At 43.9% G+C, this 70,728-nt stretch overlaps 7 protein-coding genes across 10 annotated transcripts in view; 3 read left to right on the forward strand and 4 right to left on the reverse strand.

The window, feature by feature from the left end:
* Window positions 1-3,434: 3,434 nt before the first annotated feature.
* LOC107191025 (mitochondrial uncoupling protein 2-like) lies at window positions 3,435-9,130 on the forward strand. 2 transcript variants are annotated; one of them, XM_015579956.1, is made up of 5 exons: window positions 3,435-3,995; window positions 4,124-4,245; window positions 6,432-6,541; window positions 7,762-7,977; window positions 8,530-9,130. In XM_015579956.1, the coding sequence occupies exons 1-5, from the start codon at window positions 3,876-3,878 to the stop codon at window positions 8,913-8,915; spliced, it is 954 nt and encodes a 317-aa protein (XP_015435442.1). In that variant the 5' UTR covers window positions 3,435-3,875; the 3' UTR covers window positions 8,916-9,130. The 2 variants fall into 2 exon arrangements, with proteins under 2 accessions (XP_015435442.1, XP_015435443.1); XM_015579957.1 differs by having other exon boundaries at window positions 7,765-7,977.
* A 2,693-nt stretch (window positions 9,131-11,823) lies between these two features.
* LOC107191031 (cytosolic carboxypeptidase 1-like) lies at window positions 11,824-45,880 on the reverse strand. 3 transcript variants are annotated; one of them, XM_015579972.1, is made up of 19 exons: window positions 45,767-45,880; window positions 43,048-43,196; window positions 39,874-39,956; window positions 39,117-39,228; window positions 38,809-38,951; window positions 38,588-38,732; window positions 38,385-38,516; window positions 38,160-38,303; window positions 37,363-37,534; window positions 36,877-36,943; window positions 36,498-36,673; window positions 35,591-36,191; window positions 34,795-35,304; window positions 34,410-34,588; window positions 13,860-14,112; window positions 12,914-13,038; window positions 12,650-12,802; window positions 12,382-12,518; window positions 12,001-12,065 (listed from the first exon to the last, which is right to left on the reverse strand). In XM_015579972.1, exons 1-18 carry the CDS (start codon window positions 45,865-45,867, stop codon window positions 12,407-12,409), a joined length of 3,357 nt encoding a protein of 1,118 aa, XP_015435458.1. In that variant the 5' UTR covers window positions 45,868-45,880; the 3' UTR covers window positions 12,001-12,065; window positions 12,382-12,406. The 3 variants fall into 3 exon arrangements, with proteins under 3 accessions (XP_015435459.1, XP_015435458.1, XP_015435460.1); XM_015579974.1 differs by lacking the exon at window positions 45,767-45,880 and adding an exon at window positions 43,466-43,533; XM_015579973.1 differs by lacking the exon at window positions 12,382-12,518 and having other exon boundaries at window positions 11,824-12,065.
* On the forward strand, window positions 26,380-33,151 carry LOC107191033. Its single transcript, XM_015579975.1, has 4 exons — window positions 26,380-26,505; window positions 29,275-29,632; window positions 30,406-30,561; window positions 32,278-33,151. The coding sequence occupies exons 1-4, from the start codon at window positions 26,460-26,462 to the stop codon at window positions 33,020-33,022; spliced, it is 1,305 nt and encodes a 434-aa protein (XP_015435461.1). The 5' UTR covers window positions 26,380-26,459; the 3' UTR covers window positions 33,023-33,151.
* Window positions 45,881-50,614: 4,734 nt separating the features above from the next.
* Window positions 50,615-52,786, forward strand: LOC107190995. The gene is made up of 4 exons (XM_015579914.1): window positions 50,615-50,652; window positions 51,896-52,054; window positions 52,136-52,258; window positions 52,545-52,786. Exons 1-4 carry the CDS (start codon window positions 50,647-50,649, stop codon window positions 52,749-52,751), a joined length of 495 nt encoding a protein of 164 aa, XP_015435400.1. The 5' UTR covers window positions 50,615-50,646; the 3' UTR covers window positions 52,752-52,786.
* Window positions 52,787-55,807: 3,021 nt separating this feature from the next.
* On the reverse strand, window positions 55,808-56,485 carry LOC107190887. Its single transcript, XM_015579774.1, has one exon. The coding sequence runs from the start codon at window positions 56,483-56,485 to the stop codon at window positions 55,808-55,810; it is 678 nt and encodes a 225-aa protein (XP_015435260.1).
* A 10,500-nt stretch (window positions 56,486-66,985) lies between these two features.
* Window positions 66,986-67,469, reverse strand: LOC107190947 (histone H2A-like). The gene has a single exon (XM_015579860.1). The coding sequence runs from the start codon at window positions 67,417-67,419 to the stop codon at window positions 67,045-67,047; it is 375 nt and encodes a 124-aa protein (XP_015435346.1). The 5' UTR covers window positions 67,420-67,469; the 3' UTR covers window positions 66,986-67,044.
* A 2,305-nt stretch (window positions 67,470-69,774) lies between these two features.
* The window catches only part of LOC107190956 (late histone H1-like), a 1,630-nt gene continuing 676 nt past the window's right edge, over window positions 69,775-70,728 (reverse strand). Inside the window, exon 2 of the mRNA XM_015579871.1 lies at window positions 69,775-70,715. Coding sequence (XP_015435357.1) covers window positions 69,898-70,587 — 690 coding nt within the window. The 5' untranslated portion in view covers window positions 70,588-70,715 and the 3' untranslated portion in view covers window positions 69,775-69,897. The remainder of the gene's footprint in view (window positions 70,716-70,728) is intronic.

Consider the following 70,728-nt stretch of genomic DNA (forward strand, 5'->3'; position numbering starts at 1 on the left):
GTACTCAACAACCTTTTATCATTCGTTTACTTTACACATTGAAATAAGACAGAACCGTGCGGTAAATACAGTTCGCGACAAAAATTTCTTGTCCGCCATTTGGATCAATTTCGTCAATTGATACAAAGTGAAATATGTCAACCCCTCGTAAGCCATCTTTTGGCTTCAAAGGAACAGCTCTTTCCTCGAATCCTTCCACCCGTTTTCCGTCCATAAAAGTGAACACAATTGACCGTAGCCACCCACGCGTTCGCGTTAAAGGTGGCAGCGTATGCAGGAAAACAAATTTCCACAAGGAGCCACGGTGGTTCCCAATGATCCAGGGGCGTACATTCCGCAACGGGTAACCCTCCCCTCCGAAAACGGTGGCAAGCGTTATGCGCCTGCACCCCTTGGTGTGCGCGTCTATCAATGTATATGCTCGTTGCAGCTAAAGGGGTATCACACCACCACATTCCTGAAACTTATCGATCTAGTCGCAAGCTGAGCTTTCTTTGGCTGAAACTGACGTCACGGGACGGCCGCTGATAGGCAGAATTCAACTGTGGCTGCTCGCCATTGGTCGGAGAGCCGGTATAAACGGTGCTTTCACGGTAACCTGTTCCAGTTGTGTTGTTATCCACTCACTGTACACTTGGTAAGTACGTTACGTTCAATTCAACAGTATTTTCTTCTATTTCGTTCGTCTCTTCCATTACCTTTCTCATTTTTATTTAAATCTTCCCTTCCATTCTACAGTTATTAATTGTTATCGTTTACATAAATCGAAAGTTTATAATTTTGCAGTCATCGAAATTCAACTTCGGAGCATCGACTTTGTTCATTAAATCTCTCGGGAGTTTCTTTTAGCGTCAGACACTCTCGCAGATTCAACCCTGACTTCGCATAGATAAACTTTCCCATTTAAATAATTCATTCCGTCGAGACGACGATACTGACTCCGTTGATATTTCAATTTCACCTTTCGTCATTCCTGAATATTCCATCGGTAAACTAACGACGGGATCGAACGTCGAGAGTTTGAGGCTGCTTACTTCCGGTGAGGCCAATATCGTGAATTTGCCTGTCTGTTTCGTCGTCGAACTCTACACCAGTCTTGTATAATGGAACAGCCTCGATTCAACGGATACTGTTTCGGAGAGTATAATTTACGTGGAATTCTCGCGTCCAATGACGCACGAGAACCCAAGCGAATTAAAATTTCAACATGTCAGCCGAGCGGTTTTTTTTGCTTGCTACCTCAGTCCGCAGTCCGTTCCTGCAGTGCATATGCGCGAACTGTCGAACCGGCTATATCGATTCGTCGTTATAACACGAGACCCTTTACCACATCTGTCGCATGTTAGTGTACTTCCACGAAAAACCCGGTCGTGTTCGTCATCGTTCAAGGATAAACTTGGGACTAAACGAAAAAACAAACAGCTAATTGATCGTAACGTGTTCGGCAACGATGAAACGCCGGGATAGAAGCATCGACAATAAACATTTGGCCAGATGGTTGAGGAAAACACTTGTCCGGAATAAAGAGACATTTGACAGACAGTTGTATTTTGTCTTTTTTCCATGGATCTTTGTCGCGTTCGAAGGTATGCGAAACCATACGATGGCAGCGTATTTATTATACAGCTAGTTCGCGTCAAGGATAATCGATATGGCATTTTCCTGGTGACTGTATTCCTTCGTGCGCAAGGATATCTCAGGAAATCTCCGCTTTGTCAAGGTTCATCGGTGTTTGTTAGAAAGGTGGATAAAATGCTCCATAAATCTCGTTTACGATATCATTCCACGAGTCATTGGCCGTGATTTAATCAAGGTGAAAGAATAATATTTTTCCTATTACACTTTCCATTACGTTGCTTCTTTAAATTTGCATCTATATGACAACGAACAATGAATGCGGCGATGCAGGCGCATGGCTGAATTTCGCGATCGATCGCATTATTCCCGACCGTCCTCCATGATCCGTCAGCGAAACAACGCGCCGGGGACATTACGCATTCTTCACCGGGGAAATCGGTGACAAGAGTGTGGATAGAATTGAACTTTATAATAGAAAACACCGGTTGAAGGTTGTACCGCAAACGGTTCTCAGTGTTTACGATTTCAACTTTCATTCTCGAACGACAATAGAAACAAAACATTCTACAATGAGGATTTAATAAATTCTTCACCGTTGACTAGACATCTTTCCTCTAAACAGTAAGATATTCCATTTAACAAATTAAACACGAGTGATTTTTCGTTCATCATCCAGAGTTCAATGTTTCGAAAAAGTTAAGCATCGCGAACGCCCACATAGAAATGGCTCCAGCGACGATCATATATACATTTTACGTCGTAAAAACGACGCGAAGCCGGAATTCGTTCGGGCACAAAGAATCGAAACCGGAGTCGGACTTTGTCCCAATCTTCTGAGACAACGGTACTTCTCGAGTTTCGCCATTCGAGTTCTTCCCGTTCTTCGACAGGGCAGAAGTCGAAAGATCAAAATCTTCGGTCGGTTTCTTCTCGTGTCGTTCGCTGGTCGCCGATTTTTCATCGTCTTCTGCTTCAACGAAAATAGCCTCACGGCCGCGACACGGCTACGAATATAACCTCGCTCGAACATTTCGGAGCACGATCCAGTCGAGTGTGTCTCCCATTGGGTATGCACATACTCGGAAAAATGATAAGCAACCGGAAGAACCGTGAACCGGCGCGAGTGTTAATGTCTATTTGACACGTGCCCGCGGTTCAATTCGGGCGAGATAATCGGTTCAAGTGGTTTTTCCATTCGGAACAACTACGGCTATATAGGATAAGATAACGTGTTTCACTTTGGGCATCCCCTTCACTGGCTGTCCTCCAATATTTTTCTATCCGTTCTATTTTCGCTTCTGTGCCCGAACCCGAGTTCGACTGCCCACGCGTGTGCATCTTCGCGAAACGTCAGAGACATCGGTGCAACGGTTGCATCCTCGTGTGCAGCTAGTGTACAGAGAAATCGAACGAGAGAATTTCGTCTTCTTTTTTATCGAGCGTCGTAATAATCGTCGTAGACGAAACAATTCGACGGCCACACGGAATTACGACACCACTCGGGCGGCCGTGTTTCGCGATAATCTACGTGTTCGTACTCCGATAACAGTAAAGTGTTCGTTTCTGCCGAGTGATTGATATATATACATATATATCGCGTCACTGGGTCATTGAACTTTGATTATCGAGCTATCCAGGTGTAATTTGGTATTCTTTTTTTTTTCTAATTCTTCTTTAATTCTATTTTTCTTCTATAGTTTCTTTATTTTGTGCTCCTGTACCGATTCATGACTCCTGGCCTTTCTCCTAGACACGTCCCCACCTTCTTTTGTTCGTTCAATTTTAACACACAACGTATGCATGACAAAATCTATAGCAACGTTGAACGGAAATTAACGCCTATTTCGGTTCTGTTCACAGAAGAATAGTATGTATAAAGTACTTCACAATCAAGACATTAAACACGAGTGCTCGCGGTCGGGGGGACTGCATGCGTATCCTGATCACTTCAGGGAACCTAAAAAGCTCCACCTCTAAATCAACCGTCTGCTAAATGATCATCTAAAGGTTCCTGTCCTCTGGTAGGACACTGTATATAGTGTACATATCGCTTTTCTAACAAAAGGATCTCGCTCGGACAAGCTGGAGCAAACCCGGGGGATCGTACAGTCACGCGGGGATATTTAAAAAAGGAGTCGAGAAATACGAAAAGTTTGCACTATTTCTCCCCTATCCCCCTCCCCCCACACGCATCCAGACACACGCACCACCTAGAAGCACGTATCAAAAGCAGTTCAACCGAACGCGATAAGCGAGAGAGAGAGAAGAAAAGAAAGGGAAAAAAGAGATTGAGCACGATGAAGCAACAGGCCCAGGACGATTTCCCCCTTTGGGTGAAGTTTCTCACTGCGGGCACCGCGGCCTGCATCGCTGATTTGGCGACGTTTCCATTGGACACGGCGAAAGTCAGAATGCAGGTAACTAAGCAAACGTCTAATTGATCGCCATGTATCAATAAAGAAAAATCAGTTCAGCTGTAATATCGAAATCATAGTTTCCCAACCTTTTTAAATTCACCCCCAACAACTCGTTCGTAATTTTGTAGATTGCCGGTGAAAGCCGCCCTCTTCTGTTCGCATCGGCGGACGGCTCGATGCTCGCAATGAAACAAAATCAGCCGGGGTTATGGAAGACAGTAGGGAACATCGTCAGACTCGAAGGAGCAAGGTACGTCAGTCACGATCCTAACCGTAATTTAAGAAAGCAAAAAAAAAAAAGAAAAAAAAGAATAGGAAAACAAAGGGTAGGTAAACGATAAAGATACGATTGTACAATAGATCGTTGCGTACGATTCTATCGATTCGACGATTTTAAATTTAAACTACCATACACTGGCTGATATATAGATCCGTAGGGCTGTTTCTTGTTAATAATCCGCAATACATACTCTGTCCGATCAGACCTGCATATACATATTAACTCTCTCTGAAACAAGTCTTTGGCATTCCCCGTGTTTGGTTTCGCCATTTTTCATTCGAACGTTCGCCCGTGCTATTACGAATGTTTATATTTACGATTCTATTGTTCGGCTAATTGATCCTGGGCCGGTCGAAGCTTCCGTCGCTGTCGTGCTCCACAAACGATCTAATTATACGCGAGCGGGTCGCGACAGCGCTCGGCCGTGTAATCGCGTTTACGTATCTCGCTTTGTTCTGTGTTTGAACGAAAGGTGTAACCTTCGTCGCTGGAAAAACCAGCGATCTGCACGCGTCGATTAGGTTCGTTTGCTGGAATCAAGCATCGAGAACGACGGAACGGGATCGATCGGGCCAGTAATAATTGCGGTAAAATGGTATCGCGATGTACAAGTCCGATAATTTGCTATCGCAAACTGACACAACTACTTCCTCGATTATTCTTTATTCTTTTAACCAAAGCTTTTTACTTAATTACCCCTTTGTTAGCCTCGGTTCGAGTGCTATCGACTGTTGAGCCAAATCGAGCAATTACCGATAGTGATGGGATTACGTTGACGATAGCATCGATCTGTTCAATATAAATATACTTTGATAGAATTACATGTGAAACTCGTATCGTATTATAATATGTAGACTGCGGATCTTTATGCAAAATGACATTTTCTAAAGTAATTTATACAGATAAAAGCAAATATAGTAATTTCTTTCGCCTCTTAAATATCGTATTGGATTGAGAATAAAATGAAAAACTCGTTTCATTCAATGAAAGTTTCATTTTTTATTGCATTTCACAGAGCCCTAGAGGCTGTAATTGCATAAAATCCGCAGTACTGGTATTATGAAGTTTCGAGTAAAATATAATGCTTCATCGAACGATACATGGTCTTAACTTCAAAGACAATTATCACTGGATAGAAACGAGAAAGAATCTTTGTATCTAGCTTATTCTTTTTTATCTTACTCGCGATACGTTTAATCCCATCGCTGGTCGTTATGTAACACGTTATCGCCCACGTGAACAGCTTCTGTTCCAATAAACGAATACGTCTATGGCACTCCTTCTGTCAATCTTATTATTTCTTTTCTCTCTCGTGCCCGTGGTACCTTTCCCTCGCTTTTCACGTCGTCGCTGATAAACAGAAACCTCATTTATCTCGCGATTAAAAATACGAAAAATCTGTACGTGAATAATGTCGAAAAATTTCGTCTAAAAAGGGAAACGCACCACGGCGGCCGTTAGAAACGTCTCCCCGCTGCCCAGGGAACCGTTTGTTTTTCCGTTCGATTCTTAATTTTCTCTGCTTATTTTCTCTGTTTATTTTGTCTTTGCTCAGCCACGATCTCGCCTCTACTTTAATTAACCGATCTGCCGCTGGGCACAGTGCATTCCTTGGTTTTTGCGCTTTCGCCCGCGAATACGATATAATAACACGTACAATACATATATCGTAACACGTGTCCAGCTCTCTCGGCGCAAGCTCTCTCCCGGTTAACTCAAAAATAAGTAAAAAAAAAAAAAAAAAAAAAAAAAAAAATTACCTCAGTGTGCTCCTTTCTCGTGCTCCTCCGATGTTTCAGAGACGCTATTTGTAGAAACTGACAAACTAAAACTCTCGGGAGCCATATTGCGATATCTCTAGTTCCGCTCGCGCGAGGAAAAAGGGAGAGAGACGGGGAAAGGACAGAGAAATGCTACGCTAGTCGAGTTCCTTCTGTTATAATCTTTTCGAGCTAGAAAGGGGAGCAATTTAGTGTGAGAGAGACATAGAAAGACAGAGAGAGAGAGAGAGAGAGAGAGAAAGATATATATAGAGAGAAAATCGAAACGAATGTTAAAGTCAAAAAACAAAAAACAAAAAAAAAAAAATATACTACCCTGGGATACGTTTGAGGGTGAATTGTGAGGGCGGTGAGCTTGAGCGAGGGTGGTTACAGGAGCCTGTACGGAGGTCTGTCCGCGGGACTCCAGAGACAGATGTGTTTCGCCAGCATACGGTTGGGCCTCTACGACGGGGTGAAGTCACGCTACGCTGGAATCATCGACGGTACATCCAACAACCTCCTAACTTTTTTCATTGCGTAATCCTTTTTACGATATAACCGAGTAGAGACACGCGTGTGGCGGGAACACGCACAGAGTCACACGCCCGCGCACGTCCATCTCTCTGTTATACTGAATCAGTATGTGCATACACAGACGCGTAAGTAATTGGGCTGGTGGGTCGAATAATATCACCAGCGTTCTCGACGAGGAGGAGGGGGGCAGGCTCGTTTCCCCCGAAGCTACCCCCCGTCGAGCTATGTCTTCGCCGCGGATCGAGACACGCTCTTTTTCGTTTTACTCGGATATTTTTTTATTTTTTTTTTTTTTTTTTTTAAATTTATACCAGTCTCGTTTTCGTTCCTCTCTGGTCAGTTTTCTAGCCATAGTTTCGAACGATCGAAAAAATCGAGTGTCGAAAGGGGAAAAGCAAGAGGGTGAGAGAAGTGGTTCTTTTATTGTCGATTTTTTGTCTTTATTAGCGATTCAATCTTTGGAGGATTGGATACGATTACTGGACGAATTTGAAAGATTCTAGTTTCAGATCTGTTACCGAGTTTAAAGAAATAATCGTGGTTTCGTCTGTATACGAATTAATACAGTTTTAACGCGGTGTCACTGACGATTACTCGCGAATCTAGTGGTGTACGGAAGAAAGAAAGATCTAGAAACCAATCGTACCGCGTATTTCGCGTTTCTTGTCCGGTCTTTGTTACATGTTGTGACCCCCTCGTTTCGCGACTTGTCGATAGCATTGCAACTGACTACCTCGACGAGTCGAGTGTTCTAATCTCGCGTACTTGCATCGAGTATTCATCAAGATTTTTATAAATCAATGGTACCGCGAAGTACTCGCGATCCCTGACAAAGGATCAGTACCATAATCCAGATGCAATTGCTTTCGAACAATTTACTCTGTTTCCACGATTTCTTCTCATGGATCGCGGGTACAGCAATTCTCGAAAAAAATATTACGCGTCCTGAACTTATCTCTTTTTAGACAGCAATTATTGGCTGTATTCAGGAAAAATTAATGAACGAGCTAATAAACATTTTTAACCGCGCACAGCGCGCGATACTTCCGTCCTATCCTCCATCCCCCCACTTACAACTTCGAAAGAACAAAAGAAAAAATATATAGTAAATCGTATTTCGATTAAAAACACAAGATAACACACACCCCTCCACGACGGTCCCTGTTTTCACCGTGGACTTTTCTCGCAGCAGGTAATAAAGGGAGCGGAGCGAAGAGTGTCTCCGTAAGGATCGCCGCTGGAATCACGACAGGAGCGCTGGCGGTGCTCCTTGCTCAGCCGACCGATGTCGTCAAGGTGCGCCTACAGGCCAGTGGTAAAGGAGGAACATCGGTGAGATACAGCTCGACCCTCCAGGCGTACAAGAATATCGCTGCCGAGGAAGGGACACGAGGTCTTTGGAAAGGTATACATATACGCTCTTGATTACATTTACTAATTCACCATTCGCATGCAGAAACACGTGGGTTGCCCAGAAGCGAGCAAAAATCATTGTAAATTGCTAGCTCCTACTGGACTTCGGTTGCACCGCTTAACTCGTTCCCCCGTTATCCGATGTTACGATCCTCGTTCTATTTTAAATGAAATTGCTAAAAAGAACAAAGTAGAGGAAACGTAGCTCCTAGTGATACGGCCTGTTATGGTCGAACATGGACAAAGGACTTTAAAGTTCGTGTTTTCACGGTGATGAGTAAATCGGTGGGCAAATAATCGCTGGATGGAAGTTATCCGATAGGCCCTACGACGATTCAAGCCAACGTCCAAAAGTGACTAACGGTATACCCTAGGTTTGCATACCTAAAAGGAAATTAAGAATCTTTTATTCGTGTCGAGATTATTCGAATGTTAAAGAAATTGTTGTTCAAATAATGTTCAACAACTTTCTACCAGGCGTATGGACAATGTGTAAACTCTACACAAAAGACCAGACGGAGTAACCTTTTTCTTTCTCGCGCAGGAACGATTCCGAACATCTCGAGGAACGCGATCGTGAACGTGGCGGAGATCGTTTGCTACGACATCATCAAGGACTTCATCCTGGAGTCCGGCTATCTTCGGGACGGTATACCATGCCACTTGAGCGCCGCCGTGGCGGCTGGACTGTGCACCACATTGGCCGCAAGTCCCGTGGACGTGGTGAAGACGCGTTACATGAACAGCCCCACCGGCGAGTACAAAGGTGTGAAGGATTGCGCCGTTCGTATGTTCAGGAAGGAAGGTCCCGCCGCTTTCTACAAAGGCTTCGTGCCGAGCTTCACTCGCCTGGTGTCCTGGAACATCGTTCTATGGATCACCTACGAGCAGTTCAAGATCTACGCGAGAAATATGAACGACCGCCAGTGAATCCCCTACTCCGTTGGATTGCACCTCCGTCGATCGTACGACGCACCTGTCGATTCACGCGCGTACAACCGTATATCCAACACAACCGCAGCTTCGTGATCTGTACTTGAATCGTGTAGCTTAGGGATGGGAGAATGTCCAAGTATTACTTAGATATTTCGTCGTTCGCGATAGAACCTCTCTAGCCTGCCGTCGTTTGCTGATTCGATCGAACCATTTTTTTTTTTTTTACGATATTTATGAGAATGCATGTTATCGATTCATTGAACGTTATACTATTGCTTTTTAACTAATGTTGAAATTAGGTCAGAAACTACAGTAAAGTGCCTATGCGTACGTAGAGGGTGCATAATCCTCCGATGAAAAGCTAGATCTGAACTAGACTTAGAGATACTTTGTTTTTCCCTCTTCGCAATATCGACCTCAATTTACATACAAAATGATCTAAGCACAAAAATGTTATCCTTTCGGTGTCCGTAGTTTCGTTGCAAGCGACGGCAGTCGATTCTCCCATTCGTCGTTGTATACCCTTTACTTTCTTTCCCCGTAGACATGACCGCGCGTGCACTCTATCAAACGATAATCAAAACTCTCTCGACTATGTATTCGGCATCGACAACGGAACGAATTTGTCCGTCCAAAATTCTCTATCGCGCGATTGAACTATCGGACATAGGCTGTTCTACATTCGGCTTGAATAATTGATTTGAAAAAGAAAAAAAGAAAAGAAGAGAATTATAAATGTTCTTTCATTCATGGTCTCTACTCGCAGAGTGCACGTACGATCGAAGGTATCTTTAGGAATCTCTCGATAATCCATAGCGAAACATATTTGACTACGTAATGTCAGCTTTAGAGACAACGCTCGTAGACAATAGGAAGGAGATATGGAAAATGGTTTCCCGATGGATAGCATATATAATAATAATTAATAATACGATGAAACGCCAGACAGACAATAAGGTTTCAGCAATTTGTTTCGACGTGTTAGCGGGGTCTGTTTAAGAGATGAAATGAAAAAAAGAAGCTACAACGCGTATCGTGTTCCGATGATTTTCGCTTTTTAGACTCCGATCTAATTCCTCGAGGTTTACTGCAGCCGTCGAGCTAACGAGGATCCTTCGCTGATTTATTCAACTTGTAATCGATTCGTTAAGTTACGCGGGAACGTCGGGAATAATTTTCGTGTTTCGTCGTAATCGTGGTTAGATTTTAACTCACGGACGGATTATTCGCAGTCTATCGTTTCGGGTCAATTAAACGTTACACAGGGCACAATTTTTATCGGATTTCGATCGAGGACATGTAGTCCGTTTTTATGGCTATGTTATACCAGTCTACTGATGTACGTGTTTCACATTAAAGAGCAATTCTTATCTTATTAAGCCGACCGTGTCGTCTTTCTATCGATTCGCACTCTCTCGACAAGGGTCTTTTAATCTCTTGCTTTCTCGTATCGTTTAGATGCTTTTTGTGAAATAATATCGAATACCGGACAGTATTGATCGTTACTAATTTATTGGTCACTTAGTACGATCCTCGTAGACAAAGTTCTCGTCGACCGTGAATAAATTCAACTGCCTCCAGTTTTTAAATAGAGACGATATTGTTTTGGAAAACATATTCTCTCTGTGTATCGCGCACATCGAATAAGTCTTGTTAATTCTATGAAAGCACACAACATATTACCAGTTTCATTTTTTTCGTTTCCTTTCGAATTGACACAGTTTCAAGACGTACAAAAAGCAAAAAAGGGATTAATTAAACCTAGTAGAATTCTATATAGGATGCTCGCTTAATGGAATTTAACGTGATAGAACGTATTAGAATAGAGATCGTAGACCGAACTATCCTTTATCACGCCCTCGAAGATCCACGTGACGGATCGACTGAATATTTGTACCGTACACTTGAATTTTACACGTATTTTAAACGACACAGGAAAAACCTTTTAATTATTTCGGTCGTCGCGATTCGACGAATTGTACTCGTGCCATCTTTATTACCACCATAGCTTCTCTGCGTTCACTTTTTTTATAGTTTTCTCTACTCTACGTTAGATTTCTTGCACGCCCGTACGAAAAATCGAACCGTCGATTGCTATACAAATTATCGCCGTTTTTTCAAGTTATTTCGATTCTACCAAGTCTGAAATTGTATCACTTGCACCGGCCACTGTAAGTTATCGCTTGTAAAAAACAGCTTGCATTAAAGGTGAGCGCATCAACACGAACCGAATTTGGCAAACTTCGTGACGAAAACGTAGCGATCGTGTGCATCAACGACCTAGTAGAAGACTGACTTAATTAAGAATTAATTGTAACGCGTGCGACAGCGAGACGTGTGTATGCTTCTCCGATTTTTTCACCGGATTCCACTTATTGCAACTGTAATATTACGTGTACGAGTTTCATGTGACTGCGAACTACGGACGAATTTGTCTTAATAACGTTGCAATAACCGTAATTTTCCTTAAACCATTTAAATTATTGCAAGCACGAATGGATAGTTTCTCAGAGTCTTCTATTTGGTTGTCTGCGTCGTTTAATCTGGATTCCTATCTTTACAGTCTAATTACTTTTTTATTGTCCAACCGATGAAATTCTTTGCACGCGAAGTTCTCAAATTCTGGTTTCCTGGTTACCTTTATGTCGGTCACCGCCGTAAATTTCTCGCGCGTCCGATATGCTCAAATTCAATAGAAGTTCCAATTTTACGAAAAAGAATAATGCGAGGAGAAGACTTAAACAAGCACGTGACGCGAATTCATTTTCGAAGTGTATACAAACGGAGCTTCGGTTCTAGGTAGGATAAATATCTCCGGTAGGATTAGCTTGACATTTGTTACGAAGTTTTAAATAAAAATTCTTCAAAGTGTACAGAAGATTCGTTGTACTTTTATTTCGGGGGAGAGGGAACCAAAACCTGCACACAGTCTTCCGCGCCGGTGAGTACAAGAAACGCACTGAATTACACCCAGGCAGAATGAAATTTTCGGGGGCAGGGAGATCGTTGTTTATACCCGGCGGCGCTCGCCAAGATGCATTGTCTTTCTATGTTTCGCAATCGGACTCGTCGGATTCGCAGCTGGACGATATGTCATCCTCCATACAGCCTGACTCCTCGGGAATGCCTTCTCCCATTGGGATCCTAAAAAAAAAAAGGTATGATATTACAAGGCTTACTACTGGAATTATTAACAATCTCATCAAACATAACGAGAGGAATTCGAAGATTTCAACGATATTTGAGTAGACGGTTAAGATTCAGCCCAAGAAATTCTTTCGCAAAGATAAACATAATAATAAGGATTAGTAACGGTTAGTCAGTGTTGTCTGATTATAAGCCACTGTTAATGTTGCATTAGTCTTTAGCAAACGAACGTATATAACAACACCCGTATGTTAGTAGTGTAACTAGGAAACAATGTTACCAAGTTTCACGTGCAAAAGTAAGTCGACCTTGCCTTAAATCGTCTATTTATTCGTTTGCTAAGGAATCGCGGCTAGATGGTAGACCGCGGGTCTGTCCTGAATACATTTCAGAATCTTTTTCGTGTTCAGGAAACCGCATTTCCGTGGACAGCAGGATTCCTCCACTGGACTACGTTCGGGAACACACGACATTGATGTGTATTAATAATCCCTGTACTGAACTATCGAATAAAACTGTAACTCTCCCCTAAGTTACCCTGTAATTCACGGCAAGTATAATTACGTCATCGGCGAACGTACTTGTCGATGCTCCAGTCATTGCCGCACTCGTTCATCATCGACAAAGCCTGGCAGAAGTCTTGACCGATCGCCTTCAAGTGTTTCGTGTCGAGATGCAGACCGGCCAACGCTCCCTGATCGCATCCGCAGAAGCTGCTCTCCATCGTGTAGCTTCTGCGTGTGAATCGAGGGGAACAAAAAAAGAAACGAATAGTTGTCAGAGCGGAAGGAAGTTAAATCACCGCGCCGCGTGAAGCCGCGGGATCGTTGGAATCGTATGCGTACCTCGAGACACCAAGCTGCCGCCATATGGCTACCCTCGCGGTGGACTCCTTGTTCCTCTCGACCTTGAACGAGCACAGTGGCAACGCGAACGCCGGGGATATCCTTTGCATGAGGTGCGGCAACATCTGAAAAGCGCAGGATGCATCACCGCGAGGCTCGAACAACAACCGCGATCTCCCGTCTTTGCTTTAATCCCAGATGAATAATATTGCAGCGAACCACCAAATTCAAGCTTTCACGAAGATGTTGAAAACATTGATAAAAATTTTATTCATTTCGCTACCATTCTACGTAAATGAGTTTCAACATTTTTTATTGTTCGAGCTAAACAAGCATATGATCCACGAAGTTTTTACTCTGGGCCAGTAAGAGGAAACAACGTGTCGCTGTTGGGAATTCGCACGAGTGTGGTGTCCGAGGGTTAATCCTCCCTGAATATCGAAACGATCAGACTCTGATCCGAAATCCTTATCAAAGTTTTTCGAAAGTAGAAGAAACTGTAGTTCAAATATCTATGCGATTACGAAGTGTCCAGCCCTTTGACAGCGAACTGCGGTAGCAAGGATAACAACTTTCACCCAGACTATAGGTACTTTGTCGACTGATTGATAACCTAAACATTTCCGAGGCGTTGCACGCGTCTTCTTCGTGCTGAAACGCAAAAGTGTAAACGATACATTGACTGTCATTCAAATGTTAAGAATCGAAAGGTAGAAGCAGAACACCCGAATCAACGGGAGATCGCATCCGCTGTAAATTACCGACTCGGAACGTGTGTTCGCCGAGCTACCTACCATCCCAGCCTCAAGAAATCCGCGCTCGATCGTAAATCGTGTTCTATAGATCGCGCTAGATCACCGAGGTTCATGACCGATGCACGCGTAACGCCGTATAATACACGATCTAAAAATAATCCCCTAGCCGATCTCCTCTTTCGTCCCCTTACCAAATACTGCACCGGCTGGTCCGGTTTCGCCCTGTCCGCGGCGCTCCAAGAACCCGACCTTGAGCAACCAAAGAGAAACACGTTCTTCCTCCGTGAATGGCCGTGGTAGTCGACGAAAACATGGGGAGGTCGTTGCAGCACCCTCGTGCAGTACTCCATCAGTCCCTTCGTGTGGTAGATCACCGGATGCAGCACCTGGTTCGGGTTGCTCCAACGTCTGTTCAGATCCTCGTTGGTTAATCCGTATCGATTACTGTAATCAATCGAAAATATACTCTTCTCCGTGTATTCGCTTGTTAACACGAGTGGGGAGGGGCAGAAGGGAGGAAGAGAGAAAGAAAATGGCAGACACAAAACCTGGTCCAACCTGAGATCCAATCACGTGGATAAAATCGCTTGGTATTTTTAACGCAATCGAGTATCCCGTGCTCGTGTTACCCAGGTATATTATTCATTTCAGATCGCGAGACAAGGATCACTTTGTATGGTTGCGCATAACGCAGAAATTAGCTTCTGAGAAGCATCGTTTTAAAATTCCCCGCCCGGTTTGCACGTCGATTGTGGTGTACACATCGAAGTCGTCGCCTCGGTGGGTTTGTACGTCGCGAGAAGGAGAAAGGCCTTGTCAGAGATCGTCTTCATTTAAGGATTCAGCCGCGGTTAGAAGGACGTTTCCGGCGGCCGGAAGTCGATCCGGAGGAAGTGACGCGTCCGCGTCGCGCATAGCTAATGGTGGGGCACCGTGGACCCCTGGGCAATACAGAGGCATAACACACCGGTTCGTTTCTACCTGCCGTCGTGACATTGTCTAAAGATGTACACGATGCCACACCGGTACTTGGAATACTAAGCGCAGCTATACGATTTTCGGCAGGATCGTCAGAACGCCCTTAAGTGTTCCGTTCACTCCGTTGAAATGGAATCGTAACACAAGGCATTACTATAAAACCTTTCGATTTTCTTGTAAAATCAACCGGTTCGAGGATCAACGATTACGAAACAGATCGATCTAAAGGGGATGTGTCCGTTTGAAAATAACACATGGAAACCAGAAGTCGTTCAGGCATCGGGAAAGGATTAACAATCGGTACACGCGACGGGAATCGCCGATCGTTCCGTCCGATCGGGACATCGGCCACGTAACACAAGCATTAGCAATTTGACGCCTCGTAATCGCTTCCGGTCTTTGAGGTAGTCGAAACGTAGCGCGTGACACGTCCAAGATAGCAACGTAACGATCGATATCTCTTGCGCGCCCCGCGACAGATGGCCGGAGGAATAATAAGAGTAACGAGCACACGGTGACGATGCACCCCGCGGGATGACGATGTGGGTACGCGAAGAAATGTCCCGTCGCCGGTGGACGTTCTCCGCGGCGACATTCGCAGAAACCGTTCGGAAAAAAAGGAACAGTCATCGGAGATAATAGATTTCGTCTGGCAGGCCGGGAGCCGTAGCTCGTTTCGGCGGAAGAAAAAAGAAACGAACTACACTCGCTTGTATTAAAATGGAGTCATCGTGGCGCCGCGTTTCGCGCCGATAACGTCATTACTAAACGAATCCTGCGAGACATGGTGCCGTTACCTTTATCTACGTTTCGAGAAACGATCAGCGTCTTGTCACGGCTCCTCTCCAGGTGCCTAACAAGTTTGCAAGGTACAAGGAACGTTCTAGAACAGGGTTTCGTAACCCTGTAACGCCAAGACCGTTAAATCGTTATTTGAAAATTATAAGACTGACATTATAAGTTTAAAAAAACTTTTTTTTAAACTTATTTTGTTACCCTTTAAGGTTCAAACACATTTTCATAAATTCTGTTACATCCCACAATTTAAGAAGCCCTGTTCTAGAGCAACAACGATCTACTTTTGTAACGATAACGATCGCAAGAATATTTTTGTCACAGATATAAAATGGTTACGTGGAATTTCTGCTGCAGAATTTTTACCATTTCTATGCGTTCTCTCTCGTTGTCTCTTCTTCAAGAACCCCGTCCACTCATACATGCAACTGTTTTTGTATTTCAAACAATCGACGTCTACGGAAGAAAAGAAACGATTTACGTGTTACCTCCCATAAAAAAAAAAATCAACAGGTGCAACGAAATCCATCCGATCGAACAATAGATTTCGTTCGACTGCGAATGGATGTATAAAAGGAAGAAAAGGGGGTGGGGAACGCGAGGTATTCAGGAGCGACAATGCGACGATTGCACGACGAATTTCTCGAGCGTTTTATTGGCCGTCCGATGTAATGGGCAACATCACTCTGTTCGTGCTAGCAAGCCGATGTCAATGACTTGAACGGAGGAGCCTTGACCGCGAACTTCTCTCACCTCTTCAGAGATCCTGTACAAATTACACTTAACCGACCGCTCGTCTCGGACTGGCTCCGTGAGATTTTCAAAGGTACCGCCGCGCCGGCGCTTCGTATCCCGCGGGATCGTTAAAAAAAAGAAAACAAAAAATAAACGATCCCCGTGAATTACTCGGCCGCTCGTTGGATTACGATTAACGAGGGGCCCCCGATCGAACGATTTATCGTTATAATTTAATCGGTCGTAAATCAGTCGGTCGAATACGCTCGCGCTCGTTCCTAACTTTATATTGTCAATTTTCGTCCTTTGTCCCCCTGCTCTTTGTTCCACCCGTGGATCCGGAGGATCTCTATCCGGGATCAAGCGCTACCGAACTGTATTTACCGATCGCAGGAGGCAGACACGCACGCACATACGCGGCCCGCGTATCGAATCGAAAGTGGTTTGCGCGTGCTTTCTCTCTTTCTCCCGCGTGGTTTCACTCTCGACAGACCCGACGATTATCCTCCCAGAAAAGGAGTCGTAAAGTGTACACCGATTGAAGGGATTCCTCGATGATTACGAATACTTTGGGAACACATTCAGAAGATTGTTCGGGGGGAGGTGTGCGATCGACGGGATCGATCGTCGATGCAATTCTACGTGGTCGACGAACACTCGTTTAATGTATTATTCGAATAAAATTGTAGCCAACCCTGCCATTAGAACATCCACTCTGTATGGAATAATAGCGGGAAAACGTTGCACGTTTATCGAAGAACTCTTAACCAATATTGCTGTATGTAGTATTTTATTGAAAATTGAATTTTTACTTAGGTATTTTGTTTCCCCGAACTGCTTCCCCAAATCTACGTTTCATATTTGTCCTATTCCTCATACTCTACGTTTCAGTCCATCACAGATTTTCTCTATGGGACTTCGATCGGGGAATTGTGGTGGCCAGTGCATAATTTTTGCAAATTCACAAATTGACCACCTATATGGTCAATACAGTTGGACATGTATTTTAATCAAAACCAGAAAATAAAAGCATTGAAAAGTGTTCAATCTGTAACAAATATCACATTGCGTGCACATTCAGCAGGTGTCCCAATACTTATTCCCGACAGTGTATGCTTTCCCGTCATTACATTCTCTTCGACACAGATGCTGAAGTACAGAGAGGCTTCTAAATGACCGAGTACAACGACTTATTCCGGACACTTCGACCATCAATGTCCATTCGAACAAAAAAAGAAATCAATAAAAAATCAGATATCCTTCAGAGATCTCGAGATTCAAAGCAGCGTCGAACGATTTACACTTTGACGTCAGCGTTATTTACGAACTAACGGGGCCCCGAGAAATGTACAACGACAAGACGGAATCCCATCTGCGAATTCAATGGTAAAACGTTTCTGAAACATCGTTAATCCCGTTACGCATAATTTTCACCGAGTCCTCTCGAGAGCAGAGCCTCGTTCCTCTTCGTGTCGCTGAAGATTACGCCCACCTGAAGAAAACGCGACTACCACCGATCACGATACTTCTGAGAACAGGTGTCATGGAAGATAGTAGCGAGAAAGGTCGAACATCTAGAAAGAAAAATCAGGAATCTTCCTTTTTCCAATATAAAGCGAAATTCCCAGGACAACTTGGGAATGTTCATTTCTTCGCGGTCCTTCTTCCACGTATCACACGCATTTCTTCCGTGAACTTTACACTACCCTCGGATCCAGGAGGCCCCACGATTCAGCTCTATCTTATATCTCATCTCTCTCTTCTCGCCTCGCAGAATTTTCTTCGAGGTTATCCAGGGGTTCGATCATGTGAACCCCGACCACCACGATGAACTCTTTTCTCCCCCCCTCCCCACAAGTCTCTCACCTTCGTCTGCCGGTTCCCCCTCGAGCACCAGAGAGCACCCCGACAAGAAATCCTATTTCCTGCGCCACTGAAATACGAGCGTGACCGAAGCCTCGAAGACGCGAATCGAGCCAGCCCGTGGAATCGCAATCTATCCCAGATCCGTGCACGATATTTTCCTTTCATTTCACCCAAGGAATGTTTCCTCGTCCACTCGGAAAACGACGAACGTAAATTCTCCCGCTCGTTGGACGAACTTTTCCTCTCTAACGATTATTCCTTAGGCCTCGCGTGAATACATAGTTTCCACATGGGATGTGCTAACGACGAGGGTATAACATACAAAACGAGTGGACCAGAACGGTCCATGGTAGCGTTGGACACGCGAGTGCTAAATTTGTCGCGATATATCGTCTTTTAAACGTGCAAATTACCTGGATGCACCTTCTTGTACAGCCGCCGCCTGGTTATCTCGAATCTGTCCATCCCGTTTCGCGTGTGTGGATCGGGAGCTCGTTTAAACTCCCATACGTCGTTACAACAGAAACAGCACGTTCCGCAGAAGCCTCGAGAGCCCGCGAAGAGTATCTTTATAGCGTCAACCGATACGGAAAGGGCCGCGAGTGACGTTCGTTCTGGTCCCATGGTCCGGCTAAGGGCTAACCGGGCATTAGAATACTCGTGACCAGTCTCCCCGATTTGCATTCCACCGCGAAACCAAGGCCTCTCTGTCCCTCTATCTCTGTCTACCTCGAGGATCCCCTCCCCCCACCACCCATTTTTTTTTTCGTACTGGCGACCGGAGGGAAAAGAGCCAAGGCGAGAAATTCATTCGCCAGTCGATGGTTCTTCTGCAGCCCCGCGGAACGAGCGTTTCTTCGAACCGAAAGCAGCCCTTACCTTCCGCGAGAAAGGGAGGCCAGGAATGCGCACACACATACACATTGGGCGAGACCGACGGCCCGAGGAGAAGGGGGCCAGGCTTTTTACTATATAATACGATTCGTCGCGGCGAACGTCGGATCCGCGGGCCTCGTAAAATTCGCGTTTCACAACGGCACGCCAGCTGCGGCCAGGGGCGTGCTGCACAAGTATAGGAAACGGCCAGAACGACGGATTCTGCTGGATTAATAAAATCAGAGTGGGCCGCAAATCAATCCCCGTATATTATTGCCCTCTCCATGGACCAGACGGAAATCATACGTATTCAGCGCAACAAGAGGATGAATTTATAAAAATCGAGTGATTTGCGAGATTCGTTTTTTTCTTTGGGTTCGTTCGGATATAAACTACCGCTCATAAGTACGTGTATGATGAAAGATTTTTTGTATGATGAGAGGAAATGTGGTGATACAGAAATGACAATCTTTCGTGAACAATCTTGATTCCCACGTAATTCTGAATTCACACGTAAATTCATCAAGGATAGCGACAGAAGGTCTTTTACAATTTTTGGCAATGTTATCTTCTCCTCTGCTTTCGCTAGACGCTTTATCTGTCGCGTTACGTGTGAATTTATTGCTTTCGATGAAAAAGAGTATACTAAAAGAAAAAGGTAACGGTGTTATATTGAAATTACTAATCCTCAAGGACGAATAACCAGGAAATTGCTAAACGAGCAGCAATTTCATGCCGACGTCATTCGTGTTCCGTCATCGAAATGAAATTCATCACGAAGACCATAGCTGTGCAATGTTTTCAAAGACGAATAAATCGTTAGATTTTACTTGAGATTTCTGTCGAGCAGACGATTCGTGTCCCAGCCACGAGAGCCAGGAATAGATTTCGCGCCTATCCGAATCGAGATTTAATTTAGAGGCCCGACAGACTGAACCGTGGGCCACGGTTCCCTGGAACCCTTCTAGGTAACCCCGTGCGATACCAAGAAACTATACAATACGACCAATCAGAGGGAAGAAACGAGCCAAGCGGAATTGGGTATCGAAATAGAGTCGGGAAAAAAGAATCGGACAACTGCTAACGAGGCGAATCTTTGACAGACTCCTTCTAACAAAGATGAAGGAAATTGATAGCTTCTAATACCTGGAATGTTCCACAGGATACGAATGACTCGAGATATGCTAAACGAGTCCTGTCCAAAGTATCGACGTGTTCGATAAAAGAGCAAGAAAAATGTTACGCTTAACCTGCCAATTGCATTTGTCCACTGCTGTAGACGTGTGCTTTATCACTTTAATGAAAATATCCGGAACGTTCCTTGATGATCGACAGTGCAAAATAAATAATATCCAAACACGAGGAAAACGGTATTACTGTTGTTACTACTGCTCCTTATTTGTCGCGAACAAACACATTGTTTATAAAAAATTATCCTAAAATTCGTTTTCGTGTAATCGATCGTTACTCTTGGCTCATCCATCTCAAACTTAAATGGAACTCATGTAGGTATACTTGTTACATCTGGCCGCGAAGCAGCTCGTCTCTCGCAATTGTATATTAAAACGATGTTCGGAGAGTATGGACCGATCCGTAACCGCAAGCAGAACGCGAGTGGGGTTCACGGTTTCAGGTTCTAGGTCAGCCTGCGACGCCCTGTGCCGGGGCACGTAACAGCGGCAAAGAAACAGGGGGCCCCAAGTAAAACGGTGGGCAGCAGAAGGTGCATTTAATGATCGTACACGGGCCACGGCTGTTATTATCATCCATTTCTGCATTCTATCGACGGCGATCACCTGCATCAGCGGCGGGGCCGTTCCGTTCGTGCTTTCATCAGAGGGGAGGTGGTGGGGGAGGGGGAAGATCCGCGTAAAAGACGGAGGATTTTTGTTTTTCGTTTGGAACACACTGTCCAGCCTTAACATGCGATTTAAAGCTGGCATGCAAAAGTACCACGGACACAAACACGTTTCTTTGGTGACTTATAAATACAATATTGTGCGAAGCATATTCGGATCGCGTGAAGAACGCCTGGATAGCAATTTTACACGCCACCTTTTCGTTCGGTTCGTGCGCACCTTTATTAAGCAGAACGTATTTTTGCGCACCTTTATAAATTTGGTACTATGAGAACAGGTAACAGAGAAATAATTATTTACAGGCTCTAATATACAGGCCATCAACCAACTCCGAGCATCAGCTGGAGTGAGAGAGAGAGGGGCGAACGGGTCCTTGTTGGTACCGATGCAACGATGATTTAGAGAACGCGGGGCAGGATTACGTGTCTCTTGTGTCGGGTTTCGCCGTTTCCCGCGGCGGTCCGTGGGACTGTATAATCGCATTAAATCGTGAAGGAAGACGACTGTCTAAATGTATATACGCTGGACAGCGTGCGCATAACAAGGCGTGGGTACGTAATCGATGAGCCAAGCGCCGTGGAAACTGTCGGTAATTCGTTGTGTTCTCAACTCTTCCCAGCATCGAACTCCTCCCTTGCAAATAGTGTCGAATTTTTATTCACTAGTGTGACAAGTCGTTGGTACTTGGAATAATTAATCCTGTCTATAGTGGATACGATCGTCTCTCTACACTTGAAAACGTGAGAGTTCGTCGTCTCGGATAGTCTGCAATCTCCTCGAAACAGGATATTTTTATCCATTCTTCTATTTTATGTCCAACAAAACGAATTCAGGTATGGTAATATGAACTTCATCGGGATAGAGTCAGGATAACCCGTTGAATAAATAACGAACGAGAGAATATAAAAGTGACACGAGAAACGAAGTAAATTAGTTATCGTGGAAGATATTTCGCTGATTTATCGGTACTAACCGAGCAGGCGAAGATTGATGGAGAAACACTGATCCGAAAGATCTTCCTTAAAAAAGCAGCAACCACGTGATAGACGGTCCTGTGTATACAACCAGGGCTGAATTATGGCTCCGAAGAGTGAATCGTGGAAAAAGTATGCAAGGTCGTTCGGCCCTTTCGTCCTACGGAGTCGCCGGACCGCTTTTGCGCGGCGGCGTTTAATTGGATTCTCTAGGAGAACGATGAGAATCCTGGATATATCCTATAAATAATCGCGGGATCATATTCCTCGGTCGGGTTTGTACACAGTGTCCGTAAATCGTGCGTCTGCCGTGTCGTCGTTCCACGAAAAAAAAAAAAAAAACAAAAAGAAAGAAAAAAAAGGAACGCGAATGACTGCGATGATTCTTGTCACGACACACGTCGATATAGAGAGAACGTTTTAATGAACCCCACCCGATCGAGAGAGGGTTCGAACGCGAAACGCAATCAGGTTCGGGCGTTACGACCAACGGATATATTGATCGATATCGGGAGAGGGGGCAACAGTGAGGCAAGATGATGAGGATCACTGTCCTAGAAGTGATCAAAATGGAAGAGTCGACGGCGTCGAAGCCTTCGGGGCCGGTATGGCTCCTCCGATCGTCTCGAACGTCGAGGCTATTCGCGGGCTAAAACCGAGGTCTGTTCCTTGCCCGGAGAATGGACGTGGAGAAGGAAAGCCTTCTGAAGAAAAGGGACGGGTGTATAACGCGGAGAAGAAACAGAGGGCCCCGTCCCCCAAGGGGGGGGGGGAGAGTGTAGGGAGAAAGATAGAAAGAACGGGGGGCCTTACATAGCGATTGCTGGCAGGGCCTGAAATAGACCTCGAGAATCCTCCTGTAGCATCCTCTCCTCTCTTGCTTCGCCTCCTCCACCGGGGCACCTCCTTCTTATCCACGTCCTCCTCTTCCTCCTCATCCTCCTCTTCTTCTTCTTCTTCTTCTCCTTCTTCTTCGTCCAGTAACCAGCGTTGCCTGCAGCCCAAGCCACGGCATTTCTTTGCTTTTGTTTTCGCAAAAAAGGACCAAGTCCCTTGGCTCGGGCTGTGAGAAGTTGTTCCTAGCCTCTCTCGGTCGGTTCGTGCGAAGAAGACCGTGGAAAAAGGTCCGACGGAGAACGACGACGAGGTGGAGGCGAAGATGCAGAAGGTGGTGGAGAGGAATCGCTTGTTTATCCAGGATCGAGCTTCTGCTTTCGTTTCACCCACCGATATATGGCCACGAACAGAGCCCCCGTAGGCATTGGCGGGGGCCCTAAGTGCACTCCGGAGAGTGCTCCAACGGACTGCATTCCCATGGGAATGCGTCGCTGAGAATCCGACCCGGTAAACTGACCTGCGCCAACGTGTACCAGCTAAACGTGACCCACGCAACGAGCCACGGGACCTCGAACATACTAGATTCGTGCCCAGTCCTCTTCTCGTTTGCTTTTCGTTCCCTGCGGAACAGATAAGCGTGGTTTGTTAACGAACCACGTCGTTGTAGTAAATTCGTACCCTAGGATCATCCGCGATCGTAGGACACGAGGATCGGAGCGTAACGAAGCTCGGGTGATTTCGACGGGACGTTCAGGATGATACTTCGTCGTTGAAAATTGGAATGGATGCCTATGAACCTAAAGCTTTCAGTTTTAAATTATAAGCACTTCAGGGTCAAATGTTCCATACATCGACATACAGGTAGACTCGAGTGAAACTCCCCGTATGATTCTCACGGTTAGGCTCGTTCCCGCAATTACTCATTTCTATTTACGATCGTCACACTGTTGGTCTCCCGCGACGAAGGCACGCGGCTCCCGTAATTCCGTGCCCATCGTGAAGCAAACCTGTCCCGTCGAGTTATCGTTCCTCTTAAACAGATCGATATGACTTATCCACCGTCCTCGGGATATGCCCCGGGATAATGGTGGTCGTCGTCCTTTGGTATCTCCGATCGAAGTAATTCGTGACGTAGATCGGACGTGCGCGCGGTGGGTCTCGAATGTCACGCGAGGTTCTTCCATCGGTGTGATCCAGCAATGTCACAAGATATCCCAACCGATCGACTGTGAACGAGGATGAAGGAAGAAGAGGCGACATACACGAACGATCGCTTCTCAGGGGTACACGGTTCTCCGGTAGGTACCGGTTGCGTATCGTAACCAAAGTAACACGGGGACAGGATCTGAGTATGGATTGTTTCTCGACGAGCAAATGTCGACCGTGAAGATGCACTATTCCAGGAGCAGGTGATCCCTCGTTGCAAGAACACTGCCGAGCGGCCAGAAATGAAGCCTACCTTGAGACACACAGGGGCCCTTTTTGCTGGCGTACACTGTCGATACAGTGTCCTGGGCCCGCGAGAGTTGGACCCACAACGAAGACGCTGCGTACTCGCCAAGATGGGATCTTGTCCCAACGACCGGTGACCGACACTAGGAACGTTTAACCCCTTGACTTATAACATCGAGTCATACTCGTGGTGACGATAACAAAATGAATTCAACAAACAGAAATATTTATTTTACATTAATTATACATTAGTTATACAGTGTGTTAAGAAATGATGAAATCAATCAATCTGAAATTTTCAGGGCATTGGGCACCTATACTAACAAATTTTTATGTTAAACATTATATAAAGAGACTTCACTTGTTAAAAGAGTGGTTAACCACCACATCGGTGCATTAAAGTGTTAATATCGAAGCGTCGAGCTCGTACGAGAATCGTTCGTTAAGAGCAGAAGATTTCAGCTGTCTTGGTTGGTAATCGTAATGGCACTGTTCCCCCTTAGCGAAGAAGTCGGCCGGTTTCGGAATAATTATGCTTGCGCACCGCTTTAAATGGAATCGCGAACGTAGGTGCGCGGGCATTAAAACGTGAGAAAAATCTTCCTGGCTCCGGGGATGTATTTAAACGATTGTGAAATGATTATTATACGTTTTTCATACGTCGAAGATATGCCTCTCTGTTAATGGGGAGAGGGGGGTCGGCCCCCTTCGGTCAATGCCAGCGGTGAAAAAACTAAGCACGAAAAGACCGCGAAGAGAATAAGAATAGACGGCGCCAAAGGCTTAACAAGGGAACCGGTTCAAAACCTCCTGCACCCAGCGAGCGTGTACCGAGTCTCGTGGGGATCCCATCGTATACGCTTCGAACGCCCGCGTGTATGGATTCGCGTAATGTTGTTCGGGCTGCGAACCATTGCGCCCCGACCATTCTCTGTTTGAGCAATTAACTCCGCCCGATGGAATTAACTGCTGGATCTCCAAGCACACATACACGAATGGTCAGGGGCTAAATCGAAATATAAATCGAAAAACGAACACTCAAGGAATAAACTCCAACCGTTGGATATTACACAGGGGAGAGAGGTGAAGAGTAATTTCGCGTCGCGATATTGAATTTTCGTGCTCGAGACGCGATTTACGTTCCTTGGAACGACACTGTCAACGATACGATCGTTAACCAGCGCGACTGACGACATCGTTTACGATCGAGGACAGAGATTTTGAGGGATGGTATGCGGGGCGCACGATGGTAACGTTAAACGGGGCACGCTCCGAAGAAATCAAGTCCGCCTTGAAGCGGTCGGTAAAGTTTTTTTTCTTGCGCGCTCGGCGCATCTCGCGTCGATACGATTCCATTCAGGACGATGAAGACCATGAACAGACGACGCCGCGGCAAAATTCCATCGACTACGGGCCGGAAAAAGAGAAGAAGAAAAAAAAGGCGTAAAGCAAACTAAATAACAGGCCGGGCAGACACACCGTTTATTAATAGCGTGCGCACACTGGCACACTCCAAATAGATCGCGGTAGCGCCGTCGACATCGCGGTGTTCACCAACAAACACGATTCCCTCGTGGCTTGGCTGGTAAACCGGCTACCAGCTTCGATTCGTCTGTCCACGAAGCCCCATCGACACCATCGACACTGTCTTCGAGATCGAACCGAAAGTGTTGCCGTCCTGGTAAACTTCCATCTTGTTCGAGTCAAGTTCCCACGCGATGGACATTCCTCTATCCACCAACCTCATTATACACCGTGAAATACTTGAAGAATAAACAGCAGAAAAAATGGCCTCGCGTTCGGTCTATACAATCTGACGTCAAACGTTTCCTGGAATCATTTCGTCCATGTTTGAACAATATTCGCCTGGCCGAGGTTTCGGCAAAGTGACCCCCATGAACCTTGACTCTATCGTGAAATCTCACCTTCCCCAGAGGGCAAAGTTCCTGCTCGCGGACCTGTGTCAACGAGTCATGCGCGCACTACATCATCCTCTACACGTCCATTATGGCTCGTCTATTTTTTTTTTTCTTCATCCGTCCCGACCTTGTCACCTTGCCGGTTTTTTGCACGAGTCCGAAGACGACGAAGACGAAGAAGTCGATTACATTTCGGATCGTATGCCCCCGCCTGGTCGACGTTTCTCGCGCTTGTCCCGCTCTCGTGCCCCTCCTCCTCGTGTCCCTTCGTGGGCACGCTCGCCTCGGTTCCCCTCGGTTCGCTCGTCCTGCTCTAGGTTAGCCAGTGAATCATCTTCAACGACCCCCTCCTCGGGGATCCGGGCAGAAGACTCTTAAGGGGGCCCACGGCGCAGCGCGAGGCCAGTCCGAGAACGCGACCCTAACACTAACATCCGGTGTATTCCGAGAGTCGGAAACGGAAACCGCTGCTTGATCGATTAATCGGCACACGGCGCAACATGAAGATCGCTCTGCTGCTACTGGCCGTCGCGGCCTTCGCCTCAGGTCGGTACCCATTTTTCCTTTTTTTTTTATACCTAAACGACTGGTTTCTTTAGCTACGTATTTCGAAAACGTTGAACTAGGCTGTTTTTAATCTTGATGCGTTGGATCATTAGGTACCTGCATCTGGGATTCGTGGCCCTCGCGTCGACCTTTCTATCGAATCAGAAATTCTTTGACCAAGAAACTGGACCTTTAATCGAGAAACTGTCAGATTAGAATTTAATTTGGAGACTGAATTATTCGTGTTTAGGTCGTTGAATCGATTTAGAGTGAACGTAGAGAATCTGTGTCTGTTCGTTTAGTAGTCGATTAGTTTAAGAGAGATGACTTTCCTCGTTGGAACTCCGCCAACAGGAATGTTTCTCGTTCGAAGGATCCCCTGAGTGATCCTTGGTCAGTGCTACGTCGATGTTTTCCATGGTTTCCTGGCCTCTCTTTGTCCGACGACATTCACTCTCTTCGTACTCTTATTTCCCCGGCTAAACGTCGGCTCCGACGTCCGGTGCATTCAAACGGCTGAAGAGGAAACGTGCAGTCTCGCTGATCACGGCATGCGACTTTCAAGATCATTTTGTCCGTCGTTCTCTCGATCCTCTACCAGTTCTATCCGTGTCGCGCGATAGCATAAAAATTGCTACTTAGCCTAATCTTTATTCCCTTCTCGTCCATTGGATAAAATTACTAAAAGAAATAATCGAATATCAAATTTTTCACATAATCCAACGTTACGTTTCATGATAACTTTTTTTTCGTCACTTTTACCAAACATTTTGCTATTTAGTAGGTAGTCACTGAACGTCAACACTGTCGATTTATCGCCGTCGTAGTCTCGTTAATTGCGACGCCGAGTGGCAATAATTCCTGAATGTGATCGCGGCTGAAAGCGTCTAGCAGGCGTCTTCTTTCGCGGTGAACACTGGCCGGCAGACGTCTCAAGGCCTTCAGGTCGTTTACCACCACCTGCGCCGGACGGCTCTGCGATCCGTAACATTTTTACACCAGATGCACCCTACGAAGATCTCGCAGCGTGATTTTATTTCCTACGTGCGACTTCCTCGAACAGTTTCGATGCATTTATTTTCCCACGCATTCTCGAAATACTTTTAAATTTGTTCGTAACATTCTTGGTCGAAACAACGATCCATAAATCTGTGCCCTCCATGTATATTCGTTTCAAGAAGCTCGCTATATTCTTTAATTGACAAATCAAGGAAAGAAATCAACGAGACTATCGAACGTTCGAAAAAATGTTCACGAATAAATTTCACTCAAAGCGACTTTTCTACGCCGAGCAAAGGTTCGCTAGCAGGATTAGTCGTCCCGTAGCTATTCGGGTGTCTAAACGGGTTCGTAATTCATGAATACTGTTAACCAAATAACCGTACAAGTTCAATGAACCCTGAGCGGTTGTGGATCGTGCGAACACCACGCGCCGCTTCACGCTAATGTACAGTGTCACTGGACAAGCGAAACAGGCCTGGGCTGAAACGAACCGCGTCAGTGAAGTGTACACACAGCCAAAGGTAAATGAAAATCGCGTTAGAGAGAATGATTCGTAGCTGCGCACGCGTTAGGAAACTCGGCACCGTGGTATGCACGGTCAGAGAGCACTGTAAACAAAGCTTCGCGATCGCCATAACTGGCGTCATGAGGTTAATTGACGAGGGGCCACCATATACGTTACTGGTACGAGAAGAAAAATATTTTCGGTTGAATGGGTCGAGGACATTTGACCATTCGTTTCGCGATCCGTCCATCCACGAATTAATCGATGCAATTGCTCGTCGACGCTCCAAGCGTAACGGTTCAACGCCGCGACAACGCTAAAACGGGACGCCTGGGTAGATTAGAATTCACGGGATGATTTTTCCCCCGCGTATGGCCGCTGCCATTTGTGGCCTGGTCGGAAGTGAACGGTGGGATACGTGCCTCGATGAGATAATACGGGAGCAAGAAAGGAATTTTCCTTTTTTTATTCATCCCCCCATAGTCAGCCCTATCCAGACGGAGGCTTCTGGATGGTCGATCGATCGCTTTTGTAACGAATGAATCGACGGCGACACCTGTATAGATTCCGGCGGTACTGGGATCTTCGATGTGAAAAGGCTATAGGAATATATGCATTCTTAATTCTGTGACTATTCAAAAGAATACTATTCGTTCTTAGACTTCAGAATTTCTGGAACCGTATTCTTTTTGACGATCGTGACCTCAATGACTTCTTGTTAATCCTTTCGCGCTTAGTGTAAAGGATACGTCGTATCTAGGAAATCATATTTGAAGAGGTGTTTGGTCGTTAAAGGGTTATAAATAATTAAAAAAAACATTGATCGATACTGTTGACTTCAAAATAACAAGATACAACATATATATCAGACTCATAATTTTTGAAAGGTAAATGCCCCGGCCCTTGAATCGTTATATCAAAATTATGAGACTGATATATATGTTGTATCTTGCTATTTTGCAGTCGAAAATATCGTTATTAAACAGACCTACACTTTTCATATTTTTTTCCTTTTATATATGTTTATGGATGAAATACTTGAATTTCTAAACCGAAAACGTGGAGATCTGTGCAAACATGCATCCTCGCTGACAAAAGTTACGCACTTTTAGAACGAGCGTTGCACCGTTGCAACACTGGGCATTAAACGGTTAAAGGGTTAACGATCGTGACTGATTGATAACTCGCATTTAACAGGCGTTTGAACATTCACGAATACCAAACGTGTGTTGAGTGGCGTATTAATTGAGACCAATTTACAGCTCAAAGGATCACAACGATCCAGCTAGACGGCGTGCAATACTTCGTCTCAAGGATGAACCCGTACAGCCCCGAATTGAACTACTTCCTCGCCTATCAGTACTGTCGTTCCCTCGGTCTTCAGCTGGCCTCTTTCGAGACGAAAGAAAAAGCGGACACGATGACGCAGTACTTGAAGAACGCCGGCTACGTGAAGTACGATTTCTGGACATCGGGCAACAAGCTCGGCACCGACATGTTCCTCTGGATGAGCACGGGTCTTCCGTTCAACGCAACCTTCGACTACATGTTGAGGCGACCCGGCAACAGACCCGCCGACGTTCCACCTGGCACCGAACCTCAACGAGTAGCGCGCGAAAGGTAATGACCAACAGCCGTAAAATCTTCACCGGCGATAAACATCCGTGCGTCTGGTCCTTAAGAAAATAATTCGATGCATTAAATTCGGGATCCCCCTTGCTACATCGTTTTCCTCGGAGCCTCGAGCAACCTTCCACAAACTACGAGAATATACATACATCGGAGGTGAAGAATTCCATTGCTAGAATTGTATATTGTTTTAGATAAAACTGGAAGTTTTCCTCATATACTACGATTGAATAGGAGAAATAGAGGAAAATCGCATATTCTCAATTTTCCCTATTACGACCCCCACGTCCGGCTACACCCTTTCATTCTCAAACCGATCGTCTCGATTGGAACATAGTCCCGATTGGATGCATAGTCTCGATATGATCGAGCTCTGTTGGATTAGAAAGGTAGACACGAATTTCCGGGGAGAGGGAACTCTGGCACCTGTCCTTAAACTACGCGACCGTGAACGGTCGAAAGACTCGTTGGAACCGGAACTCGAGCGTCAAGTGCACATCGCGTAAAGAACAAAGATCAGGCGGTTGTGGACGAACGTTTAGAATGTCGCCTGGGGTCATCTTGGCCGGGAAGACAATACGACCGGAGGATCGATTCATCGTCACGAACGATAATTATCGGTGTCCCTTCCCGTACCACCGACCCGGAAACGCGTGCATCGAATAATTTATTAGCCGTGTGTATAGATATACCCACACCACGGGCTGCTCCGAGGGGTGATTTGAATTCAAATCCGGAACTTGTATACGCGTATATGATTCCAGCGGCGACAGCGGCAGCGCGGACGGATGCGTCGCGATGGTCGCGCCCACGTTAGCATGGGAGGCGCAGGACTGCACCTTGGTTAAGGACTTCATTTGCGAGCAGACAAGATGCTACTACTACAACTACGGCAGCATTCCAGTCTCTGCGACTCAGGGGTAAGAGGTGAGATAATACTTGTCACAAAAAATACACAAAACTGCCGAGTGAGAAAGAGAGGGAGATACTAGAGAGATAGACTATCTAAGGATTTTAACGTGTTCTTCCAAGGTGAATCTCGCGATGGAGCACGGACAAAAAAATTGAAACGGGAGATAAGATATATGCAAGACGGGGGGTTGATAATTGGCGATGACTTGGCCTACGCACACGTGATTATGGGTTGTAATAGAATTGCACAGCTTTGCCTCGTAAGATCTGGTACTTTTCACCGGTCGAAACGTTTTACGAAATGTTCCACAGAACGTTTCGTATGCAAATTAATACGTCGGATGTACTGATTAGAGCACGATAACTGCAAACAAGATTTTGTTTTCGTAGAACGCAATAGGATCGGTGATCGAGTGATTCCAGCTGGGATCAACGTGGACCGATCCGGTCGGAAGTTTTTTTATCCGTGCAACTCGTACGAATTAACGAAACGGATGATAACGCTTTATGGAATAATGTAGATTGAATAAGAACGTAAGATAGACAATGGGTAGTTGGGAATCACGACGTAATCTTGGTGACGAAGGACACTTTTGCTTTACCGTCGGTTCGAAGATGAAATACAATAATACGTAATGCTAGCTTGTAATATATTAACGGCTTCTCTCGCTTCTCGCAAACGTCAGGGAACACAGCACACATTACACGTGTGAAAAAGTGTGGACACTACTGGTCCTTTACGAATTCGATGCACTTCGATCTTCTCGAATAGCTACACTAATTGTCGGGTAACCAAGAAAGTTCCTTCCAGTTTCTAAGCTTTGTCAATGAATTATTTAATGTTTTGAACAAGTGACCGTAGTATGACTGTGTCCAAATCAGTTATTCGGGTTTGTTCACTTTATGAATGCAATTGAGTACCAGGGTTACAGAGATTCCAAAATCGACGAGACGTCGAAAGGGGGTTAAAGCATTTTTTCGATACCAGAAAGGAATACTTTTATCAAAAGAGAATAGAAAAATTGTTAGATCGTTGGGAAAAGATAATAGAAGCCAAACATTTATCTCTATTGTTTAAAATAGTATAAACTTTCTTGGTGACCTAACATTAAACCATAAGGTGTTCGATAATACGCGGTACACAACTTCAACTTACACGCGCGTACTACGAAACACCTCGTATACTGGTAGTGGTTCCGGACTTTTTCTTGACGAATAATGCTTCTAACACCACAAGCGACTAATACCAACAGATATACACTGTATATGTGTAGTGATGGACGATACAATATCGATATTTCGAACACCCCATAAAGTTTATGATTGGTCGATTTCTTTTCCACATTGTTACCTGAATCTGTCTTATTAAATATCTGCTCAAATAAATGATTTATTTTCATTTTTGGATTGTCTATTACCACAGTATTTTCGAGTAGTGAAGCTAGTACAACCAATCAATTCAATTGTCTACTTTAATCATTGGTTTCAATACGTATTTCATTACTTCTAATTCACTTGTAACTATGATAAATGTATCGCCATCACTAATATACAGGCTACGGTTTCCAATTTCCAAATGTATCCCCCTCAAAGTCAACGATCCTCCCTATCCCCCACCCCGCAAACGAGGGAAGAGTCTTTCCTTCCCCCCGTTTGAAGATCTATGGCTTCCGTCCACGTTCCACCGAGGCAACCTTCCCTTGAGACCTCCGACGGATTTCCAGAAATCGCAGACCCTACATAACAACCACCACGACGCCAGCCAGCGACGACCAGGTCGACGACTACGAGGATAGTATCGCGAACACGAACGAGAAGCACCCGGACTACATCGAAGAGAACGGAACGCCGGTGGAAGAGAAAGAGGATGAGGACAAGAGCTCCGTCGTAGACGAGAAGTTACCTGAGGACCCGGTCGTCAGCAGGCTGATCACCACGGCCGTTCCCGCGTCTGACAATCATCAGCCGCAATCGATCAAATCGTCGACGTCCGCGCCGATAGTCACCGAGGGCCACGAAGAGCCGACGAATCCTGAACTGGACAACACAAGACCCGATCATCTTCCTGACATCGCGAGCCTGTTCACCGACAGCCCAGCCGCCGCCCCACAGGCGCGAAAGGAGAACGTGTTCGAGGGTCTACAAACACGGGAGATTCATCGTTCGTCCCTTCGTTCGTCATCGGACATGAAGGTCGAGCATCGAGATTCGCCAGACTACTTCGAGATCCAACAATCGGAGACCGAGTCGCCGAACAACGGTCTCGAGGACGCGCACACGGTTGGCCCGTACGACAGCATGCAGGATTACACCCAGAACGATCAACCGGACGCGTCGGCCGCGGAGCCGTCGATGATGAAGGATCTGGACGACGACAGCAGCACGATACTGCCAGAAGCGGAACCGGCCTACAGGTACAACATTAAAGTGCGCAGCAACGGCAAAGTATTAGATCCTCCGTCCAAGTAAAAAAAGAAAAAAAAAAAAACGCTTCACCGCATTTAGGCATCGTCACGCGTTATTCGTTGATAAGTGAAGAGAAAAAATACGAAACCACGGGGAGAGAATCCCGAGAATCGAACTAGATTTTCTATTACGTACGTTATCATAATGTGTATATCCGTGTCGTCGCCGCATGGGCTGCGATCCCGATTCTCGCCGACGCACGAGTAAAGGGATCGTGTGCCCTCTCTATTCATCGCCTCATCATTCATTTTCCGATTCAAGGAATTCTAGTTGTGCTCGTTTTCGAATCGTCGAGGATTTCTAATCGACCAGGGGTGGGGTGGGGTGGGGGGGGGGTGGATTTTTCGGACTAGGTTGAAAATATCATCCGAAACCGCGAAGGATTACTTTCGAAATTTATGTATAATTTATACTCGAGAAAGGCTGACGACTTTACCGTGATTTTGCTCAAGAAAGTGTCGTAAATTTTGCAAGAAGCCTTACAACGTCTATAAGAACTTTCTGGTGGAGGATTCTCGACGATAACCGAATATTTTCTCGCAAGGGCATTCACGCGCGATCATGAAATTTCGATCCTTAATCGCACATTTCTGTGACGCTGGCGGACGTATTATATTCGCGTACGCTATCGACCCCGCTGTTCCGTTCTTCTTCTATCCTTCGGTCGCCTTCTATCGGAATTAACATTCGTTGCATTAATTATCGGCTATTCGCTCGTAGCTCGTAGATAATAAATAATAACACGAGGAGACTCGGTCTGCGTTGGATCTCAGGCGTCAAGACAGGGAAACGAAGGAAACGTAACGGCGGGGGAGTGGGAATTATTATCGTTAGATAAGGCTAACTTGGAATCATTATTGGGTGCAGGGTTGGGTGTCCGCCAGCGTCACAAACCATCTCATCACGTATCGAAGTAATCATCTTAGGCAACGTTAATAACTCCGTACGTCTGCAAGATGAAACGTTTCACGGCGGATCGATGATCTGGCCCCGTTCATCCAAGCATTCGAATGTTTAAATATAGAAAAGGAATCACGATTGAACCGTTCGATCGAGCGTGTTCAATTCGATCCCTGTGTCTGGTGTGTTTGAACGAGATCAGAAGGGGCTGTTCAGGCTCCAGGGGAAACGAGATATCGACGATCTTAGGTGATCATTGAAACGCGGCTCTGGAACGTTTCGATCATCCAGACGTACGAAATTCGGCACACGCGTAGTTCGAGAAACACGACTCTTTAAACCGTTAACGGATATAAGTCGTCGTCGTCGCAATCTTGAATTATCATTGCGTAAACACGGCGCGAATGTGTAACTTGTGTAATTGAATATTAATAAAGGTACGAATACAATTCTTAAAAGTTCTTGTAAGAGTAAATCAGGTGTTACTCACCAACCGTTCACCACCCCCTCGATGTTCAGCATAGGCACGATCTTGAACACATAATCGTCGCGTAAGCTCGACGCGTAGGTGTTGTTGCTCAACAACGCCTCCAGAGTACCGTGCATCACCCAGGAAGCGTTGCTCTCGCCTGGATGAACTCTCGACGTCAGGAATATTATCTTACGATTCTGAAAAACAGGAAAATAAAGAGTGGAGACCTATCGATTACTCTTTAATGAAAACTTTCAATATACACGCTGGGGTGGCTCTTATTTATTCTTGATGAACATTTTTGTCAAGATTTCTTTCACACCGATCCCTAAAGTAGTTGCAACTAATACAAAAATAACCGTTTTCTCGTCCCCCAAGAAAAAGTCTTCGAAGCAACACTCACCTGTACGGGATTGCTCTTCGAGTCCAACGACGTGACAGTCAGCAAAGGATTCTCATTTCCGTTCAATGTCTCGCAGAGTGTCTCCACACGGAAGTAAGCGTTCGCAGGGACCTTCTTGGTCCACTTCCAGATATTGGTCATCAGCTGAGTGTACGTGTAGGGGAAATGGTAGGCCAAATAGCAGACGTCGTTCACGTGTGCGAATATCACGGAGAACGAGGTGGTGAAGTAATTTTTCCCTTTTGTTGGTCGTTGATAACAGTTTCGGTAGTAACATATGTCAGCGCCGGTTCGCACCCATCCTGGCCTACCCAGCTGGGCTTCGGTCACGCTGAACAGGATCGGCTTCATGCCGAAATTGAACTGTGAGTTTGGCTTCTCGCAGTTGATGATGTTGAACGTGTACGCGACGTTTGCATCCATATTCGAGACCTCGAAGTAGAACCATTGATGCCTGGAGCCGCTGTTCACGTCGGGCGTCAGGATCAAATCGTACTCTCTCAGGCCTATCTGCGAGGAAGAGGATTGGAAAGAAACGGCGCAGGCTTGTCGCGATATGTATCGGCTGAGTCGAAACTAACTGAAGATCTAGATAGCGAGGAAAGTATTTTGGTAGATACTATATAATCTATATTCGTTAAGCTACGCAAAAAATGAACCGAACTATCAGTATTGACCTTATAGTAGTTACGTGTAATCCGACCCGATAGAAGTCAATGAAAGTATATCTTGAGCATACGGTGAACACAGGTTCCGAGAATATAAAAACTGATATAAAACACTCGTAGAATTGTACCTGAATAGCTTTCCTCAGGTTGCCGCTTTCGAACCTGGACTCGAAATGCAAGTGTTTCGTGTCGTCGCACGGCGTTCTTATTCTATTGTCATCCCAGTTGCACAAATGGCTGTCGCTCGAGATTCGGCTTTCTAGGACAGAGCTAGCCTGGGCATCCAAATCGTACACCACCTCGTGCATTTGGGTACCACCATGAAGTCCCCGTTCCACGCAGGTAAGCAGCTTCGATCGACAGACCCATCTGTCCTTGTTGTTCAACGGTTCCTCCTTACCGAGCGCATCGCCGCCGACCAGATCCGGGTAAGCGACCTTCACGAAATCGATAACGCTTCTGACTCGACTCGCGACAACGCAATACGCCTGCTGTTCCGTCATGTTCGACGACATGTTCTCGAACAGTTTGATCGTGTTGACCACGTTCTCCGGTGAACACCTGCCACTCCCACCTTCCTTCATCGCGTACTTTATAGTGGTTCTGAACCCTTTCGCGAGGCGTGAATTTAATTTGTTCTCCTCTGCAGGGTCGCCAAGCACCAGCTTCTCCGAGGAGGACTTGCAGAGCTGAGACAAGTTGCCTAGCTCCTTGAAGAAGACAGTGTACCTGTGCGTAGCCAACAATGGAACATTTTACCTGAGGGAACTTGAATGTCTGATCGGCATTAATTCCGACAGTGCTGATTTCTACGATAGTAAAGGTACTAGTAAGAGTAACGATGAGGATAATATATGAACAAAAATTATAGAAATGTTTTGACTACTAATTGTTATTGCAGAAGTCTCTGTGGACTAATGTGTGAATCACTGTACAAATCGCAACTCGATGTTCTAGCATTCAGTTGGTACGGTTTTCTGAGATTTTAGAAAATGTCATGGCATTATTCCAGGGTTAAGATCACTGTTAACGTACTCGTTAAGGTCTTCCTCGGTTCTCTGCGACGTGAACACGCCCGCGAAGAATTTACTTTCGTCCACCTCGTCGGCGGTGTGCATAGTGGTGTCGTTCGACCTCGAATTCTGGTTCTCTTCTTCGTCCCCGGAATCAAGGTCGCTGTACAATCTCCCCATGGAAGCCACGCTGTTCGCCTGAAAAAAATTCATCCGCCATGATCGAACCGAAAATCAAATATCACGAACACAATGATCTCGAGAGAGAGAGAGAAAAAGAAGAAACAAATGTTCGAACAACAACGATCTGGCTCGATGTTTTAAAGCCACACCAGAGAGCGTGTATCGTCAGAGTGTAACGTTTCACGGGTTACATAATTTCGCCGGACGAAAATACGCACCTGACTGTCGATGTCGCTGCCGCTTTCAGCGCTGCTAGGCCTGACGTTCGCCTCCGGCAACGTGAATCTGTAAAATTTCCCGAATGACACGTGTTATCGTCTGTTCACCCAGCAAGAAATTCACGTATAATTCGACACCAACGCGGATCGAGGTTACGCAACATGGTCCAGTTCTCGTGTGAAGGACGCTTTCGACACACTTATAACGTATGATTAAAGATCTGGCAGCACGAAGAAGTAGAGCGTTCACGGTTCTTAGTCAGCGTTAACAGGCCCGGGACAATGATCATTTCTAAATTCGAGTTTAACGATACCGAGTTCGATAATATTATTCCGTTTGCGTCTTGCGTTCCGATAAAAATCGGCCGGATATGGAACCGTTAATCGGAGATCGACGATAAACTACCGTTGCAGGAAAAGATCGACATTTCAAGGATCGATCGAGCCTCGATCGATTCGAGGCCGACCTTGAACGGTTACGTTCACCTTGCCGGAGACATTTCGGGCACCGGCAACTCCTTCTTCTCCAGACACTGATTGATGATACCGCATATACGGGACAGGAGACAATCGTACGCTTTATCCTCCGGACAGTTGCTGCAGAACCGGTACAACACTTGCAGTCCATTGTTCCACTTGATAGCCTTCCTGCCGACTTCTGAAACGAGCGAAAAGGGCGCGTGTAATCACCTCTTCGAGGAACGTCTGAGACGTGCATTTACATGTTTAGTGTTTAGAATCGTACACTATCAATGTTTCCGGGCGTCATTGGGAATATGAAAGAATTACAAAAAGAAGACGATGAATGTACAGTGGTATTCCGATTTGCATAGAAGTTACGCAAGTGATAGAGGCAAGGAGAATTTTACTCGAAGAGCAGACGATGAATAGAAACAGCACATAAAGGTAATGTCCAGTTATTTATTCATTCGAAGTGAACGATAATGAAAATTTTGTCCAGACTACCATGGACGTTGAAGTCGATAGCTACTGGCCCGAAGAGGAATCACTTTAAGCCTTTACACTCCGAAATTTTTTGATCTTAACTGAATGGTAACTATCAAATTGAGTAAGAAATTAACAAGTTGTGCTTTCCCAAGGAACGAAATTTATTTTGTATTGAATCGATAAGATATAGAGTTTACGGCGATATATGTTGCTGTAGCAGCACTATTGGAGTGCAAAGGATTAAGCTATCACATTTTATGTTTTATAGATTCGCACATCCTGACAGATATTTATCGTAGTTCGAAGGACGGAAAGGTCGACACCGTTGAACTCACTTATGACGCAGAGATGCTGAATGCTGATCAGTGCATAATTGCAGATTTTCAGTCTCAACGGACCGTCGAATCGCTCCCATCTGTCGAAGATCCGCATCAGCAGGTACATCATGCCCAGCTTCACGAACTTCGTGCAACAGAGCTCTACAAATACAATTGAATTAGTTCTATAGTATAAGCACAATAGTTCTGATGTTTTAGTTTCATAAATTCCTGTATACGTACTGTTCATCGTACAATATTTGAAACACTCTAACAACAACTTCAGTTTCAGATGGGGCGCGTAACCAACGGAGATGAACGTTTTCTCGAACGTGCTGGCGATCCCGTCCTTCACCAATACCTGAAGAGTGTATGCTGACCAGAAGAAGAAACTTTAAGTAAATAATAGGGAACTTACAGGAATTAGACAGGCAAAAATTACTCACAATTTCTAACGAGACACTTAATGATCAACAGCAAGGGCAACAGGGTTTTGCTGTTGTTGTAATGTTGCTTGAGGAGCGCGTGGAACACTTTGACGGTGTTAAGCATCTTCATCTTCGATGCAAATTTCTGGTCCCTCTGGACCACCTGCAATTTTTATCAGAATAAAATGCTAATGTACATCCTTCGAGGAATCTAACGAGGATAACGAGCCACGCCTCACCTGGCCCAATATCCAGAGTACTTCCTGCGTTAGGACTTCGCTCGATATGGTGTCCGCATGTTGCAGGTTAATTAAAAGCTTAACTAGGACTTGCGTGATGCCTAAATTGATCAGCTGCGTCACTGCCATTCGGCTGCTGGATTCTGTGAACGATAGCAAAATTTACAGGATCGACCAAATTACGAACGATCAATCATACGATCTACCAAGGTATAAATAATCCCAACAATAACTTAAGTTTCTACAAACAATAGAGTTTCTCGAATAGAAGGGACACTAATTTCCAGAATGTTAAAAATTGCTATTACTCGTGGCACTTTTGTTCTTGTTCCCTTTGGTCTTCCCCTTGGCGATACGGGGTGATATGCACTCGTGTAGTATACCAGCGATGCTGTAGTTGACCACGTGATCCTTGCAATTCTGTAACGAATCGATCATCTTTGACGGCAAAAACTTAATCAATTCAACTTCCAGGATTGAAAACCACATCAAACAGGACTTTTCACAAATATCGACGTGACATCATACGTATTAAACCAAATAGAAGAGACAAGGACAAAAGAAGTTGGAATGCAAAACTGGAATGCAAACAAGCCGAAAACCATTGCAATTGAAACTGTTCGAGCGATCGAGAGATACGTTGACGTGCGGCAAATGCCACGGGGCTAATTAGGCCCCGTGGTACCGCGTGCGTGCAACACTTATCAGAAAATGGAACGAACGGATTTCCAGTTTTGCACGCTGCAGGAAGCCTCCGTCGACAAGATAGACAATGGGGGTCCCCGAAGGGTTGATGCGACCTAACCACGCCATGCCGTGTGCGCACCAAACGTTCGACCGACATGGTTTATCCGCGCCCCGGCTAATTGGTTCTGCGAAGTGTTGATTAAACGTCGACTATTCTGAAAAAGCTACGTTGCCCTCGGTCACGCCCCCCTTGAGAATTGGGAACGGTGATTAAGGGGTACCCTGGATTCCGCGATAAAATTACAGAAGCGTGACAAGGGGGTGACAAAAAATTCTCGTGCAACAGGGAAAATTATGGTTACGTTAAATGTCACCCACCTCCAGCGTCGCGATGAATAATTCCATCGCCCCGGAATTCTTGCGCCATAACTTGTCCACCGTACGCTCGCGTACTCGTCGATCTGAAAAATTATTATACATTTATGAATACCATTGGAAAATGAATGACGGTGAACGAATGGGTTATGAAGTGAATAGAAGTGAACATGGAGGAAGATTTTGATGGAAATTTAAATATTAGGTGTATCAATTAGTAGTACACTAGGTTTGTATTTGTTTTCAAACGATTCAAAACCCCATATTATTTTAACCATTTAACGCCCAGTGTGAACGTGATTTCACGTGCGAAAAATTCACAGAAGCAGAAGGAGGTCATTTGCAACATCTTTTGCAGTGGTATACAAATACAAATCTTTCTCAATTGTGTGGATTTGTACTTAACCAGCGGGACTCGTTTTACGTGGGACGTTCTGTGGTTCTTGATGCCAATAAATACTTTATGGTACTCGTACAATCATACAGAATTGTCATTGATTCGTCCCAAAGAACCGGCGTGACGAGTCACATTGAAAACCAACAACCGAGCACGATGTAAATTTGCCCGCGGACCGATGTAGTTTCCCAGTGCCAAACGCAATAACATCTCTGCCATAATAAATAATAGGGACGAACAGGTGCGAGGTAACAATCTAACAATGCCCTCCATGCGACGATCACCGGGGCGCGCTGTGGATTGGCGAAACGCGTAGCTCCCATTTCAAAGTTGACACAAGGCCAATCGTTCCCAATGCCATGAACACTATCCACCGAAAAAAAAACTGGACATTGAATATTTCATGCCAAGAGGCTGATCGTGCACAGGGCTATCGGTAGCCACCAGCATTCTTGGTTGATTAAACGTCTCCCGTAATGTAATAAATTGACATCGACGTATAAACACAATCATGTATATGCAATTATTTAATAACTTGAACCAGTATTGGTCTTAATCTTCGTTTATATTTCTTATGATTGCCTGGTAGTCGTCTGCTTTCGTAATATGTTCGAAGAAGCAAAACAAACAATGACAAGCAATTAATTGAATATCTAAACGTACAGAAGCATTGACTAGTACATATTCTATTGCTCCAAAATACCAGTGCGACAGCCTCGTAACGTATGATACCTTTCGCGGCAGATATGGCCGTATCGAAAGGGTTGAAAAAGAATTCCAATAGAATCCGTCCTCTGTTCGCATTTTGCAACGGGGCCGATTAGGCGAGTAAACGATGAGTCAGCACCCGATGACAGTGGCTTTCGGATATGCAGAAATATCGAGCGACGTGAACACGGGGACAGAAAGTCCTTATCAAATTGGCACGACCGCAATACACTTTGGGACGATCGAACGCGCGCGCCCCGTTGTGTATTGTTCGGCATCGCTTCGGCCCCTTGGACCACGTCCAAACGATCTATCACCGTTACCGAAAGTCCTTATGCAATCGGCCGACGACGGGAGCAGCCGGCTTTAGGCGAAAATAACGAACGACTGGCTGGCGTTACCCACGTACGTTCGCCACCTGTTCGCCAGTCCCTAGGACCGTCTATGATGAATCCGTCGTCGAAGTCGTCGCGTCCGTTTTCTTTCATCTCCGAACAGTGCACACGAAAGAGAAACATAAAAAAAAACATCGATCGCCTAGCGTTGATCCCAGAGGTCTCGCGATAAATAAAACCGTGCTTCTAAATATACACACAACACGTTACCGAAATTCAGTGTCGATTATCCGTTAAAGATAACCCACCCCTTTGGGGGAGTGTGGTAGCATGCGAGGGTGCACGATTAAACGCGATATGCATCCTGGGTGAAAACGCGTTTATCGTGAAATGCATCCGAGGCGAAACCAAGTTTACGATTGTTTCGATTTTACGTTCTCGACGTTTCGGTGCCGACAGTTTTACCATTTCCGGTTATTATTCGGATACGTGGATGCTCGGTGAAATGAGTTTTGCAGGGGGTGGGGGAGAATACGAGGAACAAGTTCGAAAGTGACCCGAAAGCGAATCTCGTCCGTTTTCTGCCTAGCTGAGAGAACAATGAAGAAAGTTGCTCAAGGCTCGATGTCGGGTTCCAGGAATTATTATTATTATTCACGTGACACACGCCACGCGAGGACCGAAGTTTTTTTTTTTTTTTTATAAGAGTTCGACGTTTTGGAGGAGAATTCGTGGGGACACGAATTAGTCCGGTTCCCCTATAAAGAATAAAAGAAGAATTGCAAAACTGGCCCGGAAGTGTTTCGAGTGGACTCGATGCTGCGACCGGTAATATTACGGTCCCGCAACCCATCGTAATATACGGTACGAATAATAAGTTGTACAAGTTCCTGGTGATTAGTCGGGAATGAAATGGTAGCCGAGGTTCGTGATATAAATAGCAATTTAACGGCACGAGCCCCGTCTTAAAGTGTCCAATCTGTTTCGACCCGTTTAAAACTTTGCTGCCGCATTCGCTTATGGTTTCGGCAGGGTGCAACGCATTGCACGAAAACTAGTTCAAAAAAAAAAAGGAAATATATTTCTGCAGTCGTTCGAATTAACCTAATTTTAAAACTTAAAGAATTTCTACAACGCCTTCGAAATCTTAATGCAGCATTCGGAATCTGAAAGATGTACTTTGATTTTAACCCACATCCGTCCCTCAATTTTCCAACTTAACCCTCCGTGACCAATCCTGACTCTTTTAAGGCACGAGCAAAATTTTCCGCTTGGATATCTCCAAAACGAAGGGATTGCTATGAGAAACACCATTTAACATTCAACTTTAAAAATCACCGAATTATGTAGAAACCCTAGGAAGTATCCCTGAATTTTTTCAGATTTTTTGGAAGCCTACAAGATATAGAAAAATAGGTCTGGGTATAAAAGATCCAGGGAGGGTAACGGAAGAATGGTTCACGCAGGAATGGTTTACTCCTCGGTGTCAAATTGACACAGTGATAAAGAATTAATATAACGAAGCCATAAACAGTTAAATTTACAAATTCTTCGAAATAAAAATCACGGAGCTTCCGATAAATTTACCTACATATTACCGAATAACATTATATTTCTTAGGGTAAAAATGTGTCAAATTTGCACAAAGGATGGATCAGGGTTAATATGATGCAAAACAAGTGAAGGGGAAAGAAAATGAGTTCTTGAAGGAGAAGAAAGGGTGATTACTCTGATTACCTGTGGATGTAACACGTGCATGAATCTTGGCCGCGACGTTCCTGAACGTGTCGCCAGCCTCCTGCGGCTTGGACGCACAAACTCTGAGCTTCTCCAACAGCGCGTCGCTCACGGCCTCGTCTGTGCCTTTATTGCTCGGTGACATCGCACTAAACCGCAAGAAAATCGAAACAATGAATGCTCAATTATCGGTCAGCATGAAAAATGGGTGTAACAAGAAAGAACGTGATCGTTAAAGGGTTGCAGGGCGAGCAAGCATTTCGCCAGTGAAACAAACATTCATGCGAATAAGTGATCAGCAAGCAAGCTATCGCAAAAATAACACACAGCAAGTGCAGCGAAACGATACAGATCGCTGTATCCTTGCCCCGAAAAAACAAAACAGAGTCTCGTTATTTTCGTTGTCGAATGAACCCACCTGTTCGCGCGTAAGAAATCGACAAACGTTGATGAAGCGAAAAAAACGAGAAAAAAATCAACTTGTCGGGTCTGTCGCAGGTCAAATTCTGTACAACAAAAAGAAACAAATTCCGTCGACGTCCCCTGTTCGGAGTCGCAGCTTGGTCGCGAGTTAGCCCTCCTAGTATCACGTCATCCTCGATTTTGCTTGGGAAGATAATCATGGTGTAAAAAAAACCGTGAATTACGACTGGGTCGTGAGAAATTAAGTATGCTTTAATAAACAAACCTGTACAAGCTGGAATTGTTTTTGTTTATCTTATAAGCAATTTATAATTGAGGGACAACGAATGAAAAAACAGCGCGTTAGATCGTTTTCAAAATGTTAAAATATTCTTATGAATCCTTTCTACATCACGTAATATACAGAAAAATACAATAAAGTATTTCTCTGGTAATTTTTCCATAATTTCGGAACGAAAGGGTTAAGAGGGCTAACAACGACAATCGACGGGGGTAACTCGGGGTAAGGTTAAAACCAAAGTCCATTCGCCATCATTTGTACTTAACCAAAGGAGCGCGGGCAGCTGATCCGATTCGTCCCGTACGAAACCCTTCGTATCTGCGATACAGAACACAGGAATCACGAATCTCTCTTTTAAACGAACCGGGGACCACGGAGAGGAAGCGCGTCGCGGTGTCGGTACGATGGGGTCGATTGAGAAGAGTCCATTGGCGTGCGGCCAGATCGCGAGCCATAATGCGCGTTAATCTCCTTTCACGATCCACACACAGCCTCTGTTGGTCGACGTCGGCTCAGGCCAATATCGCATAAATGAAAATCGAACGTCGGGAAGCGCGCCGCTTCTCGCCGCATCAAGGTTAATTAACATGGTCGAATAACAAGCAGAAACGCTCGAAAATAAACGGCGCAGGAGTCGTTGGAGACGCAGGGAGTTTGGCCACGTGAGAGCGTACGGCCGACAGCGTTCGTTATTGCAATTAATAATTAAGCGACAGGCGGCCAATTACACTTCCTCCGCGATATCTTCGACGATCGAGCCGATCCTCCGCCTCTATTCTCGTCGTTTAATTGGACCTGTCGATGCCGTGATTTTTCGTCGATTCAGAACGATCTGTTATTTCGCACAGGTGGCGAAATGTGGCGGGATAAATCCTGAGTTAATTGATAAAGGGAGGAGTAGCTCGTTTCGTTCGCTGGACAGCTTTCGGTGGAGAGGAGTTTATTGAAGATATCTCGGAGGAACTTCGCGGAGGCTTTTAATCAATTTAATCGCTAATATATTAACGTTCGGGAGACTGTATTCTCAGAATACGAATAAAAGAATCGAAATTTATTGGCGATAAATATTGTTGCGGTGCACTGTTGGTAATTTACGCGTAAAACTAGCGGTGACCATGTGTTCTGGCCAGTACCGTGTCGCGTACGTGCCAATGCAGATTTTGCAATTATTCTCACCAGCCAAACAGACGAATAAATATTTTCCTGGAACACCGTTTGCAAACATTGTTCTTCGAATGTACGATTTTGTTGGTGACCCTTTCCTACGGGAACCTTTAATCGTTCTTCCGAGGGAAAAATGTTACCGGTGCTCGTGGAAAGTGCCGGCGAAACGAAAGTATCAGCGTGAATACCAGAGATGAGTGAAATTCTTGTTGCTCAGTCTAATACGTCTACGAATAAATCTCTGTATCCTGTAATTTTACTCATGTCAAGTGTATTTACAGGATGGTCCGAAATTCGCGATGTAACGAAGCAGAGGATCGATTCGTTGCCTGTTAATCTACTTTCCTTTGTCACGTCCGGAAAGACGATAATAATTTTCAATCAATCGTATAGAATCAACCCTTTACCGATCGTAGCACGAATTTATTCCTTAACCGGTGAAGTGAAGTCTGGGGAACCCCATGAACACATTATTTTTATTCAATAGTTACTTAACCCCTTTTCCGACGACTTCACTCAACAGAGTTAGTTTAGTATTAATAATATCCCAGAAAAAGTTAAATTATAATTTAATTATCACGATTTCTGCACTACTCCCCCAGTACAAAATTCAAAATTTTGACCTATTTCCATAAACCTCCACAGTCTAGTAATAATTGTAAAATAAGATTTCAACCTCACCAGTTAAGGGTTAGGACCGTCCCGTATCGAAACAAGGGTAAGCGTGTGTGCGAGACCATTGGCTCGAAATGTGCGTTCGGAAACGGATGGGGACCGGAAACCTGACGCGTAGCGGCGGGCACACGCACGAAACGCGGGAACGTGTGTTTTTGTTAGTGGCGCGATTTTTACTCTTCGTCCTGGGCATCCTGCGCGTTTTCGTTGTCGGCCAACAGACTCGCCTCCATCGGCCGCTGGTTCTCCTTGTCGCACTTCTCCGACGCACTTTTCATTTTATCTCTTTCCTTAATCCTTCCCCCCTAACTTCCAGCCCTCCCACCCGAGAAAGAAGTCGAAAAAACGCACCACTCGCCGATGACCCGGAAGGAGAACGAGTTCCCGTCAACGTTATCGCGCGCGCGCGCTTACACCTTCGATTCGAACACTGTCCCCTGGTCTCCTCGACCAGCCAATTAAAATTAACAATCACGAGGAAGCAAGAAAAAAAAAACGAAAAAACACGTGAAACGTTCTACGAAATTATTACACCCGACGACCTTCCGTTGAAAATGTTGCACGCAGCGACTTTTAACGCGTCGTATCTCGGACGCGACGTTGTCGACGAACCTTTTCTTTTTTTTCTCTGTCTCTCTCTCTCTCTCTTTGTTCTTGATTCTTTTCTCGATCGACGAACCGCGAACCGAACCGAAACGAAACGTATTCTTACAACGTATCACCGATGTCACATTTTCGATACGAAGAACAATACTGCCTGGTCTGGTGGTCGCGGATCCGTGAGAACGTGGAAGAGTAACGGGGATAATCGACCGTTTTCCGTGAAATCTCGCGGGTACCGATCCACGCGCTTTGCCACTCCGAGGCGGTTTGACGTTTCGCGCTGCCAAAACTATGTTTAAAAGCATAGCACGCACGCACGAGGCGCCTCTATTTATAGTGACGGCCGCTTTCCGAAAACCGCGCCCCTTTTCTCATATTTTCGATGGCCATCCCCCTTCTCGGGCTCACCCTCCGAAAATCGGACCCCGTGCATCGTCGCGCAACCGATCCTCCCGATCGAGGAGATCCTTTTTCGTTAACCTGTCCCTTCGACGCGTATCCCTACATGGGAATTTCCATTGTCATCGTCATCGTTTGAAACAAAGGCTACTCGGCTGTTCACATGATCTTTACTCTCATCTAAAGGTATAAATTTATCCGATTATCGGACGATTTCGTGGAAAGTACTGGGTTGGATTTTGTGGTCAGGTTTGAGCTTCTGGTCGTGGATCGATTCGAGGAAGGATCTAGGACGAATGCAGAACACATTCGGTGTTGCAATCGAAATTTTCGGTAACATAACGTAATCATCTAGAAATTTATTTACGACTGGGGAAACACATTCGTTTCCAAAACGATCGTACATCTGCAACGTGTCACGCGTAGAAAGATTGTTTACTATACATGACGGAAGCCCGATCATCTTGCCAAAAGATTGAAAACGCGATTATAATGTACCGCCGCCGTGTTACCATCAAAACCCTCATTAATTCCCGAAAAAACGTGGGACGTTAAATTATGAAGAACAGCTGAAAGGACATTGTGGAACAGCGCTCGAAAGACGAAGCCCAGTGTGTAAATATAAGAACGTCATCCCGGAGTTTTCCCAAACCGATATACACCACCACCGAGGATCTCGAGAGCCCTTAACGCGTTGGTGTACGATTTTTCTTCTTTCTGTATGGCTTAAGCCCCTGTTCGTGACGCAGATCCACGTCAACGTATTAAATAAATCCAGCTTCGAAAACACCGAAACGAATTATAACAAAAAACATTCCTACAATTTCGTGAAAACCTGAAACAACTGACCTCCTTTAAATTATAGACCACAGACAGAACAAACATAGACCAACTCATTCACCCTGTCCGAAACACAATCGCACCAATTTATTAACCCTTTGCCCTCGAAATCGACTGCAAATGGGTTAAATATTACCGTGTCAAGTCCACAAAAGGATCGACCATAGATACTGCGGAAAGCCCAAGAATTCCCGGATCCGAGTCCTCGTACATGGATATATATCCTAGAGGAAACATCGTTGGACGAAGTCGAAAACACGAACGGCGTACAACGACACCGGGGTCTCTCGTTATTAATAGAGTCGCGGCGGCGGCGGCGGCGGCTGCAATAAATTCGCAACGCGAAGAAAGTCGGGAAACCAAGGCGAAAGCGTGGAGGAAACACAGGAGTGAAGAGGAAAGACGACGTGGAAGGTCCGCGAAGACGCGCCGTGAACAGGCAACCTTCGACGACGATGGACGGACTTGGGAAAGCACAGACACAATGGCACGATTTACCACGCCGTCACACAGGCTCTCCGACGAAGGACGCACTTGGAAGTTCGAGGCACGATTCCATCGGGCGAGCCCTGCCACACGCACGGAACGCGACTAACCACCGCCGATCAGGGCGGGACGAGACGTGGATTGTCACGGAAGGGTGTCCCGCGAATCAGGTGTATGCGGCACTTGTTGATAAACACGAAAGCCTCCCGCGGATTGATTAGTGGCCGTGCGAACCTCCACGAGCGAAGTCGACGCCTCACGAACTTCTGCTTCTATCGATTCCTGACAACGGCGCTCCGTTTTAAACTGGTCCACAACGACGTTCTCGGCCATTTTCCTCTTTTTCGATTGGAATTTCGGAGGGATATTAACCCTCGAATGGTAAGGTGGGTTTTAAATATCTTGCAAGGGAGAGAGCCCAATTGTCCGACTTTGAATGGGGTTTTGTAAGATGTTTACAGGTTGAAAATAATATATGTGTAATATTAGGTGTAGACACTCGATGATTTTGAAGATATACATATACAAAGTCGGACAGATGTTAATTTTATTCTTCGACAATGAATATTTCCCAAGGTATATACTGGATGGTACACATTGTAAGGTACTAAAAGGTAAATTTGTGTTGTTACTTGGGTGTTCATGCTTTGAGATAGTGGATTCCTTGTTTACGTTGAACGAAATAAATGGTTTTATTGTACTGTTCGTTTTTTTAGGAACTAGGCAGTAAAAGAATATTCTTATCAACCGACTCTGAGAATTTATTTCAAAACACCTTGAAGATATTAATCATCGGAATATATTCTGACATTGCTTGCCGATAAATCGGTTCTGTCGTGCGTTGGTCGAGGAAAAAATTAGAGGAAGCAAAACGATTGCAGACGTGCAACCTTCCTTGGGACAACCAAATAGTAAAATATGAGGAAATATTGATAATAAAACTGTTCGTGATTAATATTAAACAAATGTAGACCACAAAGGAAAGTCCGTTCGTTTTTCCCAATGGAAATTTTCAGACAACTCACATACTATTTAGTATTCATGATCTGTATTACATTATTGAGTTCTCATGACGAATATAGGTACCGTTCCTCGTTTTTTTAAAAAAGATTAAAAAAGTTTCCATTATTCCCAATTGTCGGTATAAAAGATGACCACGTGACATTTCGTCTAACGTTATCTCCCTATCAGAATTTCTGCAATTTCATGAATAAATACGTGGCTGTACGCACCCGGACAGGTCAACGTGACATCTTTCCCAATCGTTCATCCTCCTCTTGATTGTCAACGCGGTCCCGTCTGTTTATGTCTCGCCGTCGGAAGTTGTCTTTTGCATTTTCGGCCGACCAACCTTCAGAAGCATAACGTCGATGACGCCGTGTCGAACGATACGGCGCGAACGAGAAAGAGCTTTTTACCGACCCGTTAAACTCGTCGAACGGCCATAATCAGTCGTATAGATTCTTACCAACTGTACAATTTTCCCCCTGGACCTTTATCCGTCCACGAAACGAAGACGAGGTTACACGCAAAACGTCACCAGAGAACGTCAAACACGCTTGACAGTGACCGCTTGAAGTCAACCTCGAGACTGACTAAAATAATAAATTCAACACTAGACCTAGCAAACCAGTCGAAGTGACTGGTCTGTACACTCCTTATAACGATTATTAAAATATTAAAACAATACATTTTCTCAGATCCTTCGCAATTTTTATCCACGATATGAAAGTGATGAAATCAGTTAATTTATAAATTAGTAAATTTTCACAAGTTCATCGCGTTTATCGAGCGATAGAAATACATGCATATTTACACGGGTTCAATGTACACTATGGCCCACTCAGGATGAAGAACGCGCCACGATTCCGATTAATCATCGATCAAAATCGAAGGCACGGCGGCAAGTATGTACCACCGGTTGAGGACATTAGAAATGTAGATTTTCGGTATCGAAGATGCCACACCCACCATTCGTATTCTACTCAACCGGTCCACCGTATCTGGTCCTCTTCGATCTCCCATTAGTCACTCCGCTCCGGGACACAATAAGCCATACCAGAAACAATGAAAAATCGTAATGTAAATCTCACAATCGTTCCTGCACAATATCCCACGAATACACGTCCAACTGCACGTCGACACGATACCTGGTGAACACTTTTTTCTTCTTTCCACTTGCCATATTTATTTAATGCATTCTCCGGGAACGAGTTCACGGCATTTCCATAAAGCCCACAAGAGACAAGCAATAAACTTGCAAAACGTCCTGGTCGCGATAATTTCCTGGAAATTACTAAGGCAGGACGTTTACGACGCGTAATTAAAATAAAATTCGTATTGCTCTAATCAAATTGGGGGCCTGGTCGTTGCACGTGACAAAGTCTAGGCATTGTCGATCATCGAACACGCATCACGAGTTCTAAATTCTCTGATTATTATGCTTACGTCGCGAGATAACGGGGAAGGGGGGGGGGGCACAAAAACGAAATAAGAAAGAATCACGAGCAGGTATCCCGTTGATCGGGCAAGACACGATCGAGAGGAAACGACAGCGGAGCTAAGCGTAGGAGCGAAGGAAAAAAAACAATCACGGATGATATTCAGTTGGGCTGGTTGGTAGAGAGGGGAGGTTTGCTCTCCAAGAGGAATATATAAATCGCGGGTAGGGCTGAAATTCAGGTTAGTGCAGATAGTTTCTGAGACTACCGCGAAGCTGTGATCACACCATGCAGGTGAGTGAAAAACACTCGTCGTGATTCGGCTGTTCAACCGAAACTAGTTTTCTAGGGACGAAAAAGAAGCACACAGTTTTATCGTGTACCTCGAATTCGGATGAATTTTTACGTTTCATTGCAACGAAGTATAATGTAACAAAAGATCGTTGATTTTTTTGTTTTTTTTTTTTTTTAAGTGTGTAGAATTACCTGGGAGTATCTCGACAGTTTCTTTTCATCTTTATAAATAATTCTTGGGAACCACCGTTACCATCGCTCGACGAAATCTCTCTGTTTCCGTGTTACTTACGATTCAGGATCATTCGTATGCGGGCCACGGATCGTTGCGCATCGAGCCAAACAGCGTATTATCAAAAGCGTCCGCGTCACTCGTTGCTGCTTCTTCATTCGACACAGGGAACAGATCAATCTGTAACGAACTACCGCATTATTTTCCGTGTCATCTCGAATCGTATGCTTTCCCCCGAGAAGATGCCCAGCATTCTTCTCATCTTTTCTCGTTACACCGATCACAGAACCTGTTCATATTCGTCGGAACAGTTAACCCTTCTTTGGATTATGAAGTTTTTTCTTGATCTTTCAATTATATGAAAATTCTATTATTTTGTTCTTGAGAACCATTTACATTTGGAAATTCGAATAAGGGTTGAAGAGCTTCTCCCGCTATTATCTGTACGAACGTTCTTATCGTATCTATCCGGACATTTTTTACAATACGATAAAGTACATAATTTTACGTCATTAATATTATATTTGACGATCCAAGTGCTTTCCTCGATAGTCCTGAAAAGAAGTCAAATTGGCGAATATATTATCAAATAGAATACTGGATTCCTAAGAACTCTGCATCACAGTAATTTGTCCTTCGTTCCAATTGTTTTTGTCGTTAGTGGACCAATTAACATGATTCAGGAGACCTTTCAAGGAGATGACATCTGAGTTTTTGTGCGACCCTCTTTTTTGCAAGCCTCCAAAGTCACCTCTGAGTCACTTTACAAAGAATGTCCTGAAGCATTTGTGATTCTTTTATCTCGAGCTATATCGACATTTTTTAGCTAACGAGCTGCTTAAAATGGCCATCTTGTATCACCTATATGTATATTTATCACCATCTTGTTATTGCAAATACCATTCTCATTGTCATTTATTATAAAGAATATATACATAAAACATCGACCTACGTTATTCAAGTATTCTCTTACTGTCACGAGATTTTTAATTTTTCGTTGTATCTTTCAAGGTCCATATTCCGTTGCTTGCCATCGCTGTGATACTGGTCGCGTCGATCGAATCAAAACCAACTTGGCACGATGTCTACGTCAGCAATTACCCATCCACAGGCATAACTGTGCAACAACCCCAACTTCTTCAATACCAGAACGCCTACTCTCCATATTATGTATATAACTAAACAGATTATCAAATATATCTGTGTACTGTTTCTTAATTACCTATATCGTGATTTCTGCCTCGATTTCAGTTAAGCACAGACACCCTTCCAGCGGCTGTTATTGCTGGTGGAAAATCATCGATCTCTCATATTCCGACCTACAGTTTTTATTATGGACCTTCGATCTACGACTTAAGATTACCATTGGCTCCGGTAAGAAATAATTAAATTAATTTCTTTCAATGTTACCTTCGAAGTGTGTATTTTCATTCGGAAAATTGTCGCAGAATTCGGTAAAATTTCACTCGTAACGATTTTCACCAAAATTATGCGTTCAGTTCGCTACTGTTCACGATAAAATCTAGAAGTGCCAAATTGTTTATTACCCGGTTGACCTAGAGAGTATCAAGCGTTTCTGCAGCTTCAAACGGGGGAACCTTTCGAAGATTCTAAGAAACCACCGTCGTACAAGATTGATAATCGATTGTTTTTCTTATAGGTATATCCGACAGTGAAACCACATCTTCCAGAGCAACCTCTGAAACCAACACTCCCGACGACGACCACCACCACGGAAGCAACCGGAGAGAAAGAGGACGGTATCGAGAAATTGGATAACAAAGAGAAGCCAGAGAAGCCAGCGATGGAACCGACTGACATGGAGGAGAGCACCGACGACAATGCCGTCACCATCGAGTCGCTATAAAATTCATTCGTTTGCATTTTACACGGAACATTCTTGAATTAAACAATACGCTCACACTGTTTCCTGTTTACTTCCCTCCCTTCTCCCCCGAAACGTTCGATTCCAACAGGTACTGTAAAACTCGAAGCCACCGTAATTAGCTTGCTGCTGAAGAACAATAAACGCGATTGATTTGTAATTACAAAATGCCGCCTGTGGTTATGAAACACCATTTTCCCCTCGTCGTTCCGTTCCATTAAATTGCTCGATCTTATACGCGAGTTTCTATAATTAGCTATCTTGTTTGGATTTATATAGCAACAAAGAGGTCTTGTCGCCCGAGAAATGGCTGATAAACCGAGGTTAAAGATGCATCGCCAGCCACCGTGCGCGTTCATTCGTTCGATCGGTGCTGTAACGTTCGCGTAAAATCGTGGAAATATGATCGTGACGGTGAGAAACGTTTGGTGCGTCGGTCTTCTCGCGGCGCTGGTCATTATTTCGATAACAGAAACGTCGGCCGCCTCGTATTACGTGCAATTTGACGAGAACAATTACAACGCTAACGTGTCCGGCGACATTTCTGTGAAAGGTTCCGCGGCGAGTGATCAGGAAGAACGAAAACTCATTCGGGTACCATTGAAACGGTTGTATGTACATGGTAGAACGAGCCGTTCCATCGATGCGACAGCCACAAAAGACAATGACAACGATCGTAACGAGCACGACGGTAAATTGGTACAGTCTACGACCGTTTCGTACGAGAAACCGTCTCAGGCGAGCGTTATTTCGGAGAACGAATTGAAACCGACGAAGAAGAAGCACAAGAAGCTGAAGCTGACGCAGAAGAAGAATTCGAAGACCAACGAGCGCGTGGGCGAACACTCGATGAAGAAGATTAAACGTCACGTCGATAATACAGCGAACAAAGGGCAAACCGTCGACGATTATTACGCGCAGAGGAAAGCGGTTATGGAGAGATTTTACGCTCGACAACGCGAGATAAACCGGAAATACCAAGGGAATGTATCCACCACGACCGAATCCCCGCAGAGGTACGATTTGGGCTTGAAACTGGTGGAGAATACCGTGCCCTCTCCTGAACGACAGAATGAACCTGTGAACAGAAACGCGATAACGAGTGGCAAAAATGATCTTCAAAGTCAGACTGAGACGAGGAAAGCTAGTGACAACGTTAAGAGACCAAGAATGGCGAACACCGAGGATAATGATTATGATGAATATTACGACGAGGACGAAACTACACCACTAAATGTCACACCTCTCGGTATATCAATTACAGTAAGTGTCGTAATTAGACTGCGGATTTTATGCATTTATACGATACAGGGCTCTGTGAAATACGATCAAAGACAAAACTTTCATCGGATCCAACGGGATTTCTATTTTATTCTGAACCCAATGGAGAAATAAATTTCTACATTTGCTCCTGTCTTTATGAATTACTTCAGAAAATGTTATTTTGCATAAGAATCCGCAGTCTAGTCATAATAATTTTTCCACGTGTGTTTGGTTTGTTGGATGACCAACCACGATTAGTCATAATACAACAAACACCATAGACTCATCCTCAACCAAAACATCCTAATCTCGATTTCTGAATCATCCTGTACTTCGTACCCTTAGTAACACTCTTCCTTGACCACTAAAAACCCGCGAAGCCACAGAGCCTTGAGAACTCAGTATTCACTAGTCGAATGCAGAACCTAGCCGTATTAATAAAGTCTCTAAAAGTTATCTTCAAAACGTATTGTCAATTCCCTCGGAATCCAACAGGTTATTCCATGTATATAGACTTAGATCGTAGACTTTCAGCGTTTCTAGCGCACAAGCATACAAACACGATGAAAGTAGAAAATTTTTATTATTTTCTTCAGCTTACATTAAATATCGAGGTACTTCGAATAGGTGTATTTTAATCATAACATATTTGGAAATTCGTTGGAAAGAAGGAATATTCCACTGCAAAATCGAGTATCGAATGGCTGCGACTGAATGCTCGAAGAAGAACCCACCTCTCGATTAATAAATACTTTATTGTTCAGGTGAGCCCTGTGGTTGACGTTCATTCGTGGGGTCAATGCAATAATCCGGGCTTAATTCTATTCTACGAGCACCATTTGCGTATCCACGTGCACGAGGCATCGATGGCCGAGGCAGATTTAACGGCGTCAGCCGGTGAATCCTTCTGCGTCGCCTGCATTACAACGGTGCCGCTCACTCCAACCAAAGCGAAGATCTCGTACAAAGCACGCCATGGGAACCAGCGTGAACCGAAACTCGTGATAACTGGTACACGGAACGAGCAGCTAACGTTCGACGTGAAATTCTATGCTGCTCTAAAAACAAACGGCCATTGCTAGAAGGCTTGAACAGCCTGACGAATATTGAATAAAATACAACGAATAGTTCTAGAATAATTTACATTGTAAACAGCTGCATCGATATAAACCATGTATCATTATATGTATAGTATTTAAGTACACTTGGATTTTCCCTTTACACACAAACAAGGTCTTTAGAGTCCCTACGGACCTTACGGAATCACCTGTCGACCGCACAATCGCGTGATTTTTTGAAAAATGACTCGTCGTCTCAAAACTGTCAGGTATATAATCGACGATAGAGATATAATGAAGCTGTAAATTAGGCGAGATGAAAAATATAGTCTAATATACCAATGACTCCACCCTGGAACGACACGAAGTTCACCTAACGGTTCATTAACGTTAATTCGGAAAATTCAATCGTGTCATTAACATTAAAATGTCGAACATCCGCTACTTAAATTTGAATTCTACCTTTAATTAATCTTCTACTAATCATTACACATATATTCTCTCAAGATCGTATCATTCCAAGGTCAAGAATCCCATCGGGCTACTCCAATTTTCTCGAAATCGATCAACGCCTGGATACATTCACGAACTTCTCTATTCCTCTATGTCATCAAGACGTCCGTGCATAAAATAAAGAACATCGAATCAGTCTGATCTCGACAACGACGTCAACGGAACGAGTTCCTGGCAAATCGAAAATCGGTTGCCACCACGGCTTCAAGGACTTTTCGGTACAGCTGTCGGAAGTGGCGGCGGGGGGACATCCGGTACTTTTTCCTTCTCGACCTTCGCGACGTTATTCTTCTCCTCGTGATAACCTGGTAGCAGATGTCCAGAGTCACCGTTCCTCGGCGTGGATGCGGGAATCGGGTCGAGGGTGCCGTAAGGTTGATAGTCGACGTAGTAATTCCCCGGAACCAGATGTGGATTGATCCCGTTTTGCGTGTAGAAATAGGGATCGTAGTACAACGACTGATAATTCGGGTAGAAGCTTAATGGTTGCTCTTCGTGCCTGTTCCTCGAACTTGCTTTCACGTTCTTGTTTTCTTGTGGAGAATCTGCCGATTGTTCTGTCTTGGGGTCGGATAGTTTCGAAGCTTCCGCGGCTGCAGATGGGGCTGCCTGAACGTCTGCTTCGTCCTTTGGCTTCAACCCACTTTGCGGAAGATGCACCAATTCGGGACCAGATACGTGTGGTGCGACTTGCGTGTAGTAAAACGGAGGAACGTAGCCAACCGCCGTTTTATGGATCACTGGCTGGATCACAGGGAACGCTCTGGATGGTGACAGATTCTGGTTGCTCGTTATCACCGCGTTGTACACTTTCGGTACCCTCAGCAGTCCTGGATGGCCTGCTGCAAGGCCAATAACGGCGAACGCGATGAACAGCTTCATCTGAAAAATGTTCAGTTCACGTATCTACCTGTATACTTCACCCAACTAGTGTTAGGAACTATAACCAAAGGTGATAACCAGTTAGGTGGATCAGGAATAGAAACAGTGTCCAGTCGATAGCTGGACTGGTGATAATTATAATACAAATCAGTTCTTTCTCGTAGGGTAGCTTTTAAGGATTAAATAAGATGGATTCGGCGGAGAGCGATTCACCAGTTTTCTGCCACAGTTCCAAACACTCGGATAACTGTTCAAGGTGCAAATATGATGCAATAACAACGGTGACAGAAAAGTGAAAAAGATCAAGGTAGGCATTACAGATTCGTTATAATAACGGCATTGAAACGGATACGGACCGGCATCACGTAAACTGTCATGTCAACAAGATATTATGGTTCAAAGTCCTTTGTTTCCCATGCGGTATTATCGATAAATCTAACTCGGGAACAACGCACGCACGACCTTAAAAAATCATAAATTGACATACGAGTGACAGTTGCAGCCTCAATTGGAAATGCAACAAAGCTGAACAGAAACTACAAATTACGATGCAATCTGTCTCACAATGAGGCCATTAATCCCTTCCTACACGTATAATGTATTTATTAGTATCACAGAAAATCTATCCTTGAAAACACACATCTGACAGTATGAATAAATTCTAATAAATAGCCACGTACTAGAATTGCATTCCAAGTTCTTTAACACCGATTTCGGAAATATAATCGTCTATTCCGAAAACAACAAACTCTCAATCCTTTATTAATTTACGATTCAGAATTAAGAATTCCACCCAGAACATTATGAATTTCATTCGAACATACTAACAGACAAAAAACGAAAACAGTTTCAGGAAAGACCTCGTCGAGACCTTTTCCCAACGGGGACAAAAAACGTGTTTTCCCTCGAAGTTATGGGACATCGGAGGACAGTACATCCACGCCACGTGTCAACCAGGTGGACACCGTCATTGTCTCCGGGAAGGTAAACGCCACCCGTGGATAAAGATCGAGGGAGCGCATACAAAAGAGCCGAGGCAGGAGCGTGCGCAGAATATCTCCTGTGTTCTCTCCTTCGTAAGGTGTGTACTCGATGATCGAGACTGTCGCGCCTAGCAAAATTCTTCCGTTCCGAGGAGTTCAATCGGTCGAGATAACAATAATTGATTACAACGAATCCGGTCTATTACGCGGGAAACGTGAAACGGATTCACGACAACAAAAACAGTCTCCGTAAAAGGACAATGGCGCGTCTAGACGAGGGAAATGACAAATAATCCTGATCCTTAACCCTGATAATGCATATAATCGTAATTCAAATTAATCAATTCAATTTCAATAATTTCAATATAAAAACGTACGATCGAAGGTAGTATCGAGGTAAAATTGGCAAACAATCGTAACGGCGAAGATGCACGCTTGCGTTATGACGCCATGATTCATCTCATTAACATAGATGCGTAGCTCTTGTAATTTCTTCCGGCCTACCGACTTTCAAACACTCGTCCCTTTCTTTAGTCTAATTTAAGCAGAGTATTCCCACATGCGTGCCAATCTTAAATGAAATTGAAACAATGACGTCTTACCTTTAACTTTATCAGGTCTCCCAATCGATGTACCTTTCCAGTACAGCAAGGATCGCCGAGAAGCTGACACCAAGTATCAAGAGAGCTGCATGGAACCGTACTATATATGGCCCATGGGGTCTCGGGGTTCAAGTCCCACCTCCCCCACTACGAACGCGACTCGGCGAAAGTGCTCTCCGATCGGTACTGTAAACGTTTACATCAGGCCCGTCTACAGACGCCGGGTGAATTGCAGAAGGACAGGCATTTTACCGTGCGCAGGATCGCTGATGCACCGAGAACCGACCGGTAAAACGTGCCTGAATAGCCGGTCATATCGCGAGGACTCCGCGAGTCGACATTACACCGAGGGTAATTTTGTTCTTGGAGTTGATATTTGTTACTTTTGAAATTCGTTTGCTTCGAAACTCTGTCAAGGTCGTCGGAAATTATTTCAATTGAAATTATTGAGACTTCTTTGTCGATAGATTTAAATGGACACCTAGGGGGGCAGTTAATCCTGAGGAACAGAGGATATATACAAAATATCGACTGACCTATCACAAACAATGGATGGATCAACATTTCTGAAAGGAACGGACCCGAAATGACGCTTATCGGATTATCCCCTATTTGCAGCTGGCACCAATGTCGATAAGTGGAAGGTTCGTTTGGTAATTCGTTCAGTGAAGAAATACTAGACTGTTTATACTTAAAGAAAAATGACACAGTAGAAATATATTATTTTGTTCTTATTGACTAATCGCACGAAGTGAATGTAACGGCGTGAAGTTACGGGTAAGTACACTGGAAATATCGTTCCAGCATTCTACATATGCAACAGTAATTAACTTGTTCCCCTTAATGTAGATTATAGAGCAGTTTTTGGCCTTCAAATAACCTGTAATTCTATATATTGCACGCGAGATTGGAAATGGTGAAAGAAGGCCAAAAGAATATTCATTTTCTTAGAACAATACCGTACCGATAGGTCCTAGAATTTCAGTATCAACAAAGTGGCTTTGTGTCCGTAGTTATATATATTGAAAACACTACTAACGGTTAATATAACAGTATATACCAAGAATTTTCTTTCGGTCTGTCGTAAACGGTTATTAGGTACTCAATAAAGGACAATTACGACCATGAGCGAATCCTTCCTTTCTCAGGTAGCGCCTGAACGTTCGATGCGCAGTACTTGAAAACAATTGCTATGACAGCCTTGGAACAGGTGTTTACTAATAGCTTTACAAATCACTTCCTCGAATATCTTCCAAGGGAATATTCTTTTCTGGTAAATATTTATTGCGAACAACTACGAATAAACGGGAAACATTTCACTCGGTCACCCGAATAAGCCAGCTACAGATTGCACATAAATTAAAATACCGTAGGATGAAGAGAAAAAAGACTTTGACGTTTTCACGATTCGATAAATTGACGGTTCGACGCGAACAGATATGTATATATGTATAGATCGCTGTCAGAAGGAACATGCTAACCGTGTCACGAGAGCCCGATTCCACGGCGAACTGACACCTGCTAATAATCTATTCCTACCGATTCCCGATACGCTCGACGCAACTTCCATTTATCGTGGCTGCAATTAAAAAATAATCCATCCGATGGTCCACTTACGTTCGACGGAAAATCCGGTAGATGACGGCAAGATCAATAGCGAGCGTTCAATGACACAGATAGCTTTGCATCACAAGATGAAAAATGATCGCCGATGAATAATGCGATCCGTGAAACCAGGTCTATACTCGACGGACCGATATTAACGCGCACAAACGAATGTGATCCATCTCTTGTCGACAGTTCAAAAGCAAAATAATTCATTCGTGCTCGTTCGTGTTTGGATAACGTCGATTCGACTGCAAACTGATCGCTGGTTGCAATATAAACGAACGTGTCAAAGATTTACGCAGAGATGGGCAAATTCGAATACAAGATTTAAAGAAAGCATTTGTAATCGATGAAACGCGGAAGTTCTAATTTTTGTAATAAAATAACACTTCTTGAATGCGTAAGCACTTGCCAAACAATTATTTAATCTCATCAACTGTTTAATGGTCCAGTTGACCCTCTTAGATGCTGCTGCCTTTCACTGTGTTTTATGCGAATAAAATAGAGTCTAACTCTAGATGTAATACTAGAACTACGAGCGTTGAATGTACACTAAATTAAATTGCATAATATAATAATATACATAACATATAATATAATTTAGTATAATGTCTCTCTGACGCAACAATTTTCCCGCTTAGTGTTCGCCGAGAATCTCACCAAGCTTCTGCCGCGCTATCTCGATCCGTCGCGTGGGATCACCGACTCGTTTTTGCGAAACAACCGTCCCGTTATATTCGGTTTATTCGGCATATTGCGGGACGTGGGCTCGCGTGCGACAGGAGTGGCAGAATCTTGGCAATGATCGCGAAAGAATTTCATGCGAATCCGCACGGCAACATCATCCGTGGAAAACACCATTTATCGAAGGATCGCGACTGACGCGTACGATTGTCACGGTGCACTTGAAATTCTGAAGGAAACAGGTTCCGATAACTCGTCTACACGAACGCAGATACCCGTGCTCGCGAACAGATATTCTTGGGAATACCAGTGTATCTACATGGTTGGCATACTACGTAAATAACATATTGTTCTTGTACAACGAATCGTATCACTACTTATGCGACTAATTTAAATACTACCTGGAACGACTGAATTACTAGAGGTATTCTAAGGTAGGAGATACTACGGTCTCAGGCTTTACAGGTATTTTTGATTGCGCTTGCCTTAAAATAAAGATTTCGTAGAGTTCCGTCCTGGAAAGCCAAGCTATCGCTGTTCTTTTTCTCTTTAACTCAAATGTCAACCTACCGTTAACTGGGGAATTTCGTTTATGACCGCCCATAAATGGCGGGGCATTTATACGGTCTACTCGGCCCGGAGCAGGTTAATCACCCTGCACAATTGAGAACCAATTCTTTCAGGAATAGACGGTTATAATCGTCGGCAATAGATTTTAGCAGTGAAACTATAGCTTCCAGGATGAAGTCGTACAATGAGTGTATAATACCCATCTTCAAGTCGCAATTACTTAAATTTAAATAATAATTCAAACAGAAGTAAACGGTTTGTTTTCATGAATCTAAGACCTTCGTCATCCTTCGAACATTTCGTACTCGAAAATGGAACTTTATCTATGTATAATTCGATTTGATATCACACAAATGACGTCTGATCAATTATTACGTCTGAAAGATTAACAATTACTTTCATATTCCTGATATCGATAGTTTCCATTTTGTACAATCTCTACCATTCGAAGTACCGCAATTATGCGAAAATCGATGTCCATAAAGGTCGCAGATCGATGAAGCTTTTGCGTCATATAGACTCGATCGGAATATAACACATCCGTCTGAACAGGAGTATCGGAAAATTCGGCAGGAAGACGATGAACAGCAGTACCAAAGGCGACAGTAACAACAGCACGCTGGCGTATATCACCAACCACCATACCGATGATATTCCCAGAATCGGATCCAACATTATAAATGCTGGTCGGTCGAAAAGTCACGCATCAAGAAATTTCGGTGCATCTGTGGATTTTTGCGATACCCCGATTACGCAAAAACAATCTTCGGTCAGGATCATCATCCGTCCGTTTTAGTCGTCTGACGATCATTCAACGGCGAAGACTCTGAAAAAAGGAGAATTTATTAATTACAAGGTTCAATTTTATTAACACACGATTATGTACACATATTATGTATATCTACAAGCTACACTTGGCTAAAGACGCAATGACAGACTCCACATATTTCAGTGACAGTGCGTTTCGTTGCTTCATGAATAACGCTGAATCCCATTGAAACTAAAAGTCAAGACACCTCAGGAATTTCAGTCTTTAAATAGAAAATGACCGTGACTACCTCTAGACATAACGACTCGATTACCTGACCGTGTTACCTTCCAGGAACAATAGACATAACCGTTGGAACCTACAAAATGATAATCTTAATGAATCAATATTTCTAATTTCTGTCTTTATTGCAGAAACAATTATCATCTGTATAAATGTTTAAGCCTCACTGTACTACCTGACTTCCATCGAATACACTGAAATCTCTGTCCGTAAACGTTTATAAATTATTCTTCCTCCCGAGCATCCTCCAACTTCAGCAACATTTGTATTTGCAATTCCTCCGCATACCTTTCAGCGGTTCGCTCTCTGAGATTCTTTGGACTCATCGAATAAGAAGCTGACAGCATTTACGCAACAACGTAATACCGCTTGAGCCCGTCGCTACGTGACATCGAGGACACTTTTAGACTATTATGCCACCGAAATCAGATGGCTCAAGACTTCTCCTCCATCCCTCGTCAATTAGAATAGCAACCGTCTAATTTTCTCTCGTCGCGTAACCGCGTTTCGTGTTTGCCACCGATTTCAAGGATACTTCATACACCGGTTGCATCATTCCAGCGACTTCACCGAGGAAAGGTGAACCAGTCTTCCGTACAATATGCGAAATAATCGACGTCGGATGTGTTGCGCAGCGAACCGCGTGCAGACCACGATTATGGATAAATCGAGCCCGTTCGTTTTCAGGTAGTCACAGTTTTCTAACGCAAAGCAGAAAGAGACTCGATATAATGGAACAACACACACACAAACATATGGCCATACACGCTACTGAGCTACTTTACCGGTCGCTCGATTGCGCAACCGAGCCACCGGCTCCTTTGTAACAATTGTGTAACCCTGCATTGATTGCTTCTTACGGCAAATATCATCCGATGTTTTTCCGTCTGATGTGACCTGGGCGTCAGTTTACGTAGTTTTTCATGCATTCTTACCCTTTGCACTCGGAATTGCCTAATTTCCTGAACAACGCCGGATTAAGAGGGGAGGGGCTAAGGGTGGTGCAGTACTGGGTCCAATTTTGACCAGAAGGGCCCCGTTCTAAACCGTCCGTTTATGTAAAGAAATAATTGAATTCAATTTTGTGCACTGTTTCCTTTTTGAAATAATTATAAATCGTACTAAATGTAGAAGTAAATCGGACCACTATTATTAAAATATAAGGAGGCATTGTTGAAATGAACGTTACCCATAACATATCTGCTGACAAGCCTTCGTTATGATTAAGTGTTATTCAATTTTATTTAGAATAAATTTCAATTTTTTAAGATTCATCGATCTAATGAATAACAGACGATTGAACGTCGAGACCACAGAATACTTCGGAACGACTAAGAAACTATTTCGTACGTTTTATAACCTGAAAATCTAACGAGAGGCGCGATATTAATCTCCCGTTCCAAAAATTGGGTCCAATGTTCAAGGAAACCCTCGCTCGGATGAAAGCACGCTGTCGTCCTTGTACGAGTAAGTACGTTCGTCTCTGGAGACAGAGAGGGAGAAAGAGACCGGTTGAGGGCTAACGATGAGAGCCACACGAGGTTAAGGTGGGGGAAAAAAAACGTATCGAAAAGTGACTGGCTGGGCGTCGAATACGAGAGCAACGGTCATGCGATAAAAATTATCGACCGGTATGTAATACAGCTGCGCGCGTGTGTCGCGCCCACAATCCCAGGTGCATACGCGTTTGATCGTGTACACGGTGACCGCGATCGCACCGCGGAAAGTGAAATTTTCGCAATTGCGTAATCGTAGCATAATACCATTATCCGGCGTCGATCGCAGGTATACCCGATTACGGAGCACAGACGGCCATTAATGAAACGCCACGGGAGGAAAAACACCACGAGGAGGATCGAGATCCCGTGACCGTTTTTATACACGTTTTTCCTTTCCTTTTTGCAGCTTAATAATCTTTGCGCAGATTACTGCTATTATTATTGTTAGATAAAGGTATTATGCAACGCAGAAAATTGCAATTGAACGCGCAAAATGTGAGGGTCAACGGAACCCCACATTTAAGCCTAATCGTGCATACGGTTCATCTTAGGCATTGAGCGAATTTCGTGTGCAAGTGTAAGTAAGTTTGCAAATAAAAAAACTGTGTCAAAACCTAGTTACAATTCCACGGAAAAATCACTTAGGTGGCTGAATACTTTTGTAACCAACTGTATGTATTCTTTTATTGCTTCGGAACAAAAACTATTCGCGCTCTGATATCTTCGTTATAATACAGAGCACAGTATTCGGTTCTCTAAATTTTTACCTGAATCAATTGAAGCTGATAAATACAGTTGAACTTTTCACAGAAGTAAATCGAGAACAGATGCTTTATGAACTGTAAGTATTGTGCTCGTGGTATCTAACGGTTTGACATTCATTTATTTATTTTATAAACCATTGTTGGAATTTTGTCTATAGTTTAGTTCGTTGGAATATTCAGGTATATATCTTTGAGTTATACCTGCCACGTTATACATAATTTCGACAACCGGTTTCTCTTCCTGTATGTTCTATTGTACTCTACGTGGGTGTTATAAGATGGCGGGAAACACCGAGGTCCCCGACACCTCACAAAGAAATTGCATCTTTGAATAATAAAAATCGCGCGCGAATTTATTAATTCACTCCGGTGTTTCTGGGTCAAAGTGAAAGAGTTCTTGCTAGTCAGTGAACGAAGGAGAATTTCGATCCGTTCTCCGGTACCCGCGATGTCCTTGTACCCGTAAAAAATTCACGGGCTCAATACATACGCAACGAAATGCGAACTAAGTTCGCTGCGATCTTTCAATGTCTACCACACGTTGACTCGGTGATTCCAAAGGGACTTTCGATCCAGTTGAAAACTGGGTAAACAATAGAACGGACTCTCGTATAGAACCGTTCCGATACAAGTCAAATTCCACCGAACTTCACCGAGAATCATTGACACCACAAAATCGTCGAGTGTCACCAATCCACCGATCACCAAGTCAACAATCCTAAAGCATCGTTCGATCTTTCCAAAACAGAGATGGGCAAATTCATTACCTAAATGAATAATTTCGAATAACGAAGAAAAGATAAGAAAAATACTTCACTTCTAATCGATTAAACGTGTAAATTCCAATTTTCATAATAGAATATTTTTTCTTGAATGAGTTGCACACTTAACAGGCAATTTTTTTGCCTTATTAACTGTTTTGAAAGGTCAGGAACACAATCTTAGATACTGCTATTTCCCTATGTATTATGCGAATAAAATTGTGCCCAAATCTGTTCTAAAAGAATAGAACGTCCACGAAAACCGGAGACCACTAGCAAAAACATGATGTTCGTCGATCATGCGTACCTTTCCTCGGTCAGGCACAATCCACATCACAGAACCGACCGTTGACGCCCTCGATCTCTCGAGGATTCAAACGGACGACTATCAGCCGGGTCTGCACTACGACACGATATGTGTCTCGTTCACGATTTCCGCGAGTCCTCCACCACCGACAATGATAGTTGAACACGTGTGTAGGATCGTTTCTCGTGTGCGTCCAGTCGCTTTCCGCGGACTGACGCGCGCACGGCCGGCTCCCATGTTTCGATGTCCCGAGTACTTTCCCTTTCTTTCGGCGCTTCGAGACCGAGTTACGTCGATTGAGTCACCTGGTAAATGCCTCGTCGGCGTCGAACAGAGGACGTGATTACTGGCGACCGATCCTCGCACCTATAGCCGATCTTCAGTCGAATCTCGATGGCATTGACGGGTTCCAGCGTCGACCTTCTTCAACCTTTCTTTCAGCCTCCTCTCTGTACCCGTTGGCTCTCCTTTCGTCTCACGTTGTGCTTGCAAAAAGGTTCGCCATTGAAGCCATATAACGGGGATACTGTATTGGGTCAGCGGGTAAAGAATGCGTACGCGTCTGTTTTCATCGTGAAACTTTCAAACTTGCATTTTTTGGAGCATTAATTGTGTACAGGTTATTTTCGAATTTTTATTGCCGATTGAAAAATTGAATACTGTCTAAAACATTTGTTCGAAACTTATGCACAAAACGTAATTGCAATCATTTAAATAAAATAACAAATATTTAATATTTTCGAGTGTGCGTGTGCTGTGCGTCATCATGGTGTCCAATTCTTATATCTCGTCTGTGGCCCCACTTGGGTTGACCTGCAAGACGCAGTTAGCTCCATTGTGTAGAAAAAAAAGGGATAGGCCTTTCAGTCCCCCAGCAGGCCCAGCATTTTTTAGTTCCGTTACATCCCTTTAGCCGGGGCAAACCCTGCACCTTGAGAAAAACAATGGAATATTGTTGAAAACCGTTTCAGCCATGCGCGACTCATTTGGCAAGACCTGTGACTCATTTAATACAATTTTATATCGAGTCTGGTAACTGCGCACAGCGTCGCCTTGCGTGCTGTGCGTCAAATGAGGTTCAATGCACTCGCACTGAAGCAGTGTTGAGTGGCAATTTGGTTTTTAAATACATTTAATGCAACTGAAATGTATGCACCAGCGCCGTTGTTAAACAATATCCGAAGCTCCGATCAAACTGTGTTTACCTTATGAGCAAATACTGCTGTACCAATGCACGGTTAACCATCGAGTTGTCTTACCAAATGCAAATAAACGTTGGAATAAATAACTATGTATCAAAATAATGATGTAACAACGATGAATCACAGATGCTAGTTTCTAGATAAATAAATATGTCTTGCTTTACCTTCTCACATGTTCTTGGCAATTCCACAATTATGTATCTACAATTTTTTGAAGTTACAGCAATGAATAAGTAGGTTTTTGTACCACAAAATAAAATAAGGTTCCGAACAGTATGTTGGTAGATTCTAACTCAAAATGAGTAGAATGCTATTGCTTAATTGAAATTTTATTAAAGAACAGTCTTTTTACAGTTCGATAATAAAAGTCAGAAGGAAGGTATGGGGAAATTAAGTTGCTCAATAAGCTGAGAACCTATAACAAGATAGGATGATTTTTAAATGTTACTTGACTAGAGTTATCCTTCATTATAAATTTGTTGGCCCTAAAAAGGGCCGTTATGAGTGTGCGGATCTATACAGAGCACTTTATGCCTTCTTTTCGGTCTTCTTGGGCAAAAGAACAGCTTGGATGTTAGGCAGAACACCACCCTGGGCGATGGTGACTCCAGAAAGCAGTTTGTTTAACTCCTCGTCATTCCTGATGGCCAATTGCAAGTGTCTAGGAATAATCCTAGTCTTCTTGTTGTCACGGGCAGCGTTACCCGCCAATTCCAGAACTTCAGCGGCCAAGTATTCCATGACTGCTGCCAAATAGACAGGAGCCCCAGCACCAACGCGTTCAGCGTAATTTCCTTTTCGGAGCAGTCTGTGGATACGTCCAACAGGGAACTGCAGACCAGCTCTGTTAGAGCGGGACTTTGCCTTTCCCTTTATTTTACCACCTTTTCCACGTCCAGACATGTTTTTAATGCAAAGTTGAACGAAACGAAAAGAACTTCAATGTTTCTCCCTTGTGGTACAAGCGAAGAATGATGCTTCCGACCAGGAAATTTCGCCTTTTATACGTTTTGAGAGGGGAGCGCGCTCCGCCAATCACGTACCGAGTTAGACTGCTAGCATGCGATTGGTGCGCCGTCGCTGTGGATTCAGACATGTGCTCAACGAGGATCCGCCATATTGTTTTGAGGTAGAAAGCATATGCAATGAAAAACATAAAAAAAATGTTGAATTGATAATTAATAATGTATCATTATGGTTTTGAGTAAAGCAATAAAAAAAAAATTCACGTCCTTGTGACTATATGAAAAAATAATTCGAACGTCACACTAAATACAATTGAAACTTAAACAAATAAAAAAAATATTAAAAACGTAGTAATAGTCTGGTGACTATTGCAATATGCAAATGTAATCGACGACGTCATTATGGATAAGAAACAAGATGTATATACTAGAGGAATTTAACCAAAGTCGGAGCACATCGTAAAAATTGGCGGGAAAGATATCCAGGTAAACGTGTTTGTCCTCTTAACGTGGTTTGCAGCTGTTCTTTTTGAAAAAACGCTACGAGAATAAAAGACTTTCTGTTCTGGGACATATGTTATTTCGAAAGAATAAAAACCTGTACTTAATCATTAATTACCACACAGAGAGTTAAAGTATTAATTTATATTATAATATAACCTATAAATTGTTCATAAAAGTACCTATAATTTCTGATTTACAAGGTTTTTATTTCATTACTCTCTACTAGATAGTTATTTTTTTATACATAGTGATAAGTATATTTCATATAATTTTTTATGTTCCCGCTAATGTAAAAAATAGCGTCGAAGTTAGGCAAGTCACACGCCCACCAAAAGTAATAGGCTCATGGTGGAGTAAAATATGAACATGGAATAACTATCCACTATACCACTGTTCTCACTTTATTTTACAACTTCAGTTTTTGATATTATTCTGGCCTTCTCTCGTGCTATACGAAGGCTGTTTTTGCGAGCAAAAACATATGATAGATTTAAGTTTATCAATAAATAAATTATTGAATTTCGTCATCACGGGTCTGTGAACGATGAATGCGATAGATACTTTAAGCTTCCATAATGCCTCTTTTGCCAAGACTGCATCGTGAGCAAGTTTTCAAAAACTTTCAATATATTTTAAGACCGTTGTAAGACCATTCTTGATTTACATTTTACGTATGTTCATTGAAAATGTTTACAATAATATCATACATAGCATGTAAACTAAAGCACTACCGTTATTATACAAAAACAACATATTGAATCCGAATTGACAAAATAACCTAACATACAGAATTTGTATACTGTAATAAATGTACTTTTTTCTCGATTCTGAAGGTAATGTTTCATTAAAGCAATAACTACGCCTTGCTAATTATTTTATAACAATTGATTCATTTGAAAGTCTGATTCTTAATTCTATCTTTCATCCTAATACAGTGTGAAGGAATAGTCTTTCTTATTTTGTTTATCTGTTTGTAAAATTATTCAAACTATAAATTTGACGTATAAAGCATTAAAAATATGTTGTTTCATATGTTGAGGGTGTTTATACTTCAACAAAAACTATTAAAACTATACTACGGCAAAAAATAGACCAAAAGTGTACATAAAAAAAGTATACTTCTAACATGAATGTGCTCATGGAAAATAAGTGAATTGAAAAAACACCATGGAGGAACACATGAAATAGTTCGTAGTATATTTTTAAAAAAATCTGAAACGTTCATTAATTCATCATAGCCCCAACGCAGCTCCAGAAAGGTTTAATTTATGATACACTGAAGAGTGCTGATGGCTTTCCCTTTGCGAAATCCCACGGTGACGGACAATTGACCGTTAGGAAACATCTAAAAAGACGGTAAAAAAATCCAGTTTCATAGAATGGTAAGACGGCTATCCAGGTATTTATATCTATTATTGCCCACATAGTTCCTGCGGTTTTCCACAAGTATTTGAATCATTAGTCTTTTCGAAAGTTCAAGGGAGTATCTTGCAAATGCATATCAATCTATCACTAACATGCTACGTGCAGGTTATGTGCAAACAGCAATGTTGATGCAAAAATTCCTATACCTACGATTAATATTACCATGCTTCAATCAACCACTTTTGTGGTTGTTATATATATATATACATACAGATACAAATTTCTGGACTCGAGCTTGCATAAAAAAAGGTGTATAATTATAAAATAAGTATTCTCGTAAACAATACATAAATATAACAGGACTAGATTTTATACAAAAGCATTCTTATGAGAATGTTTTTAACTTGAGGTAACAGTTTGGGAGGTTTAAGTTTATTAAAAAGGAATAGGGATATAGTCATTGCGAGTAAAAACTCGAGAACATTCCTTCATTAAAGAGTTTGTGGCCCTGATAAGGGCCAATGGTATTTCATTTGTGGTCAAATAATTATTTCTTTGCTGCTGCCTTGGCTTTTGGTGACTTTGAAGTCTTAGGCTTTGGCGTTCTAGTCTTAGCCGCTGGAGCCTTGGACGCCTTCTTCGTTTTGGACAGATTTTTCGTCTGTACTGCCTTTTGTTTAGCTGCTGCTGCCTCTGCTTTCTTCGCAGCGGGAGTCTTAACTTTCTTCGGCGATGCTGGCTTCTTCACCACCGCAGGTTTCTTGGCTGCAACTGGCTTCTTTACGGCGACTGTTTTCTTCTGGCTGGCAGGCTTCTTCTCAGCAGACTTCTTTTCCGCTCCAGCCGTAGATTCGGTCTTCCTCACCTCGCGCTTTGGTTTACTTTTGGACTCTGAACCTTTAGGCGCAGAGAGCTTGAACGAACCCGAAGCGCCCTTTCCTTTCGTCTGAACAACAGCGCCGGTAGTAACAGCTGATTTCAAGTACCTCTTGATGAACGGTGCTAGTTTTTCGCCATCAACCTTGTACGTTGATGCGATATACTTTTTGATGGCCTGAAGCGACGATCCCTTGCGATCCTTCAGCTCCTTAATGGCGGCGTTTACCATCTCTGAAGTTGGTGGATGAGATGATTTAGGACGCTCAGATTTCGCCTTCGATTTCGCGGTCTTTTTCGCAGGCGCATTGGACACATTGTCCGATGCAGCTGCGTTTCCAGAGCTTGTCTTGTCTTCCATGTTAACAATGGCGGTCCAGTAATGTCACAGCTTTACAAGTCGTTCACAGATGACGCTCTATGCGGAATATTTGCAGTTGGCTTTTTGGAGTGGGGGCTTCTCGTACCACAGTGCAGTGCGCCCTCTACCTAGAGAAACAAA

This window comes from Dufourea novaeangliae, unplaced genomic scaffold (assembly GCF_001272555.1).
Source record: "Dufourea novaeangliae isolate 0120121106 unplaced genomic scaffold, ASM127255v1 scaffold208, whole genome shotgun sequence".
Taxonomy (NCBI): Eukaryota; Metazoa; Arthropoda; class Insecta; order Hymenoptera; family Halictidae; genus Dufourea; species Dufourea novaeangliae.

What these genes read in the sequence shown, in the direction of transcription:
- LOC107190887 (XM_015579774.1), bottom strand. Translation starts at nt 56,485, where the DNA reads ATGAAGCTGTTCATCGCGTTCGCCGTTATTGGCCTTGCAGCAGGCCAT.
- LOC107191025 (XM_015579956.1), top strand. Translation starts at nt 3,876, where the DNA reads ATGAAGCAACAGGCCCAGGACGATTTCCCCCTTTGGGTGAAGTTTCTC. An exon ending in GTCAGACTCGAAGGAGCAAG is followed by an intron (nt 4,246 to 6,431) that starts GTACGTCAGTCA and finishes GGGTGGTTACAG; the next exon opens with GAGCCTGTACGGAGGTCTGT. An exon ending in CTACGCTGGAATCATCGACG is followed by an intron (nt 6,542 to 7,761) that starts GTACATCCAACA and finishes CTTTTCTCGCAG; the next exon opens with CAGGTAATAAAGGGAGCGGA.
- LOC107190995 (XM_015579914.1), top strand. An exon ending in ACGCCTACTCTCCATATTAT is followed by an intron (nt 52,055 to 52,135) that starts GTATATAACTAA and finishes CCTCGATTTCAG; the next exon opens with TTAAGCACAGACACCCTTCC. An exon ending in TAAGATTACCATTGGCTCCG is followed by an intron (nt 52,259 to 52,544) that starts GTAAGAAATAAT and finishes TTTTTCTTATAG; the next exon opens with GTATATCCGACAGTGAAACC.
- LOC107191031 (XM_015579972.1), bottom strand. Translation starts at nt 45,867, where the DNA reads ATGAAAAGTGCGTCGGAGAAGTGCGACAAGGAGAACCAGCGGCCGATG. An exon ending in TACTCTGGATATTGGGCCAG is followed by an intron (nt 38,733 to 38,808) that starts GTGAGGCGTGGC and finishes TAAAAATTGCAG; the next exon opens with GTGGTCCAGAGGGACCAGAA. An exon ending in GCAGCGACATCGACAGTCAG is followed by an intron (nt 36,674 to 36,876) that starts GTGCGTATTTTC and finishes AATTTTTTTCAG; the next exon opens with GCGAACAGCGTGGCTTCCAT.
- LOC107191033 (XM_015579975.1), top strand. Translation starts at nt 26,460, where the DNA reads ATGAAGATCGCTCTGCTGCTACTGGCCGTCGCGGCCTTCGCCTCAG. An exon ending in CAACGAGTAGCGCGCGAAAG is followed by an intron (nt 29,633 to 30,405) that starts GTAATGACCAAC and finishes ATATGATTCCAG; the next exon opens with CGGCGACAGCGGCAGCGCGG. An exon ending in CCAGTCTCTGCGACTCAGGG is followed by an intron (nt 30,562 to 32,277) that starts GTAAGAGGTGAG and finishes ACGGATTTCCAG; the next exon opens with AAATCGCAGACCCTACATAA.
- LOC107190947 (XM_015579860.1), bottom strand. Translation starts at nt 67,419, where the DNA reads ATGTCTGGACGTGGAAAAGGTGGTAAAATAAAGGGAAAGGCAAAGTCC.